This window comes from Hyperolius riggenbachi, chromosome 8 (assembly GCF_040937935.1).
Source record: "Hyperolius riggenbachi isolate aHypRig1 chromosome 8, aHypRig1.pri, whole genome shotgun sequence".
Lineage (NCBI taxonomy): Eukaryota > Metazoa > Chordata > Amphibia > Anura > Hyperoliidae > Hyperolius > Hyperolius riggenbachi.
In genome coordinates, this window is record NC_090653.1 from 94,405,457 (window position 1) to 94,477,545 (window position 72,089).

The 72,089-nt window shown below is 44.3% G+C and overlaps 1 protein-coding gene across 1 annotated transcript; it reads left to right on the top strand.

Annotated features, from left to right (window-relative positions):
* The first annotated feature begins 6,609 nt into the window (after positions 1-6,609).
* Positions 6,610-33,648, top strand: LOC137528269 (transcription initiation factor TFIID subunit 9-like). Its single transcript, XM_068249559.1, has 7 exons — positions 6,610-6,763; positions 9,791-9,872; positions 14,502-14,638; positions 20,911-21,045; positions 25,592-25,673; positions 28,159-28,272; positions 33,341-33,648. The coding sequence occupies exons 1-7, from the start codon at positions 6,713-6,715 to the stop codon at positions 33,505-33,507; spliced, it is 768 nt and encodes a 255-aa protein (XP_068105660.1). The 5' UTR covers positions 6,610-6,712; the 3' UTR covers positions 33,508-33,648.
* The last annotated feature ends 38,441 nt before the right edge of the window (positions 33,649-72,089 follow it).

A 72,089-nucleotide genomic window follows, 5' to 3' on the forward strand; every position in this document is an offset into this window, starting at 1 on the left:
TGCCTCTAATACTTTTAGCCATAGGTCACATACACACATCAGACCATAGTCTTTGGAAAATGAAAGATCACAGACCAATTTTACCCCCCTCCATGTAATATGAGAGCCATACCTTCACAGTCTTTTCTATGGAGCTGAACTCCCCATCAGAAAAAAATCTTTGCAAGATGCTGCACACACAGATGCTGTACAGACACAAAAGATCAGTATCTGCAAAATATCTGTTCCTGCAAATTGCATTCATAGTCTATGAGATCTGCAGATCATCATACACACCTTGTTTAACTGACATACATCTGCAGATCAGACAATCATCTGCAGATCTGAAAATCCATCCTGGTGGATCTGATCTGCAGATGAATGTCAGTAGAGTGAGAACAGCAGTGGTCCTAGGACGGAACCTTGAGGAACACCAACTGAGAGGGGTGTAGGAGTGGATTTGAAAAATGTTGTGAAGGAGCGGTTGGAGAGGTAGGAGGAGATCCAGGCAAAGGCTAGGTCCTGAATGCCCATTAGCTGCAGGGAGTGGAGGAGGAGGGAGTGGTCGACAGTGTCAAATGCCGAGGAGAGGTCCAGGAGGAGCAGGATGGAGTATTTACCTTCGGCTTTGGCAAGGGCAAGGTCGTTTACCACTTTGGTAAGGGCTGTTTCTGTAGAATGGGCTGTGCGAAAACCAGATTGCAGGGGATCGAGAAGGGAGTTGGAGTTAAAGAAGTTGGTCAGGCGTTGGTGGGCCAGGTGACATTATTGTCAGATCTGACAAGATTAGCTGCATGCTTGTTTCTGGTGTGATTGTGCTGCTGTACCCTTCAGAAAAATCTATGATGCATGGTGCAATTCTTTTGTGAATCGCCCATGCGCACCATACTCACAGTGAGCACGATCGAGGAGGCTCAAATGGGACTGTACATATATGCACAGTAGCCTGCAAACAAGGGGGCCTGGAGATTTTTCTGAGGGGGTAGAATGAAGGGGATTCCAAAGACACTGAGGGGCCTCAAAAACTATGGGGAGCCGTAAGAAGCCCCAGGTAAGTAAAATTAATCTCTTTTATTCCAGTGCAGGTATATTTTAAAAATGCAGTTGGATCAGTAGTTGGACATGCATTTGGGGATCATGATGGTCCACCACAGTTCTTGAATATTGCATGCAGCATTTATTAGACTTGGCATTTTGATCGCATGATCAGAAGCATGACTTTTAGGTAGTCAGTGCAGCTGCTTTGATTGCATCATCCTCACTATTCAAAGGGCAAGAGAGAAAGCACTGTCTGAATCTGTGGAAGGATTGTAGCCTATAGTGTGCCAGAAACATCCAGTGCCAGGGCTCAAGACCAGGCATTTTATAGTGATATTCTATGACATTAGCTAATCAAGCCTTTAGGGCCGGTTCAGACGGACGCTTTTGGAGCGTTCACCGCAAGCGTTCGGAAGTCGCGGTATACGCTCCCATTCAAGTGAATGAGAGCGTTTACACCCAGCTTTTGCGCGCGTTTGCACGATCGTGGCGTTCGGGTCCCGATTTTTGCGAGCGTTCGAGCTGCCCCTGGAAGCAACATGTAGCTTCCAGGGGGCGGCCAACCGCGACGGCTAATGTCCCCCTAGGGGAACAAAAAACGCGCCCGCATCGGATCGCGAAGGCTACTGAAAGCCTGACCGTGCAGCCGCCGCAACGCCCCCAAACGCGACGCCGCGCAGACGTCCATCTGAACCAGCCCTTTACACGGATAAAAACAAGCTCTGAAACTGAGTGCCGCACGGATCTAGGCAAACATTTGTGCCTGAAATAGGACTTTTAGGTGCAGTTACATTTGCCCAATTTGAGCTTGAACCGGCCGTAGGTGGAAACCCCTGTTCTCTGGCAAAAATCTCGTTGCCACTCACCCTTCATGGAGGTTTAAGGGATTTATAATTGAGGGATGGAAGGAGGAGGGCTAGTATGGATTGAGGCAGAGGAAAATGGGGAGGGGGGAGGAGGGGTAGAGATGTAGTTGTAGATAGGCAGACAGTAGCAGAAAAGAGAAATGGCTTTACTTGAACAGAGGGATCCATATTTATGCCAATTTTACTATTGTAAAGAAGTATTACTTGTTTTACATTGAAAGTATGGAAATATCTAGTCCAGTGATCCTCAAACTAAGGCCCGCGGGCCGAATGCGGCCCCCCAAGGCTTTTTTACCACCACCCTTCTACATTGAAGCCAGAAGGTAGTCATTTGCTAGCCTCTGAGTTACTGGGTGGAGGGGATGCCTTGTAACAAGCATAATCACATATAATTTGATCAGTGCTGTACAGGAATGTTATGATTCCTTTGCGAAGGAAAAATGGAGGGTTGTACTGCATATGTTTCTACAGAGATTGTGTGTGTATGGGTGAGATTGTGCTGCAGGCTTTTGGAAGCCATTGGGTGACATTATGGCTCATTTATGACTTGCTATGTTAGGGTCGCGATATCTGCACATGCTGTGTTGGTGGCATAATAGCTGCATCATCAGTGTTGCCAACCTTTCATGTTATTTTTTACTGACAAATACCTAAAAATTTACTGACAAAAGATTTTTTTGACTGACAAAATCCCCGCCGGAAAGTTGGGCATGGTCACGCAACAGAATGTGGGCGTGGTCATGGGTGGGGCCAAATATACATGATTTTAGTATTGCTGTAAAAGGTCTGCCAGGGAAGTTTGAGCTCTGCCATAGTGTTTCCCCCCTTTCCCCAAAATATATGTAATCTTACAGCATTTCACCAAAAATCCACTTAATCTGGCAAAGGTTCTTCCAAAATACAGATAATATGGCAGTGGTTCCCAAAAAATAGATGTAATCTGGCAGCAGCGATTCCCCCAACATACACATAATCTGGCAGCAGTTCCCCAAAATACATTTAATCTGACAGCAGTGGTTCCCCAAAAATAGGTAGCCCCAGGTCTATAGGTGTCCCCAGAATAGGTGGCCAGGGGTATAGATGTCCCCAGAACAGGTAGCCAGGGGGAGAGATGTCCCCAGAACAGGTAGCCAGGGGTATATGTAGGCAGGGGTACAGGGCCGGTTCTAGACTGGCGCATATGAGGGGGCAGTCAAATGGGTAGGGGGCAACATGTTCGAGGAAATTTGCGCCGAGGCGACGAAAGTGTGCATGGCAAGTAAATGCACATAATGAGAGACAGCGTTTCCCCACTAAATGCACATAAGAGACAGCCTTTCACCAGTAAATGCACGTAATGACAGACCTCCTTTCACCAGTAAATGCACGTAATGAGAGACAGCTTTTCACCAGTAAATGCACATAATAAGAGACAGCTTTTCACCAATAAATGCACATAAGAGACAGCTTTTCCCCAGTAAATGCACATAATAAGAGACAGCTTTCCCCAGTAAATGCACATAATAAGAGACAGCTTTTCTCCAGTAAATGCACATAATAAGAGACAGCTTTTCACCAGTAAATGCACATAAGAGACAGCTTTTCACCAGTAAATGCACATAAAAGACAGCTTTTCACCAGTAAATGCACATAAGAGACAGCTTTTCACCAGTAAATGCACATAATGGCAAACAGCCAGTGTCCTCAGTATATGTAGCCAGCAGATATATGTACCCAGTATATGTAGCCAGAGGTATATGTCCCCAGTATATGTAGGCAGGGGTATATGTGCCCAGTATATGTAGCCAGAGGTATATGTCCCCAGTATATGTAGCCAGGGGTATATGTGCCCAGTATATGTAGGCAGGGGTATATGTCCCCAGTATATGTAGCCAGAGGTATATGTCCCCAGTATATGTAGGCAGGGATATATGTGCCCAGTATATGTAGCCAGAGGTATATGTGCCCAGTATATGTAGCCAGGGGTATATGTGCCCAGTATATGTAGGCAGGGGTATATGTGCCCAGTATATGTAGCCAGAGGTATATGTGCCCAGTATATGTAGCCAGGGGTATATGTGCCCAGTATATGTAGTCAGGGGTATATGTTCCCAGTATATGTAGCCAGAGGTATATGTGCCCAGTATATGTAGGCAGGTGTATATGTCCCCAGTATATGTAGCCAGGGGTATATGTGCCCAGTATATGTAGTCAGGGGTATATGTGCCCAGTATATGTAGCCAGAGGTATATGTGCCCAGTATATGTAGGCAGGTGTATATGTCCCCAGTATATGTAGGTAGGTATATGTCCCCAGTATATGTAGCCAGGGGTATATGTGCCCAGTATATGTAGTCAGGGGTATATGTAGCCAGAGGTATATGTGCCCAGTATATGTAGGCAGGTGTATATGTCCCCAGTATATGTAGGCAGGTATATGCCCCCAGTATATGTAGTCAGGGTTATATGTGCCCACAATAGGTAGCCAGGTGACCCCCCCAGCAGGAAGACAGCAGCGCAGTGGAGGGAGAGCTATGGCATCAGCAATGGAGAAGGGGGGCAATCTCCCCCCCCCCTTCCCTCACCTTAGTGCTCTCCCTCCCTCGCTAATCGCTATCCCCTCCTGAAGTAGTGCTGACTGAGTGGCTGGCAGCGAGCGGAACTTACCTGCTGCGTCTCGTCGCAGGCGCCGGATGATTTGCCGCTGCTCTGGTCTGGTCCAGACCAGAGCAGCAGAACTTCCGGCGCTTGGAGCGAGACGGAAGGTAAGTCCCGCCCGCTGCCAGCCATTCAGTCAGCACTAGTTCAGGAGGGGATAGCGATTAGCGAGGGAGGGAGAGCACTAAGGTGAGTGCATAGTACCTGCACATGCTGTGTTGAGGTGATACTATCTGCACATGCTGTGTTGGAGGGCATACTATCTGCACATGCTGTGTTGGAGGGCATAGTACCTGCACATGCTGTGTTGGGGTGATACTATCTGCACATGCTGTGTTGTAGGGCATAGTACCTACACATGCTGTGTTGGGGTGATACTATCTGCACATGCTATGTTGGAGGGAATACTATTTGCACATGCTGTTGGGGGGATACTACCTGCACGACGTACGTTAAAAAAGGGCGCCGGGAAAAAAGGGCGCAGGGTTTTAAAAGATAATCACGAATAACGTTTAAAAAAAATTGTGTTATATTTCGTTTAAAAATAATGTTTTATAAAGTTATAAATCATTAAATAATGTATATAAAATCGGCAATTTTAAAAACGTTAATCTTCCCTGTTTAAAAATTGAAATTTATAATAACGTTTTATAAAACATTAATAAGAATTTTACTAAAGCTATACCTAACCCTACTCTCACACAGAACCCTCCCTGTACCTATCCCTAACCCCTAGACCCCCCTGTTGGTGCCTAACCCTAAGACCCCCCTGTTGGTGCCTAACCCTAAGACCCCCCTGTTGGTGCCTAACCCTAAGACCCCCCTGTTGGTGCCTAACCCTAATACCCCCTGTTGGTGCCTAACCCTAAAACCCCCCTGGTGGTGCCTAAACCTAAGACCCCCCTGTTGGTGCCTAACCCTAAGACCCCCCTGTTGGTGCCTAACCCTAAGACCCCCCTGTTGGTGCCTAACCCTAAGACCCCCCTGTTGGTGCCTAACCCTAAGACCCCCCTGTTGGTGCCTAACCCTAAGACCCCCCTGTTGGTGCCTAACCCTAAGACCCCCCTGTTGGTGCCTAAACCTAAGACCCCCCTGTTGGTGCCTAAACCTAAGACCCCCCTGTGATAAGCATTAATAACGTTTTTAAAAAATATGGTGCAGTTTTTCGTTTAAAAATGAAAAAAAAAAAAAAAAAAAAAAAAATTGTACGGTTTTTCGTTTAAAAGTAATGTTTTAAAAAATATTGTACTGTTTTTCGTTTAAAAATAATGTTTTAAAAATTATAAATCATTAAATAATGTGTAATCATGAGAAACAGTTATAAAACATTAAAAGTCTCCGGGCGCCGCTTTTAAAACGTTATTTTTCTCCGGCGCCCTTTTTTCCTGTTGGGCGCCGATTTAAACGATATTTATTATGGGAGTGAATGGCGGCGCCCTTTTTGTCCACCTGCCTCATGCGCCCAAATTTCCTGCTTCCACCTGCACGTGTTGTTTTGGGGGGATACTATCTGCACATGCTGTGTTGGGCGGCATAACATCTGCTCTGGTTAAGTGGGAGACATAAGTGCTGCCCATGTTAATAGGCGCTATCTACAATACCTAGGCTCAATATTATGTTTTTCTACATCATGTATACTCCGCCCCCCAGCAGTCTGAAGTATGTTGACTGAAAAAGTTGGGGGACCCCTGATCTAGTCTGTTTTTGATGAAGGGTCACCAGGGAGGTAGGTGAGCGTGAGACTGATAAACAGACCAAGGCAGCCGAGCAGTATTTTTCAATAAAAATAATACAGTATAGCCATATACACTCATATGAGAAGTAAGGGAAGATTCATGCACTTCCTTTGTAGTCATTGTTAGACAAAATTACAGAAGTTTCAGTCATGGAGGGCAGATAAAATAAGCGCTTATACAAATTGCTGCAAAGTTCCTGGGATGCTTAGGACTCAGGGACACCTAGCATGCCCACCCCCAACACCCTCGCTGCCATACACTCAAGGGACAGAGCTGCGCTTTAGAACTATGACCGCAGTACGCATGCCACAGAACCAGCCGTTCAGCATAGATGATTCCGCGCATGCGCGGAAGGCTCAGCATGTCGGGGAGGCGCTATTTGCCATACACCGAGTACTTCCTGTGTTGTTTTCCTTGATTCCTTCTGGAAGTGGCTGTGTTTTGGGTGTAAGATACTATGGAGCAGGCGAAGATGGCGTCTCCTAAGAGTGCGCCGAAAGATGCTCAGGTAGGCGGCGTGCGATGCTGGAGCTCGGGCTGCTGGTGTGGCTGCTGGAGGAGGCGGAAGCGCGGCTCTCCTCTCTACTAGTGTGTGGATTGTGTAACAGAAGTGTATGTAGGAGCATGCCTATCTATTCACAATACACTGTAGGATAGAGGGAGTAGAATATTGGGAAATTTACCAATATTCTACTGCCACTTGTGAATCACGAGGTAGAGGGAGAGAGCAGGCGCTCAGACAATGGACATTGCAATGAGGAGCTAAATAGGCTATCAGAAGTTTAAAGTGCTCAAAGTGACAAAAATAGCCATATGTGCATACAAGCTGAAGGACGGGAAAAAGTAGCAGCTTGGCATTTGTTTGAACTTTTATTGCCGCATGATGTATAGTTGCATACAATTCAACTTCTTAGTGAAACTAAATGCAAGTACATATGGCTGGTGCATGGGTGCAGGTGTTCCAACATTTTAGCATACCCGACAAAATAGCATACAAATGCTACTGAGCATGTGCAAAGTCATGCAGGTCATAAATTAACCCCATCAGCAGCACTAAACTTGCAAGCTGGTTGGAACACATGATCATGGTAGTGGGCATTAGAGATGGGAAGTTAGGATCTTTTCAATGATCCGGATGATTCGAATCGGATCATTGAAAAGATCCGGATCTTTGATCCGAATCTCGGATCATTTTACAAGGGAAGCATTTGGGGGTGAAATGACTAGCAGGGCAGGAGAAGGAGAGGGGGGTGGACACACAGAGAAGGGGAGAAGATGGACAGAGGGCAGGGAGTGGACAGAGAAGGGAGGAGGGACGAGCAGAAATGTTTGCACACAATACCCACATGCTGTAATCATATGCTTTACATATATTTCACCTACATGTTCATCTGTATACCTTGAATGGAAATGTCGCACAGTGAAAGAAAGCATTCCCAGAAGATAAGTGCAGCTGTTTAGAGCGAGTGCAGGAGGATCATATTGCCCTGCAATCACTGTGCCTGCAAAGTTACTGAGCTCTGCTGAGCTGAGCCAAAAGCTTCCAATGTGATCACTGTGCACAACTACGGAACAGACAGCCTATAATGAGCAGCACATTATAGCCAGTATGTGTGCTCTACACACATCTGGCAGTGGCACCCATGTCCCCCCTCTCTCATCTACCTGTGGCTGTGCAAGGCTGCCTCCCCTCCAACAGAGCGATCCATCTCTGCTCTGCTTCCAGGACCCCGCTGACCGATGAGAGGGGGGCGTGTCGCTCCTGGCCCCGCCCCTTTTGTGATCCGAATCACTCATTTTGATGATTCGGATGATTCGACTCACAAAATAGATTCGGATCAAAGATCCAAATCGTTCATGATCCGGACAACACTAGTGGGCATCAGTTGGTTTGTGGCCTGACGATCGTTTTGCTATAATCCCAAGCTTTTTTTCACACGTGAATCATTGTTGAATAAGCTAATAATGAGGTCAGGAGGAACTTTTTTTTTTTTTTTTTTTTTTGTATTATGACACCCCTGTTTGGGGGTATTAAAAAGGGATGTAAAATTTTACATTGTGCTGATAGTGCATTTAAAATGTAACAAGCATAATGTGAACGGAATACCATGACTTATGCAAATAGCATAAACACTCTGTATCCTAAAAGTGCGTACACATCCTTTGATGGATATCACCCGTTGGGGATCTGGGCCCGATCCTCTTGGAGAGATGGGCCAGGCTGCATAGATGTGATTCAGCTGTGTAGCTAAAGAGGTGCTGTGTAGCTGATAATGTGCTGTTGCTATAGGGTGAGAGCTGATCCGCCGGTCGGATTGCTTGCAGATTGGGGGTCAGGTGTCCCGAACCATTGTACACACGCCTGATTATTGGCTGAGGCTGTAGTTATGGTTTGACTTTAGTCAACCGTGTGTACGGGCTTAAAGTGTACCCAAGCCAAAGCTTGGGTACAAAGTGAGATACTTAAAGAGAGGTAAGCCTCAGAATACAAGATACAAGATGGATTTATTCGCCAAGTACGGTGGTGCCGTACTCGGAATTGCTTGTGGTACACATGGCTTGGCAAGTACGTAATCCTACTCTGATGTCCCCGTCGCTGAGCGCGGCCCCCTGGAAGCCTTGTCACTAATCATATCAGGGCTGAGCAGCGAGCCCACATGCTGGCTTGTGCGGCTATGCTGCACGAAGTGAAGCTGTGTGGCCTCTGTGTAGGGGGGCCACGCTCAGCAACAAGGGCAGTTGGACCACCGAGGGAAGCCTCAATAGGATACTGAGGCTTCCCTCTCTTCAAGTCAGTATTTTATGTGGAACACGAGGTTTGGCTCAGGATTGCTTTAAGGGCTCATTTCCACTGTGCTCCTGCATGCGTCTTGCCAGACGCGATGCCGGCACAGCTGTGACACGTCTCGCAGCCGAATCCCTCTAGCGCTATGCATGGCTATGGGATTTGGATAAGATTATGCTGCAGTTCGTCAGATTTTTTCCTCGGCCACAAATTCGGATGCTCTTCATTCACTTCTATAGGCTGCCACATTCCATCCACATTCGTTGCCGGGGAAGCGGTCCGTTTTCGCACAAATTGAAACCTAGTCTTAGTATACATTGCTACACTTGTGCTATCTCTGCATGTAAAAAAAGCAACATATGTTCTGCGCATACTAGTGTAAGTTGCTGTACTCTGCTTATGTAATACTATGCACTATCAGCACAGTGTAAAATTTAGTGTCTTTGTTTTTTAGCATTTAGATTCACCACGTGTATATATATATTTGATTTGATGATTTTTTTTTTTATTTATTTATTTATTTTCTTTATGGACCTGTTCTGTGACCTGGGAATTTATTTTGTACTGAGTGATGGCTAAGGTTGTAGTTAGTAGGGCTTGTCAGTTTGTTATAGCCTACACATTATTTGCCTCTTTGTGCCCTAAGTATATTACACCATTTGGTATGATTGTGATTTTACAAAATCATGGTATTCAGTTTTCTTTATACTGTATAAACTGAGTAATATTAATTAAACATTTTGTTTGCAGGTAATGGCGCAGATATTGAAGGATATGGGAGTAACAGAGTATGAACCCAGAGTTATAAACCAGATGCTGGAATTTACATACAGTAAGAGACTATTCTGAGAGAAAGTTTATGTGTGAAATGCGTTTTATTGTTTACTTTGTATGGTCAGTGCAGAAATTGAATTGTAGCACCTCTGCCTTCTATATCTTGGCATTAAAATAAAGATATTTGCGAATTCTGTTTTTAAAGGGAACCTGAGGTGAGAGGGATATGGAGGCTGACATGTTTACTTCCTTTTTTAACCACTTCACCACTGAGGGGGTTTACCCCCTGACCACCAGAGCAATTTTCACCTTTCAGCGCTCCTTCCATTCATTCGTCTATAACTTTATCATTACTTATCACAATTAAACGATCTATTTCTTGTTTTTTCCACCACCAATTAGGCTTTCTTTAGGTGGGACATTATGCCAAGAATTATTTTATTCTAAATGTGTTTTAATGGGAAAATAGGAAAAATGTGGGAAAAAAATTAATTAATTTTCAGTTTTCGGCCATTATAGTTTTTAAATAATGCATGCTACTGTAATTAAAACCCATGAAATGTATTTGCCCTTTTGTCCCGGTTATAAAACCATTTAAATTATGTCCCTATCACAATGTTTGGCGCCAATATTTTATTTGGAAATAAAGGTGCATTTTTTTCAGTTTTGCGTCCATCCCTAATTACAAGCCCATAGTTTATAAAGTAACAGTGTTGTACCCTCCTGACATAAATATTTAAAAAGTTCAGTCCCTAAGGTAACTATTTGTGTATTTTTTTTTATTGTACATTTTTTTTATTTTTTTTTATTACAAAAAAAAAAAAAAAATGGGAGTGTGGGAGGTAATGAGTAAATTTTTTGTGTAAAAGTAATTTATTTGTATGTGAAAAATGTGTAGGGTGTAGTTTTACTATTTGTCCACAAGATGACCACAGTAACTTTTTTGTTTTAATGAACAACAACTACAACAAATAACATTTGTAGAGCGCTTTTCTCCCATAGGACTCAAAGCGCATAAGCATGGCTCCGACCATCGTGGTACAGAGGAAGAATTTTATAAATCTGGAAATGCCAGGCTAAACAGGTGGCTTTTCAGTCTGGATTTGAATAGCTCCAGGGATGGTGCTGTCTTTACTGGGTGTGGTAGGGAGTTCCAAAGAGTAGGGGCAGCATGACAGAAGGCTCTGTCTCCAGATTTTTTGAGGTGCACTCTGGGAGTGACCAAGTTTATAGAACTTGCTGATCTGAGGTTGTGAGAGGTGTGGTGCAGCTTCAGCAAGTCCTTCATGTATCCAGGGCCCAGATTGTGCAGGGATTTGAATGTCAGCAGTCCAATCTTGAAGAGTATTCTCCATTCTACTGGTAGCCAGTGCAGTGAGCGAAGGATCGGTGTAATGTGACAGTGGCGAGGCTGGTTTGTTAGCAATCTGGCAGCAGCATTCTGCACTAATTGCAGGCGACGCAGGTCCTTTTTGGGGAGGCCAGCATAAAGGGCATTGCAGTAGTCCAGCCGTGATGTGATGAAGGCGTGGACTAGGGTTTGAAGATCCTCTGGGGGAATCAGATGTTTAATCTTTGCAATGTTCTTCAGATGAAAGAAGGAAGATTTAACTACAGATGAAATTTGGTTTCTGAAACTCAATTCCCCATCGATTAGTACGCCAAGGCTGCGCACAAGGTTGGAGCTGTTTATGTCTGAATTCCCAATCCTGATTGGTGTTGCTTTAGGATAGAGCTGTTTTGATGGCGAGCACTGGCTTTGGACAAACAGGACCTCAGTTTTGTCAGCATTCAGTTTCAACCAGTTATCATTCATCCATGCCTGAAGCTCAGCTAAGCAAGAGTTTATTTTTGGGGTAGGGTCTGTTCCACCAGGTTTGAAGGACAGGTATAGCTGTGTGTCATCGGCGTAGCAGTGGTACGTCAGGCCATGTCGTTGGATAAGTGTACCGATTGGCAACATGTAGATTGCAAACAGCAGAGGGGATAGGATTGATCCTTGTGGCACTCCGAATTGTAGAGGTGCAGGTTTGGACATTATAGGTCCTAGGGATACTCTCTGTGTTCTGTCAGTCAGGAATGATCTGAACCACTGGAGGACTGATCCACTGATGCCACAGTACTCCTGCAGTCTGTTAAGCAGGATTTTATGGTCAACTGTATCAAAAGCAGCTGAGAGATCCAACAGGATTAGGATGGAGCATTCCCCTCTGTCCCTTGCCATGAGCAGATCGTTGCAGACTTGGATGAGGGCTGTTTCACAGCTGTGGTGTTTCTTAAAGCCAGATTGTAGAGGGTCCAGGATGTTGTTTACTGACAGCCTGGTTTCAAGTTGCAGATAGACAGCCTTTTCAATAACTTTACCTAAGAAGGGGAGGTTGGAGACAGGTCTGTAGCTGCTCATAGCATCTGGATCCATGGAAGGTTTTTTAAGAAGGGGCTTGATGATTCCTTCTTTTAGAGAGGTAGGAAACCTCCCTGCTTGCAGAGAGCAATTTACTATTTTGTGAAATGCTGGACCAAGCAGGTCAGGGCATTTCAGCATATGTTTAGTTGGTCCAGGTCGCAGGTTGTCTGGCGGAGACGACAGAGGATGTCTGAGATCTCTTCCTCACTAATACTTTTGAAGTCAGTCCAGGGTGTTAGGTTGTTTTTGCAGCTATTTCCATTAGTTGCATGAGTCTTGGGTGCTGTGGACTGAATGAGAGACCGAATAGAAGATACTTTGTCAGCAAAGTAGCAAGCAAATTTCTCACATAACTCCTTTGAGGGAGTTATAGTGTGTTTTAGACAGGATGGATTACATAGTCTATCAACTGTGCGGAATAGTTGGGCTGGTCTGTTGGCGGCCTTTGCGATCTCCTGTGATAGGTAGGAGGATTTTTTTCTTGGTGATCGCATTTTGGTAGCTTTCCAGGTGAGAGACAAGGGTGTGTTTATCTTTTGAATTCTGAGATTTTCGCCACTTCCTTTCTAGTCTGCGCACTTCTTTCTTTATGTCCTTTAGTGAGCTGTCAAACCACCGTGCATGGTGAAGTGGTGTAGATCGTTTGATGCGAACTGGAGCGAGGGCGTCATAGGCAGATGACACTGCATGGTTGTATATCAGGACCATGGAGTCTGGGTCTGCGCAATGATTGGTTAATGCGTCAGAGTTGAGGATATTCTGAACGTGCTGGGGTGAGACATCTTTCAGTGAATGGTATTTTATGAGTTCTTTCCCTCTGTGTTTTATCGCTGGTGCTGTCAGAGAGAAGTGGATGGTGTGGTGGTCTGACCATACCACTGGGTTTATATCCATGTGTGATATTAAAAGTCCGGAATGAAATATAAGATCCAGGGTGTGCCCTTTCGTGTGGGTGGGGAGGTTGACAGCCTGAGAGAGACCCAGTTCACTCATTATGAGAAGTAGTTCACTTCCTAGCTGGGAGTCGTGATCATCCACCCATGCATTGAAGTCTCCCAGGATGATCCATCTAGGGTGTTTTACTGTTACGCAGGATAAGAGTTCAGATATTTCCTTAAGAAAGGCTGGACCATTTTTAATGGGACCTCCAAGCGTCCTTCCGGAAGCTTGGAGGAAGTACTTGGAGGCTGGGTAAGTTTGTATCTTTTTACAATGATCGCGCTGCCCATCGGAGAGCAGCGGATCATTGCGGGGCTTAGATCAACGAATGGGAATGGATTTTCCCGTTCATTGATCTCCGGGCGAGCGGGCGGCGGCGTGTTTACTAGCGGCGGGCGGCGTGCTTACGAGCGGGAGCGCGGGCAGTGGCGGGAGTGCGCAAAGTACGGATTTCTCCGTCCCTGGGGGTTAAAGGATGGAAAAAGGGACTGAGAAATCCGTACGGGCGGGGGTAAAGTGGTTAAATAATGCACATTGCCTGACCGTCCTGCTGATCCTCTGCCCTTTAATACTTTTAGTCATAGACCCTGAACAAGGTGTGTGATTTAGACCCTACTGACCAGAAAGATCAGCAGCACTGCCAGGCAACTGGTATTGTTTAAAAGGAGAATCAATATAGCAGCTTTCATAGGTCTCAAACGTTGGGGTCCTTTTAAAGGACAACTAAAGAGTGAGCTATATGGAGGCTGCCATGTGTTTTTGTTTTTTTAAGCAATACATGTTGCCTTGCAGCGCTGCTGACCCTCTGCCTCTAATACTTTCTGCCATAGACCCTGAACAAGCATGCAGCAGATCAGGTGTTTCTGACATTGTCAGATCTGACAGATTGGCTGCATGCTTGTTTATGGTGTGATTCAGACACTTTTGTAGCCAAACAGACCAGCAGGGCTGCAAGGCAACTGGTATTGTATAAAAGGAAATAAACATGTCACCCTCCATATACCTCTCTCTCTTCAGTTGTCCCTTAAATGCTAAAGTTACGGTCCCATTACAACTCCAGGGTCACAAGGAGAGGACCACAGTGCTGCTTGGCTACAAGATAAAGATGTAGAGTCTCTGTGGCAATACTAATAATTACAGCCACAGGCTCTTCTCCCGGGCTGTGAAGTTGCAGTTTTTCTGTATATTGAAGTCAGTTGGTAAGAATGTTTTGACAAGTACCGGTACTACATGTAAATTATATAAACTAGAGGATAATCCAAGTTGTCACTGCAGAGGGGTCCACAGTAAATAATGCTTATATGCATTTTAAATGATTAAATATATATACTTTGTCTTTAGGATATGTGACCACAATACTGGAAGACGCAAAGATTTACTCAAGTCATGCTAAGAAGAACAATATTGATGCAGATGATGTCAGACTGGCCATTCAGTGTCGGACAGACCAGTCCTTTACATCTCCTCCTCCGAGAGATGTGAGTGTAAAGCTACCAACACACATTCTATGGTGATCAGACATGCAAAGGACAATCCTAATACTGTGTGTGTGTGTGTGGGGGGGGGGGGGAGGGGGGGGATTTACAAAGGTTCAAGCGCAAATCATCCTAGTGCATTTGTTCTTTTCTTTGGGGAAGGAGGAGAGGAGCACATTTCCACTCTTGGAGACTACATTGGCGATCAATTGGCAATATCCAATCTGTACACCTAATTTAAGAAAAAAAGTGGAGGCTTTGGTGGGGAGGCAACGGGAGAATGCAGGGCCAGTGCTTCTCTGCTTACCGAATAGGAAGAGGATGAGGAGGCAAGCCGATCACAGCCGGGTGTTTACTAAAATTGGCCAGTAGAAATTATAACTGGTCTCCCAGAATGCTTGGGGGGTTGATGGGGAGTTCCTGCATAGCTTATCAGCCTAGGCTACACATCACTGGAGGCTGGGTTTCATTCCAATATACAGCAATATATACTTTAGATAAAGGAAGTGTTTCTGATGCTGAAACCAGGAAAATGACTGTAAAAATGGGTATCCTGAATAATGTCGCTGCAGTCCCTCTGTGTAGATGATGGGCAAGATTTTTTTTTTTATTCTCATTGCCGTCTCCCCCCCCCCCCCCCCCCCCCCCCCCATTACCTCCCTAGGTAAAAGTTGTGGTCCAGAGTAATGTGGTGGCATCTAGGTGAAAGATTATACTCGTGCGCCTATGCATAAAAATAAATGCAACATTTATTAAAAGTTTAAAATAAACAAGCATTCATATGTTGAGTAGCCAGCACCGGTTTAGTAGTAGATTCAGATATATCAAAAGTCCTAGGACCAACTCCCTAAACTTTTCTGCCAACAACCAATTCATGCATGCATATATTCACTAAAAATAAACGGGGAATTCCCATATAATCCTTCAGAGAGCTCAAATATTGCAGAGTTTCCAGTGGATACCTTATCAAAGGCTTCTAATGTCACTTCACCATACAGATGTATTGATTGCCTTTCAAAGCAAAGTCTTGTCCACCATGCAGGTTATATAGATCATTCAAAACTGTTACTGCATCGTCCCATGGGACTAATATACCACTCTTCCTCCTGAAGTAGGTTTTGAAAAATCCTCCGCTGCCACAGCAGCTAAACTGACAGTTTGTACAGTCTTACGTATAACTCACGTGTCTTCAGATAGGAGAGCAGAGGGGGTTTTCAACCCTTCAAGCTTCTTCACACCCCTGAGCGGTCTGAGTCACGGCCGTTGACTCGCTGTTAGACGCACCGCTGGTGTGAGTAAAGGCTGTACACGGACTTCCGGTGTAGCGGGTTTAGCGTAGCACGGAGTCCAGGGGTGACGTCACCACACTTCTCAGCCAATAGCCAACGCGTTTCGGTAGGTTCCGCCTACCTTCTTCAGGGCGGGTTTCCATTGGCTGTGCTCCTTCTTATGCTCTATAGCTCCACCCACCTCTCTCCGCATTATACATACTATTTAGAAAACTGTCACAATTTCTTCAAAATGCAAATATTTCAACATCGGAATTAAGTCCCTATGGGGCCAAACTGTCAAGGGTGTATATCCACTCCGCTTCTTTGCGTGACCCTTTTTTAATATAAATGCCTCCTCTCCAGTCTTTTTCCACCATCTATATTGCATAAAACTTGAATGGTTTTAAACTTTTCCCGTGATGTTTCTTAAAATGTTTGCTGAGTGGTTGTTTGTTATTACCACTTTTGATGTTATTTATATGCTCTCCTATTCTGGAGAGAAGCTTTCTCTTTGTCCTACCAATGTATTGTTTACTGCACCCACACTCAATAATATAGATCACCCCAGTGCTATTGCAATGCAAATCTCCTATTACATTAAATTGTTCATGAGTTACACATGACTCAAATACCTGTATTGGTGCATGATATTTTGTATTCTTACAGGGAACACAGAAGCCACACCTCTTAAAGGAACCATTTCTTTTTTTCATTTCTCACTCTTTGTGGCTCAATAACAGTTGGAGCAATAACATTGTTAATGTTATTAGCTATGCTAAAAATATATTTTGGTTTTTCAGTTAAAATTCCATTCAACGTCTTATCTTTCTGAAGAATCTCCCAGTGTTTTTCTACAATCTTCCTTACATCATTGGACTGTTGATTGTACTGCATTTTAATACTAGGTAACGGAAACACATGATTCTTACCCTTTTGGTTTTAATAAATCCTCCCGACTAAAATCCCTTACTTCGCTTACTATTTGTTCCAACTTTGAAGTGTCCTATTTCTTTTCCGCAAACCTATCCCTCAATATCAATGATTGCTCATTATAATCTTCTATCTCTGTACAATTGCGCCTTAAACGCATAAATGGACTTTTTGGGATGTTAGCAAGCCACTTTAACATGTGGCAGCCATCTAAATAGATAAAACTATTTGTATCAACTTTTTAAAAAAAAGTCTGTCTTAATTTGACCTTCATCTATAAAAGTATTCAGATCCAAAAAAATTAACTGAAGTGCTACTGTACTCACATGTAAATTCAAGATTATAGTCATTTTTAATATTTAACCATTCCAAAAAGTTTTTTAGCTCCCCACAACCCCCCCCCCCCCCCCCCCAAATTAAAAATGCATCATCTATATAACTCCTCCAGAGGACGAGGCTCGCCCCGGGGCCCTCTAAAATAAAACGTTCCCGGTAGGCCATATACAAATTAGCGAACCTCGTCCCCTTCGCCGTCCTGACCCGCTGCAGAAAATACTGACCCTCATAAGAAAAATAATTGAGTTAAAATAAATATAATGGAGTCTAATATAAACTCACTTTGCACTTTAGGGATACCTGTGAGTTCGTTCAGAAAAAAACAAACAGCTTCCACTCCTTTAGTGTGATCTATAATAGTATATAGAGATTTGCATTGCAATAGCACTGGGGTGATATATATTATTGAGCGTGGGTGCAGTAAACAATACATTGGTAGGACAAAGAGAGGGCTTCTCTCCAGAATAGGAGAGCATATAAATAACAAAAGTGGTAATAACAACCACTCAGCAAACATTTTAACCACTTGAGTACCAGCACCCTCTGCCCCCCTTAAGGACCAGAGGGTGGTGGTACAGTAAACCGCCGATCCCCGACGAATCGCCGCTAAAATCCGCCGGTCACGTCGCTCTGTCCCCGCCGCAGGCTGCTCTCTCTGCCGACGCTATGACGGCAGAGCGCTGTGCGCCGGTCAGGAGCTGCTTTCATTGGCTCCTGACCCTGTCACTCCATGTAAGCCAATGGGAACGGCTTACATAAATGACAGGGCCAGGAGCCAATGAAAACTGCTCCTGCCCGACTCACAGTGCTCTGCCGTCATAGAGGCGGCAGGGCAGCTGAATGCGGCGGAGACAGAGCGGGCGGGGGCGCGCGACGAATGGGACGTAGAGTTTGCGTCCGGTCAGAACCACAGCGCCCCCTGCCCGCTGTAGATTTCAACTACGCCGGTCTGCAGGTAGTTAAGGAACATCATGGGAAAAGTTTGAAAACATTCAAGTTTTATGCAATATAGATGGTGGAAAAAGACTGGAGAGGAGGCAATTATTTTGATAAAATGTCACACAAAGAAGCGGAGTGGATATACACCCTTGACAGTTTCTGATGTTGAAATATTTGCATTTTGAAGAAATTGACAGTTTTTTCTAAACAGTATGTATAATGTGGAGAGAGGTGGGTGGAGCTATAGAGCATAAGAAGGAGCACAGCCAATGGAAACCCGCCCTGAAGAAGGTAGGCGGAACCTACCGAAACGCGTTGGCTATTGGCTGAGAAGTGTGGTGACGTCACCCCCGGACTCCGTGCTACGCTAAACCCGCTACACCGGAAGTCCGTGTACAGCATTTACTCACACCAGCGGTGCATCTAACAGCGAGTCAATGGCTGAGACTCAGACCGCTCAGGGGTGTGAAGAAGCTTGAAGGGTTGAAAACCCCCTCTGCTCTCCTATCTGAAGACACGTGAGTTCTACGTAAGACTGTACAAACTGACAGTTTAGCTGCTGTGGCAGCGGAGGATTTTTCAAAACCTACTTCAGGAGGAAGAGTGGTATATTAGTCCCATGGGACGATGCAGTAAAAGTTTTTTGAATGATCTATGTAACCTGCATGGCGGACAAGACTTTGCTTTGAAAGGCAATCAATACATCTGTATGGTGAAGTGACATTAGAAGCCTTTGATAAGGTATCCACTGGAAACTCTGCAATATTTGAGCTCTCTGAAGGATTATATGGGAATTCCCCGTTTATTTTTAGTGAATATATGCATGCATGAATTGGTTGTTGGCAGAAAAGTCTAGGGAGTTGGTCCTAGGACTTTTGATATATCTGAATCTACTACTAAACCGGTGCTGGCTACACAACATATGAATGCTTGTTTATTTTAAACTTTTAATAAATGTTGCATTTATTTTTATGCATAGGTGCATGAGTATAATTTTTCATGGTTTTTGGTGTATAGTAACGGATACTGTATTTACCAGGGCTGTGGAGTCGTAGTCGTGGAGTCGGGCAATTTTGGGTGCCTGGAGTCGGAGTCGGGAAAAAATGCACCGACTCCGACTCCGACTCCTAATGAATTTGTAACTAATTAAAATAGAAAATATGATAAAATGTTCTATTTCTCAGATAATAGTCATTAAAAATAATGTATATATACAGTAATAGCTGTGCTTAGTCCACAAAAATGAAATAAACCAATCAAAATGAGTTACTTGTGCTGCTTCAATAAAGCAGTCCCCGTATTTTTAAGGTCAGCTATACATATCTTATTGTGACTGTATATATGATGTGTACACAGGAATCTCTTATATATACTAAATAACATCTATGCTGTAAGAATAAAGCCTGATGTGTAGCTGTGTCACTAATCGAGATGGTCAATGAGATGGAAATAATTCTGCATTGATGCTGATTTATGCAAATGTATGCACTCCCTTTGCTGATGAAATCAAATAATTTGATATGTTGTTAAAATTTGGTTTGGTGTCTACAAATTAAAGGGTACCTGAGACGGATGAAAAGTAAAGTTTTATACATACCTGGGGCTTCCTCCAGCCCCCTTCAGGCTAATCAGTCCCTTGCTGTCCTCCACCACCCGGATCTTCTGCTATGAGTCCTGGTAATTCAGCCAGTCAGCGCTGTCCGGCCGCATGCCGCTCCCACAGCCAGGAACATTCTGCACCTGCGCAATAGTGCTGCACAGGTGTAGTATGCTCCTGGCAGCGGAGTGTGTGCATGTGCACTACGCCCGACTGGCTCAAGTACCTGGACTCATAGCAGAAGATCCAGGTGGTGGAGGAGGACAACGAGGGACTGATTATCCTGAAGGCGGCTGGAGGAAGCCCCAGGTATGTATAAAACTTTAATTTTATCTGTCTCAGGTTTACTTTGTTACACAGTAGTACTATACTCTACATATGCACTCCCCACAGAGCTGCAGGGAATCCACTGAAAATGTTGTGCACATTGAACACAGAGGTGTTGTCTGTCACCCATAAACCTTGTTCAGATTGTGCATGAAGAATGTGTAATAGAGGAAGAATCTCCTCATTCCCCTGCAGAGTACCTGCACATCATTCTTACATTGCCTAGGGCCTGATAGATATTCTTTGTTCCGGTTTGTACCTTTTTACAAGTACTCTTACCAAGGACTAGTTTTAGTCTAAAGGGAATAAATATAGTAGTCTACATATCCTTCTCACTTTAGTTGTCTTGTAAAATTCCTAAGCGTTGGCAGTTAAGAAACGAATTTCATGTTACATACTTTTAATCAACAAAATTGTAATATGCAAATTAGAGGAGTCGAGGAGTCGGAGTCGGTGGAATCCTAAACTGAGGAGTCGGAGTCGGTGGATTTTTGGACCGACTCCACAGCCCTGGTATTTACTTGGTGCTGCCAGATTTGACTATATTTATAAGCGCTAGAATCCTCAAACCCCCTTTTATCTAGGTGAAAGAGCCTGGTGCATGGAATAACATCATGGTTTGCTTAAAGGGGAATTACATCACCCTAAGTTTGAAGACCATTCTATAGTCTCCACTGTAGGTTTTGTGCTGCATCATACAAGGACAGTAGGCTGCGAAGGGGTAATCAGAACCAAAATAACAAGAAAGGACAGCCCTGTGAAGGGAAAGCAGATGTGGGAAAGTAAGAGAGGCATGTGGGTAGAGTTTGGACAGCCTGTTGGGCAACTAATGCTGGATGTGTGTTGATCTTGCTATATTATTTTGTTTCTTTTAGTTTTTGCTAGATATTGCAAGACAGAAGAACCAGACACCACTACCCTTAATAAAGCCTTACGCCGGACCCAGACTGCCTCCTGACAGATACTGTCTCACTGCACCGAACTATCGCCTTAAAACTATACAGAAAAAGGTATGTAAACCAAGACTGTCATCCTCATGAATTTTTTGCAGCATTGCCACTGTGCATCAATCCTTTCCTGCTTGACTTCTAAGCAGAAATAGATAATCGTAATGGTGACAGGAAAATACTGTCACTTCTAAAGTAAGGTTTGCGCATGCCCACTTGAATGAAAACCTGTTCATGGCTTTTTTTTTTCGTTCTATGCACGAGTGCTTCATTATGCTGTTTCTAAAGTGCTTTTTTTTCCCCCAGTTTTTCATAAATCACAGCCATGCTGTGAGGCTGTGTTTACATCTGTAGTGTTAGTCTCAGCTGCTCCCCTGCCTCCTGCATAGCTCCGGTCCCTGCCCCGTCCCTTCCCTTCAATCAGCAGGGAGGGAAGGGATGCAGGCGGGGACTGGAGTTCTGCAGGAGGCAGGGAGAGCAGCAGACTGACACTATAGAGATAAACACAGCCAGCTCTGACAAGCTGTTTGTCAGCAGCATGGCTGTGATTTATGAGGGATTGCAGAGTGCAGGGGGACCTTAGTGGAGTTTGGGATAGCAACAGAGGCTGGGCTGTATAGGCAGATCCAGCCTCTGTATGCAGATAATATTCTTCAAACCCACCTCGGGTTCTCTTTAAGGTAGCCATACACTGGTCGATTTGTCATCAGATTTGACCAGCATATAGATCCCTCTCTGCTTGAATCTGATCAGAGAGGGATTGTATGGATGCCTTTACTGCAAACAGATTGTGATCGGTTTCATGCTGAAATCGATTCACAATCTGTGGAGCTGCCGCCGACTGCCCGCCAGCTATACATTACCTGGTCTGGCCGGCGCGACTCCCCCGGTCTCTGCTGTCTTCTTCTCGTGCTGGTCTCCGGTCCGGAGACCAGCACTGAACTTCCTGTCCAGGGGAAGTTCAGTGAAGCTGGAGCCCGGAGTGGAGAAGAAGACAGCGGAAACCGGGGGAATCGCGCTGGCCGGAATAGGTAATGTATCTCCGCTGTATTGCGTCCGTCGTCGGGCATTCGAACGCCGCTATCGCCGCACTCCCGACATGCCGGCGATCGAGAAAAATCTTCCGCATGGATGGATCGATGGGAATCAACGAGAACGATTGATTTTGGATGGAAATCGATTGTTCTGTCAGCGTTTGCACGACTATTTCACAGCAGATTTGATCACAGTGATCGAATCTGCTGTATATTGGTGGGAAAATCGTTAGGTGTATGGGCCCCTTTATGCAACAGAGCAATTTTCACCTCCCATTCATTTGCTAATAACTTTATCACTACTTGTCACAATTTATTGATCTATAGCTTGTTTTTCCCGCCACTAATTAGGCTTTCTTTGGGTGATACATTTTGCTAAGAATTATTTTTTTATAAATACATTTTAACAGGATTAATAAGAAAAAAAATCATTATTTCTCTGTTTTCGGCCATCATAGCTTTAAAATAATCCATGCTACCATAATGAAAACCTATGTATTTTATTTGCCCGTTTGTCTCCGTTATGACACCATTTAAATTTTGTCCCTATCACAAGGTATGACGCCAATATTTTATTTGGAAATAAAAGTGCATTTTTTCCGTTTTGCGTCCGTCACTATTTACAAGCTTATAATTTAAAAAATTGTTAGTAGTATACCCCCTTCAAATGCATATTTAAAAAGTTCAGACCCTTAGGTAACTACCGGTATGTGTCTTTTTTTTTTTCCCCCATTAATTTTATTTGGGTAATATTTTGGTGTGAGAAATAAAGTTAATTTTTAATGTTATTATATGTGTAAATTGTAATGTAAAAAATATGTAGATGTAGTTTTACTATTTGGCCACAAGATGGCCACCTTGAGTTTTTTTTCTCCTTGTGCTTCTCACTAAGCGGAAGCACAAGGGGGGCGTGGAAAATTGTACATGCAGAAAGACTTGACCCTCTAGTAAGAGCGCTTCGGTATTTCTGCTGGGAACACGGATCGGGAACCATTTTCCCATTCACTGATGCTAGGGCTACCGGGGGACAGCACGGGGGCGGAAGCGCGGCACCACAGCAGAGCAGCCGCCCGGACGTGAGCTTCATGTCCGGGTGGCAGAAATCCTTAAAGAACAAGCGACACCCATGCTAACCTAGAAATAAAACATGTAAGTACAAGTAGTATTTATCTACTTATATAACAGATGTATTGTGCTATCCACGTAATTATTCCTGTGAATTTTATAAAGGAAAAGCAGAAAATCCTATTCTAGGCAGTGGCCATTTTGCCAAGCTAATGCTGACATATCCTGCCTGACTCTTGTTCCCCCCCCCCCCCCCCTCCCCTCCCTTCTTTTGCTCATTGTGTATTCATTAGCTGTCCTCCTCCCAGAGTCTTCAGAAACTCCCACAGAGGTGTATACTGGGAACTGCACTTTTTTTTTTTTTACTCCTCGAATCGCTGAGTGACCTCAGTCTTGCTTGTAAACACAAGTGATCAGAGGGTGTTTCTGATAAGCAGCTAGGCAGGGAAATGGAAGAGGAGGAATATATTATAGATAAAAAGAACTCCCAGCATTCAACAGCACTTTGCTAGCTGCGTGTGCAATCCGATCGCCACCGCGCCCCATCCCCCCCAGACTCCGTGTGCTGCCTGGCCAATCAGTGCCAGGCAGCGCTGAGGGGTGGATCGGGACTCCCTTTGACGGCACGACGTCTGTGACGTCATCCCGCCCGTCGCCATGGCGATGGGAAGCCCTCCAGGAAATCCCATTATTTGAACAAGGTTTCCTGATCGAAGCGGGTGGGGGGATGCCGCCCTAGGCTCGCTACATGATTTAAAAAACAACTGCTGCGCTGCCCCCTGTCGGTTTCTAATAGACCGCCAGGAGGGTTAATGCATTGCTGAGTAAACTGCCTGGCAGATCATATCGGCTGAGCGCATTGTTCTGTTACTCACCCCGCTCACTCTGTCAGCCCCTCTACCCACATTCATAACAACAGAAAACGTCACTATACTGCTTCTCTCTTCCCCCCCCCCCCCCCCCCCCCACAAAAAAAAGGTGTATATTAGATATGTGTCAGCCCTGGTGCTAATGGCGTAGACCTGTTTTGTGCTGGTTTTAAAGGAGAATCTGAGGACTTGCCTAACCTGCCTTTCTATCTTATGCTTGCTTTATTATGCTCTTTTGCCTTGCTGGACATTGCCCTGCATCTATTGATTGCTTATAAGCTCAGGAACGGAGTATTTACTGTGAGATGAGACACATCTTTGTCAGAACCAGGTGGCCAGGTGTGAATGCTGATGTGTATATGTGGTATGAATTGGGAGTGGAGTGACGGCCATTGGGCTGTTTTATGTTACCGTATATACTCACAAGCAAGCTGAATTTTTGACCCCCAAAAAGGGGGACAAAAGTTGGAGGGTCGGCTTGCTTGCGAGTCATGTGATAAAGCCCCCACTCCCCCCGCGGCTGCCGCTGCTATTACCTTAGCTCGGCGCCGCTTCTATTCCCCTGTCCTGCTCGTATACGGTAATCCACTCCACAGCAGCGCTCCCCACGGCGGCTGCTGTGATGACGGAGGAAACCATAGAGAGCGGTTCCCATAGTAACGGCGATACACATCGCCGCTACAGGAAGCCGCTCTCTATGGTTTCCTCCGTCATCACAGCAGCCGCCGTGGGGCGCGCTGCTGTGGAATGGATTACCGTATACGAGCAGGACAGAGGACTGGGGCACTATACTAGCTATACTGGGTACTAAACTAACTATACTGGGCACTATACTAGCTATACTGGGGCACTACCTACCCATACTGGGCACTATACTAGCTATGCTGGGGCACTATACTAGCTATGCTGGGCACTTTACTATCCATACTGGGCACTATACTGGGACACACTGTGGGGATCACACGGACAGCATTTCCTACCCCCGGCTTATATGAGGGTCAATCATTTTTTTTCCTGGTTTTTCAGGTAAAAGTTTGATAATGAATAAAAATACTTTTTGATATTTTAACAATTATTCTTGTCTTGTGTTGCTTGGAGTATATGCCCTGCTGTAGCACCTCCTACTTTAGTTAGTCCTGTTTTGAGTTTTTAGTCCTGTTTTGAGTTTTTACATAAACTAAGGGAAAGATTTTAGAGCATATAGAAAACATTTTTTTTTTTTTTTGTTCAAAGGGTCGACTGTATGCAGTACTAGCAAAGGAAAATAGCATTTTTCATGATCTGTTGTTCAACTAGATGAGTATGCAAATTTTCTCCATAATGGAAACGGCTACCAAATCAAAATTGGCAGCTGGTTAATTAAATCTAGCAATCAGCACATTGATTGGCAGCTTTTTTAGGTAGCCAACAATTTATTTTTCTGGGTGAGGGTAATTTGCATATTCAGTAAAATCTTCACCCACCTCTAAACTTGTACTTTAAAATGTTTCTCAGAATCTGATTGTTGGTCTTCCATGCGTTCCATTATTTCCAAAGTAACCATTCCTGGCTGCTAAGTCAGGCAGTGTCAGCTTTCTACAGAGTGCCATGTACATTCTTCAGCTGTCACTCTTATAGCTGTATGTTGTTTTCTTCCCTCAGGTTCCATCGTCAGGGAGTAGGATAACCGTACCAAGGTTAAGCGTTGGAGCTGTAACAAGCAGACCGGGCACCCCTACACTAGGTAAACCTTTTAGGGCTGAATAAGAGATGTGTGTCTCTCTGAAACTGATTTTTGCTACTGCAACACACACACACACGCACACCTCTGTCGCTGCATCCCCTCCTGTGCCTGTTGCGCATGTGCCACAGCATGGGGCTGTGGGCATGCTTTGGGCAGTGGTTGGGACGGGCATGCGGCTGAGAGTGGCTCATGTCAGCCCATTGTGAAACAGGCTTTGTGGCTAGTCATCCATATAAGAGCTAACAATAAGTAATAATACATTTTACATTGTGATAACTTTAGCAAGAGTAGATGTGTGGTAGTATGCCTCTTATTAGACTTGGTCTGCTAGGAACTATTATAAATCACAATTATGTATGAGTTAGTTAAAAGAAAATGCTTCAAATACTATAGTAGAATAGTAGAATGGCAAGGATGGTAAACTAAACCATAAATATAAAGACAGTATAACGTAACGTTTCCCACAAGTAGTCTTCACAAGGAAACGCCCCTTATTACTACAATTATGACTACTATACTGAGTAAGTTAAATGACTCATGGTCGGTATGGTCTGAGGCACAGGAATCTTATTCTGTTTCTGTCGCCCCCCCCCCCCCCCCTATAAATCTATGAAAATATGATCTATTCCACCACCTAGTTTAGCTAGAGAATGATGTTGGTTCAATGGCTCCTACACACATCCAACAAAGTGTTTGACCAACTCCATGACATAACTGCCCCATGACAAACTGTTTATACAACTTGTATTTTCCACGCACTGACCAACTAAACTACCAACGTGTTTGCATACTGCTCATGCAAGCAGAATGGCTGGCTACACGACACGGGCACATTCTAAACATTCGTACGCCGCTCAAACCACATTGTGCACACCTGGTTGACTGCACGATATCAGCCTAACATTCATATGAGTTCATCCGCTGGATGGTTAGGGCAAACTGCCTGTTATCAGTTGCTCTTTAAGTGCTAGTTTCCATGTAATGCATTGCAGAATCGTGCAGCTCTGTGTTGCGTGCCACTACTGGGGCGGAGCTTGCGATCCCATCCATTACACTGAATGGGATTGCTGGCGCTATCACCCCGAAATGCAGGCAACAATGCGCTGCGATTCAAAAGTGCCGCACATGTATGTGTGCCCCTCCCCCGCCCCTCTCAGTGAAAGAAGACTGAGAGGGGCGGGGGAGAGGCGGAGATACGCGCTGACAGATGCGCGTGGGGCAGGGCTGCGGCGGTTAGCCCTGCCCCAACCAGAAACCGCTCCCCCGCATTACGGAGGGGATTTGGGGGATCAGGGACCCCCGTTAAGCCGCGTGATTGCGGCGGTTTAGCAGGGGCACACATGCCCCTGCTAACGCTGAGGTCTGAAGCGAGATTTATTCTCGCTTCAGACTCTCTTTAAGAATGGCATTATTTGCTATAGTGCTGTGAAGATAGAATAATTATCTAATAGAATGGGACCGTCCATTCCAATTTAGCATACAACATATTTTTTGGAATATAAGACGCTCTGGATTATATGACGCACCTAGTTTGAGGGCAACAATCTGGAAAAAAAGAAAAATACTAACCTGGTGCGTCTAGTCAAGGGTGTCTTATGGACCTTTTTGCCCTCCATCCCGACTCTCTAAGCTACACTGACCAGCTAAACTACACTAATCCCTGCTGCCCTACCAACTAAGCTATACCACACTACATACTACGTAACACTACACTGTACTAACAGTACACTGCAAATGCTTCCATACTGCACCTATTCCTGCCGACTGCGTTCCCGTCCCCTTCACTCTGATCCTGTGGATGCTGTGTTCCTCTTTTCATCCTGGAGCTGGCAATATAGCAGGACACATCGGCTGCCTACCGCTACACCACTCTAAGTCCTCGGTACTTGTGCCGTACTTCCGCACTGTAATGCCAGCAGCGCACGGGCGCCAGGATCAAACTGCGTGCGGAGGAGAAGATGAGCCTTTCAGCATCCACAGGACCAGGGTAGAGGAGCACAGTGGCGAGATGCGATAAGTCCTTCCCTGTGCATGCTGCACTTTTCACCATATCTTCTGAATATAAGTTATGGGGAAGAAAACGTGCATCTTATATTTTGAAAATACGATACATTTCTACTGCCTTGAATCTGCATAAAGGAGTCCCAGTAATGGCTGACTAATCTGCATGGCGAGTTGAAATGGAAGCTCCATAGTGAACAACAATTTACTTATTAGACACAAACTCTGGAGATATTTCACTGCAACAGTAAACTTAATGCTCTTCTACTTTCAAAATATCACCAGACAGCAGTGCAGGTGAAGTTTAAAGTGAAAACAAAAAACTGAAAGGTTTATTTGTACTTTTTTGTTGTTTTGTTTCTAGAATTATTATGTTTTACTAAACCTAGAACAAATTCAATACCATAAGTCCAGCAGGTTCAATTTCATTTTTGGGGGGATTTTTTTTTTTGGAATAAGCCATTTCTGCTTTACTCTCTTTCAGGGACCCCGGCAGCACAGACTGTGTCTGTCTCCAAGGTCGGGGGAACACCGGTGTCACTGGCATGTCAGCGATTTACAGTACAGATCCCAACCTCACAGAACACTGTGAAAACAGGTAGCAACATTTTTCTACTTCTAAGTGTTTTTGTAAACAAACCATAAAGACACACAATGTAGTTCTGCACCTTTTTCAGCATAGCTTTGCAACCACCCAGAAAAAGTCTGACCCTTTGATTTTATTGTTGTCTCTTATTGTGAAGCTCTCCTGCCTCCAGAGATCTTTATAGTTTTAAAGTCCAATTCTGTGACTTTAGAAAATATAAAGAGTGGATTTCTCAAAGGTGCATAAACCCAACTAAGAAATGGGACATAAAGCGATAATGGCACAGTGGAGGGGGACAATGATGAGACTGTGTGTATGCAAATGGAATGTGTAGCATGCAGACATGTAAAGTACAAATAACATAGTCCCAGTCTATCACTATCTGTAATGTCTTTTTTATCATTTTGTAATTTACCTTCCATGAACTTAATAATTAAAGGACAACTGAAATAAGAGGGATGTTGAGGCTACCATATGTATTTTTTTTTTTTTTTAAATACCAGTTGCCTGGCAGTCCTGCTGATTTATTTGGCTGCAGTAGTGTCTGAGCACCAGAAACAAGCATGCAGCTAATCTTGTCAGATCTGACAATAATATCAGAAACTCCAGATCTTCTGTATGCTTGTTCAGGGTCTAGGACTAAAATAATTAGAAACAGAGGATCAGCAGGACAACCAGGCAACTGGTATTTAAAAGGCAATAAATATGGCAGCCTCCATATACCTCTCGCTTCAGTTGTCCTTTAATTTAACCTCCCTGGCGGGTTTTTTTTTTTCTTTAAATCCTGTAGCTAGCCTAGCGCTAGCTACTTGATACCCCCCTCCCGATTCCCACCCACCCTTCCGATCGCAGCCGGCGCCTATGCCCATCAGGAAATCTCGTTCTGAATGGGATTTCCTTCAGGGCTTTCCCCATCGCCATGGTGACGAACGGAATGACGTCAATGACGTCATAGGGAGTCCAGATCCACCCCTCAGCACTGCCTGGCACTGATTGGCCAGGCTGTGCACGGGATCTGCGCAGTCCGCTCCAGCCCACGTGGTGGTGATTGACAGCGCCAATCGCGCAGGCGCAGTACAGACGTCATCGCCGGGGACCGGGTCGGAGCTCCAGCGAACGGCTGCGGGGAGAGCTGCGGCAAGGGACGTGCTGGGAGCTTGGGGCTGAAGGAAGCCCCCGGTAAGTAGCTCTTATTGTCTTCATTTTTGCCTGACAACTCCTTTAACCACTTGCCGACCGCACACTCATACCGTGCGGCGGCAAAGTGGTAGCTGGAGGACCAGCGACGCAGATCTGCGTCGCCAGGTGCCTCCCTAATTAATCAGGTTTCCTGTTAGATCACGGAGCGGGTCTCCGTGAATAACCTGCGAGCCGCTGATTGCGGCTCGCAGTCTAAATGTAAACGTAGGCGATCCCCGGCCAATCAGCAGCTGGGGATCGCCTCCATGTGACAGTGGACATCCTGTCACAGGCTGCACAGGACGGATAGCGTCCTGTGCAGCCCCGATCACCAGGGGGGACAGGTAGGAGAGGGAGGGGGAGAATGTCGCCGCGGAGGGGGGCTTTGAGGTGGCCCCCCCCCCGCAACATGCCTGCCGATCAGAGCGATCAGACCCCCCCTGCACATCATCCCCATAGGGGGAAAAAGGGGGGGCGATCTGATCGCTCTGCATGTAACATGATCTGTGCTGGGGGCGGCAGAGCTCACCCAGCACAGATCATACAAAACAGCGCTGGTCCTTAAGGGGGGGTAAAGGCTGGGTCCTCAAGTGGTTAAGTAAACACAAGGTAACAAGTGAGGAATGTTACACACTCTCTGTCTGTGCAGGAGCTGGAGGACAGCCAGAGAGTGTGTAACATTCCTCACTTGTTGCCTTATGTTTACTTAAATGTATCATTATCCAACTTCGGCAGCAGCATTTCTCTGCACTGAACTTTCAAGCTCTGTGTAATCCTTCCAATGCTGGTCTAGTAAAAAAAAAATGCTGGTTGCATATAATATGCTGTAAATAATGTTTTAGAGCAAAGTTGAAATGCTGGGTTACATTCCACTTTAAAAACAAATGCCTTTTAGTCCTTTTAATCTGAACCCTGGTGGCCTTGAGGACTGAAAATGAGGAATCTTCATCATTTGACCAGGATTTCTCAACTCTTCCACAATCTATAAGGAAGGTTTGATTTGTTGCTCCTGTTGGAGGCATTTATCCCATCAAGGAGGGAAGTTGTCCCAGACAAGCGCCAGGACCGTAATAAATGCCCGTTTGTTGTTCTATCCATTATCCTAACTGTTCAAAGTTGAAATAGCAAAAAAATGCTTTTAATAGGCTTTTATGAACAGGCAGATAAGGTATTGGAAACACCATGGTTGGTTAATGAGCTTAAAACGATGCTGCAAGGTCCAGCTGGCAGGATGGGTGGAGGTAGTGAAGGTGTATGTGATACCTGTCCTGTGGCTGCATCTGGATCAGTCATTTTAATGTTGGAGAGCAGTCCCACATCTAAAGATTTTATCATGTTTGACAGTTTCACAGGCAGATACCTATTCCTATTTTTTTCTGTGCTACAATGAAAGGTTTCCATGTTTTGAAAAAAAAGAGTTGACTGTGCATCTAACATGTCTTAACACATATAAATTGGATTATTACATTTTAAATAAATAATCTTCAATAATGGTGTTCTAATGTGGAGGGTGAGGACAATTTCAAAACACAGGAAGAGTTATAGAATAGTTGGATGGCAGGGGTCAGCTCAAGATCTCTGTTCATTGTGGAGTAAAGTAGATTTATTATATTGTACTTCAAGGCACTCTGGCCTTACAGCACTGGGTCCCTGGCCAAGTCACTACCTGCACAGAATTTGTATGTTCTCACTTTTTTTATTTTTTTTATTATACATTTTATACAATTGTATTTATCCTCTAACTCCTAAAAAATCCTTTTTAGATATCTCATGGTTTTGTTTTATATTTAAACTTTTGCAAAGTATTGTCTCTGCTCAATGACAGTCTGTTAAGTGTCTGGGAGGTAAAATACATGAACTATTGATCTCCCCCTGCCCTCAGAAGTTGTATTCTGCCATGAAAACTGTTGTGGCTGTAATTTGCTTATCAGTGAGGCTTTCTGTATTCCAAGGTATAGACAAGACAGAAGCTGTCACTTGCATGCCTGAAAATTAACTCGTTCAGGCAGCAAAATAAAATCAGGAAAACAGACTGTTCATGTCACATCAGGGTACACTTTAAAGGATGAATATTTAAGTCAACCAATTTAGTGAATATTGTATTTGTATAAAAGCCCCATAGACCAATTCTACCTGCTCTTTTGCAGGGTTGGAGAGTAGATTATCATAAATAGAGGTATGAGCATGAGGCTAGAAAGTCTAGTTGAGTACAAGATAAATATTTTAAGCTAAACATAGGTTAGATGTGTGAGTTTGCTAGACTGTATTAACCACTTAAGGACCAAGGGATTTGTGGAGGATCAGTGCTGCGCGGGCTCTACAGCCCGCAGCACCGATCGTGTTAATGGCAGGGCGATCAGACTTCCTCCCCCCCCCCCCTTGTTTTTTCCCCACTAGGGGGGATGACCTGCAGGTGGGGTCTGATCGCCGCCGCTCCGTGTGGCCTTGCGGGGGGGCTCTTCAAAGCCCCCCTCCGCAGCGATCTCTGCCCTTCCCTCCCTCTCCCTGTACCTGTGTGCGGCGCAGGACGGATATCCGTCCTGCGCCGGATGGGATAGGCTTTAGCCTATCAGATGCCGGCGATCCCCGGCCAATCAGAGGCACCGCAGCGCCGTATTGATGTAAACAGCGTTTACATTACACGTGTGAGCCGTGATCGGCGGCTCGCACATTGTTCACGGAGGCACCGTCCGTGAACTGGCATCGTTTCCATGCTATACCACTTAAGACCTGCCGACGCCTATCAGCGTTAGCTGGTCGTTAAGTGGTTAACAAAGTCTGTAACAAGCCTATGTAATCTAGCTATTGCTTTAGTTCAGTCTTCCACAAATTGTAGCACAATCCCCTTTCTATTTAGGACTTTTGACCAGATACACCTTACTGTTGGTAGTACCATCTCAAGTACCCCTTGACACATAAAAATATATAATCCACTGGTTTTGTTTAAAAGGAAAAATCCATATCCCTCTGTTTCGGTTACCTTTAAACAAGAAAATGTTAAAATCACAAACAAGCCTATAAATATATATAGGTTTGTTTGTGATTTTAAAATTTTCTTGTTTAAAGGTAACCGAAACTGAGAGGGATATGGATTTTTCCTTTTAAACAAAACCAGTTGCCTGGCAGTCCTGCTGATCTCTTTAGCTGCAGGTAGTGGCTGAATCACAGCACTGAAACAAGCATGCAGCTAATCCAGTCTGACTTCGGTCAGAGCACCTGATCTGCATGCTTGTTGAGGGGCTGTGGCTGAAAGTATTAGAGACACAGGACCAGCAGGGGAGTCGGGCAACTGGTATTATTTGAAAAGGAAAAATCCATACCCTTCTCAGTTTAGGTTCCCTTTAGATCTCAGTCTAAACAGTCTTGTGTAGACGTCACAAGTATGCCTGGGGCCCAACTAAAGTACCCCCTGATATACATGTACCATGTGTTTAGAACCTAGGCTCTAGAAAGCTTCATACTTCACGCCTTGCGGGGATGTAGGGAAGAAGTTTTGGGAAAATATTATGACCTAGGTTCCTGAGGTTTGAACACACACCCCACTTCTGTTTAAAAAACATTTTAAAAATAAACATTTTTTTTTTGCCTTTGGGGGAAATATTGAAACAGTATGTAATAGATCTGTTTTGTGACCAGGATTTAGCTAATTTTAAATCTAAAGAATGATTGGGAAGAACCTATAAGAAGAATATGAGATGGAGCAGGCTGGTGTTGTACTGTGTTTTCTGGTTGAACTCCAATGGACTTATGTCTTTTTTTTTTTTTTTTCCCCCCTCAACCCAAATAACTATGTAACCATTGATAGTAACTGGATTGTGGAGTCTGTATGAGGCCACTGTCTGATCTAACTTGTAATCTTCTATAGAGCAGATTTAATATTTTCCTTTTTTTTTCTTTATAGCCACGCCCACAACGCCGACAGTTCAGAATGTTCTCATTAATCCTTCACTGATTGGTTCAAAGAACATCCTCATAACAACGAACATGGTTCCCTCACAAAATGCAACTAATGATTCCAATCCACTAAAGAGGAAACATGAAGACGATGAGGACTACGATGCAATATAAGACCCTGTCTCCAGATATGAAATATTTGATGCTAACTGATTAGGACTAAAGAGAGATACTATGAACTACTTTACATTTCTGCAGTTTTGTTTGATGTTTTTGTACGACTTAAAAGGAAACAAAATAAAAAAATTATGACCAGTTGTGACTACTAAAAATGGCTTATTTCTTAAGAGCATACCTGAAGTGGTTTTCTGTGTAATGAGTGGAGCACACAGGCATGTTCCTTGCTGGATCACATGGCTGTATGACTTTTTTTCCACCATCCAGAGACTCCCTCTCTTGCTGGTAAATCAGTGTTGAAAATTTTGATGGAGCTTTTGAACAGCCCACACAGGAAGGGCACATTAATCAATAGTACTGTAGCATTATGATAATCTGAATTGATTTCCTTCAGCAGTTGAGATGGGAAAACTGACTGCCGCTACAGTATATAAACTTGCAGTAAAAAATAAAACAAATATAAAACAGTCCAATGAAGCAAACAGTGGGGATTATTTTGCCAGAAGGGAAAGAAAATATGCATGAACTGAAATTAGATATGTAAGATAAAACATGCTACATCTCAGAAAAACAAACTAAAGTCCCAGTGGGATTTCAGATCTTCTGGTGAGCAAGTCCCTAATGCTGGGAATACACGGTTCGTTTTTGCCTTCGTTTAAACCTTCGATTCGTTCGGTAAACGAATCGAGTGTTGAAAACGTATGTGAAAATAGTCATAATCTCATTATAGTTTCGATTAATAGACCCCAAAAACGAACGACTAGTGATCGAACATGTTTGATATTATCTCTCTTTATCCATCTAATCGAGCCATTGGTAGGCTTGATGGCTGTTCAGATCGATTATATATTCGTTTATGCTAGTCCGTCCCTGTAAAAAGGGATTTTCGTTTCGTTTCTTTGCAGCCTTTGATCATTGGAAAAACGAAACCATCAGAATCGAAAAAAAAAACGAAACCGTGGGTGGTGATATTAACCGTATGACCGATTATTTCGGGATCGAAAAGGACAAAAGGCACAATCGAAACGAAGGCAAAAACGAACCGTGTATTCCCAGCATAAGTCAAAGATCCACTTAGTCTTTTTTTTTTTTTTTTTTTTTTTTTCATCCCTCAAAGATTCTTTGTTGCAAGTCTCCCCTTTTCCCATGGAAGTAGCACCCTTTCAGTTCACTGAAATGAGAAACCCTACATAGCCCCCTCCCATTTATTTTAGTACAGTGTTTCACATTTGAGGAATTGGATACCAGCTAGTGAGGCCAATATAATGCTCTGCAGTCCTTTGTCTAGGTACACACCATACAATTTTCTGATATGCTGAGATTACACGGTACGTTTTTTTTTTTTTGTAAGAATCGTTTCGATAGATGCCTTCGATGATAAAATTCCGACATGTTCGATGTTCCGCTCGATTCGTTTCCACTCGATTTCATATAGAAGTCAATGGAAAAAAGATAAGAAAAACGAGTGGAAGATAAGAGAATCGAGCAGAAAATCGAATTGCTAATAGATCGCACGCAGAATCGAAATGCAAAAAACGTATGGTGTAATCCCAGCAGATTTTCTGTAATGCTGGGAATACACCATTAAGATTTACCTGCCAGATAGACAATTTCCAACATGCTTGAAATTGTCTATCTAACCATCTATCTGCCTAGCAATTAGGCATTGTTCTACTCAGCAGGAGATAACCAGAAGACAATGCACCAGAGATAATGACCAGTCTCTACAAAAAATAATCTATGCAGAAAATCTAACTGAAAAATCTAACAGAAAATTGTATGGTGTGTACTTGGCACTCAAGGGCCAAGGTCCCTACACATTTGACCCTTGAGGACTTGAGTTCAACACCTGCGGTAAGAGGACAAGTAGCATGACCAACATACTAAGATATTGCAATGGACCACATAAAAAGCGTTTGTTCCACGTTTAATAAACTGCTTGCTAGGACGTGTCCATCCATTAGAAAAATTAGTGACGGTCCTAGATATGGTATGTAAGTGAAAGTACCTACAAGTGTATAAGGAGCACCTGAGTGAACCCTGAAAGGTACCTCGAGAATTTGATGGTGTAGGCTGTAGAGCAAAACAGATTATGAGAAAGAACTGGTCTCAATATCTGGAGCCTTTCTGTAAGAAAAGCCACAACCTTGTTTAAGAACATTGTGCAATTTTTGATCAGTGTGCAGAACAGGTAAAAGTTTCTTAAAGGGAAGGTTCAAGCAAAATAAAAAAAGAGTTTCACTTACCTGGGGCTTCTACCAGCCCCATGCAGCCATCCTGTGCCCTCGTAGTCACTCACTGCTGCTCCAGTCCCCCGCTGGCAGCTTGCCGACCTCGGAGGTCGGCGGGACGCATTGCGTACATTTTTACGCATTCCCGCTAGTGCAGGAACATTAACACATACATTTTTACACGTTACTGATTCAATGCGTAAATTTTTACGCATTGAACCAATAATGCGTAAAACTGTATGTGTTAATGTTCCTGCACTAGCGGGAATGCGTAAAAATGTACACAATGCGTCCCGCCGACCTCCGAGGTCGGCAAGCTGCCAGCGGGGGACTGGAGCAGCAGTGAGTGACTACGAGGGCACAGGATGGCTGCATGGGGCTGGTAGAAGCCCCAGGTAAGTGAAACTCATTTTTTTATTTTGCTTGGACATTCCCTTTAATATCTGATTTGACCATATTTCTTACTGTATATAGTGACAAAAGTGGGGATGGAGGACCTTGTTTTAATTTTAGTACTGTGGTAAAAGCGTAACTCACTGCATTGTCTTTTGCTGGCAACATTCTGTCCCTGTTCAGTTGTCCTTTGCGCATACCCTCTGTCACTTAATATCATGCTAACTAGTAAATCCAGCTTTGGGTGATGATTCATTCAAACAAATGTGCCTTGCTCTGATGAATTCGCCAACGAGCACAGATGGTGTGGGATGGGGGACAGCTGGAGGCTCTAGATAAGATGTTACCTGAACAAGGCTTATGAAGTGTCAGTAGATTCATGTCCATTGTCTCCACCTCTAAGGGTGATGTCCCCCAACAATCAAAAGTAGCAGAGTTGTTCAATAAGAAAAACAAATTGTAAGCACTGTCATTGATGACGAGCAAAAAACCCCGATGATTTGGGCACCGCCATAGGCCGTAATAAGAATTATGTCTACATCCAAATTAGTCGCTAGGTGCCAGGGGTTGCCGGCCTAAAAAAAAAAAAAAAGCCCCCTTAGAAGCTCCACATCTCTGGAGGTAGTGAACCTGGCATCATCCTTGCGGGGACCGGGGGCCTGTGTTATGCCCTTGGCCTGAACTAGGGCTTTAATGAAAATGTTTTATTAAAATCATGTCTTGTTGACTATCATTTGAGATCATTAAGTGCAGCAGATATTTAAAGAATCCATAATAGTTATGTTATAGAAATGTAACGATGTTAACCACTTCGGGACCAGCACCCTCTGCCCCCTTAAGGACCAGAGGGTGCTGATCCAGTAAAGCGCCGCTTCCAGACGAATCGCCGCTAAAATCCGCCGGGCACGTCGCTCTGTCCCCGCCACAGGCTGCTCTCTCTGCCATCGGTATGATGGCAGAGCGCTGTGCGCCGGTCAGGAGCCGCTTTCATTGGCTCCTGACCCTGTCACTCCATGTAAGCCAATGGGAACGGCTTACATGAATGACAGGGCCAGGAGCCAATGAAAACGGCTCCTGCCCGGCTTACAGTGCTCTGCCGTCATAGAGGCGGCAGGGCAGCTGATTTTGTCGCAGATCGAGCGGGGACAGCGGCGGGGACGGGTGGGGGCGCGCGGTCTATGGGACGTAGAGATTACGTCCGTTCAGAACCGCAGTGCCCCCTGCCCGCCGTAGATTTATACTGCGGCGGTCCGCAATAGGTTAAAGCTGGCTATATCCATATGTTATTTCACATTATGTTTAATGTACTACTACCTTGTGGCCATTCCCTTAATGGTGGTATACATGCTAGGTATCTGCAAAAACTGCTTTTATAACCAAGTCCACGTGACCTGAAGAGTCATGACAGACACGCAAAACAGCTTTAGACAGTAGGGCTTGTTTGTGTACCTGTGCTTGGAGGCTACAATAAATGAAGACTTGCTTGGAGAGTGCCGGAGTCTGTCATTCTTTTTGATCCAAGAATTTATAACAGAGAATGCTGGATCTTAAAGGGACCCTGAGCGCTGAATTAAAACAAAATTTGGACATACCTTGGGCTTCCTCCAGCCCCCCGTAGCCCACGAGGTCCTCTTCTCCCCTCTCCTGGTCCCGCTGGTGGCTTTTGGTAAACGGCAACTCTCTGGTGAAGTCATACATGCACACCCTTGACATGCACCTGTCGTGTCATCACACTGCCCGCCGTAAGCCTCCTGCGCATGCACGGTTCAGTCTTTAGAGAACTGCGCATGCGCCAAGATGCTTGTGGCGACCAGTGTGACGGGCATGCACGTGCAACTTCCCCAGAGTCGCCGATTCCGATTACCCAAGCCGCTATTGGGACCAGGAGAGGGGAAAAGAGGATGCTGGAGGAAGCCCCAGGTTCAGGGTCCCTTTAAGCCACTATCGGCAGCTGAATCCATTGTTCCCCGCTCGCTGGAAACTGTGTTGGATTATGCCTCTTCGCTTTGGCTTTTGCTTAGCAATGTGTTTACACCATTGGGGCCTTTAAAGAGACTCCGTAACAAAAATTGCATCCTGTTTTTTATCATCCTACAAGTTCCAAAAGCTATTCTAATGTGTTCTGGCTTACTGCAGCACTTTATACTATCACGGTCTCTGTAATAAATCAACTTATCTCTCTCTTGTCAGACTTGTCAGCCTGTGTCTGGAAGGCTGCCAAGTTCTTCAGTGTTGTGGTTCTGTGATGCATCTCCCCCCTCCAGGCCCCTCTCTGCACACTGCCTGTGTATTATTTAGATTAGGACAGCTTCTCTCTTCTCTCTTATCTTTTACAAGCTGGATAAATCCTCCTCTGAGCTGGCTGGGCTTTCACATACTGAGGAATTACATACAGGCAGAGCTGTCTGCATTCTGCAGGAAGAAACAGCCTGACACTTCAGTGGAAGATAGCTGCAGGGGGAAAGAAACACACAAATGATCTCTTGAGATACAAAAGGAAGGGTGTATACAGCCTGCTTGTGTATGGATGTATTTTCTATGTGTGGACATATTGTACATCAACCTACTTCCTGTTTTGGTGGCCATTTTGTTTGTTTATAAACAAACTTTTAAAAACTGTTTTTAACCACTTTTAATGCGGCGAGGAGCGGCGAAATTGTGACAGAGGGGAATAGGAGATGTCCCCTAACGCACTGGTATGTTTACTTTTGTGCGATTTTAACAATACAGATTCTCTTTAAGTGTCATAGTGGGCTATAAAAGCTGTGCTCAAATTCTGTACCCGTGTGCAACTTTAGGCCCTGTTTCCACTGTGTGCCGGCGCCTGTCTTGGAGATGTGGAACCAATGCTGAAGCGGAATGGAAACTGCTCTAGTTATGTTAACAGTCTGAAATGCATCAGATTCAAGTGATGCATATGGAGGAGAAGAAAAGGTGTAGTAACAATGGTATATCTAACCTCCCTGCAGTTTCAGATTCCTAATTTTTAGAGGGTTTGCTGGCCACATACTGTAGTTTTATACCGTCACTTGGTACAGAGCTAGGTGATGCAATGGTTTAATCAAAATCTTGTCAACTCTGTGTTTACCGTAAAGTATCACACTCACCCGGTCCATCCAATTCTTTCTATGCATCACGTATTCAGTCTGTTTCCAAGAACAACTTTCTTCATGTTGCATACAAGTATCAAAATGTGCGGCGATGACCCCTGCCATGCATATGTCATGCTAAACTCTCTATGCGGCACGAGCAAGATCAAAGCATGTAATTGTGACCACGGCGAACAACATTCCAGCCCTCTGATTTTGTACACCGCACATTATTGCTGCAATTAAAGAGGGCAGATTGCATGGGTCACCTTGTAAATGCACTTGGCAGTGATCCATTTAATTACATTGTTAGTGGAGAAGCACAATGTAGCTTTTATTGTAAAGCTATAAAGACGAAGTTGGCTACGTGATAAATTGAATTACTTGACAATTTCTTTGTCCTAGAAAACTCTCTACGTGAAAGAATATACATAAGGTAGCAATACTTGCCTCCAGCTACTTATGGTATATTAACTATTAAGGTGTACATATAGCGGAGATTTTTTTTTTATTTCAGTCCCAAGTGACATCTGTCACATTAATTGGATATTATGCTACACGGAGTACAATGTTTATTTATAGATTAAACTACTGATTGAAATGTAGGCATTTGATGGCAGTTTTGTAGTAATAATAATATTCCAAGGTGTTTAATGTTAATTAACAGAGTAAACAATATCTAAAGCCCCATCTACACCATGTGACATTGTAGCGATCCGGCGGCTCGATTAGCCGCCGGATCGCCTCTTCCGCGTGCCCGCCGCATTCGATTGCCCGCTCGCCGGCGCCGCTTATCTCCCGCACGATTCCCTGCCATTGTCCCCTCGCGGGGATCGAGCAGGGAATCGGCGGTGCGGAGATCCGTCCTGTCGGATCTTATCAATCGAGCCGCATTAGCGGCTCGATTGATAAGGAGCATCGCGGCCGCATCTACTCGTGTAGATGCGGCTTAAGATGTTAAAAATCAAGAAGGGGAAATTGAGAGCCCACTATAGTGTAGTACACAGTTCCCCAACCCTGTCCTCAAGGACCACCAACAGTACATGTTTTGCAGGAAACCACAAACATGCACAGGTGAGGTAATTAGTGTCTCAGCAGAGCTGATTACCTACCTGTGTGGATTTCACAAAACATGCACTGTTGGTGGGCCTTTAGGATAGGGTTGGGAAACACTGGGTAGTATATTAAAATCAAGATAAATAAAATAATGTGAATATGGAATGATCGGGATGAGTATATGGCCTCTTGGCGCCAGTCAGTTTGGCGCAAGGAGGGCCGAATGACTGCTCTCCCTCCTGCCGCTAAACTCAGAGAGAGATGTAATTTGGGGTCTGGCAGCCGCCAGAGCCCCGAATAACCGATAAGCGGGGCTCACCGCATAGCATTGAAGCTGTGACAGCGCCCAGCTTCGCCTCAGGGCCGTATGTCGAAATAACCTGATTCAGGTAGGAATAGTGAAAGACAGGTTACCGCTAAGATAACCACTGACAATGCAGGTGGGGAGATTAAACTCGACCCCACTCAGGTGAAGAAGTCGCTCTGTAGACGGAAAACTATCACCCCTCCATCAAGGGTGGACAAACTTTTCAAAATAATAGAGCAGACATAGGTGCCAGGAAGATTAAAATATACTAAAAAAAAAGTTTAGAATGGGAGGTAATGGTGGACTTGCCTCCTCATTGAAGGCAAAAAAATTCTCAGTGTAGGAAGCAATTTGCTGCACTAATAAGCGAATAAGGCACAAAAGGCGCTCCTTACACTCAAAACGTGTCACAATTGTGGAGTTTTCAATTAAATCTTTGACTGAATTGACATTTTGTGTCTTCAATGGTGAGGTACAGTGGTTTGCAAAAGTATTCGGCCCCCTTGAAGTTTTCCACATTTTGTCATATTACTGCCACAAACTTGAATCAATTTTATTGGAATTCCACGTGATAGACCAATACAAAGTGGTGTACACGAGAGAAGTGGAACGAAAATCATACATGATTCCAAACATTTTTTTTTTTAAATAACTGCAAAGTGGGGTGTGCGTAATTATTCAGCCCCCTGAGTCAACACTTTGTAGAACCACCTTTTGCTGCAATTACAGCTGCCCATACTTCTTTGCAAAACTGCTCCAGCTCAGTCAGATTAGATGGACAGCGTTTGTGAACAGCAGTTTTCAGATCTTGCCACAGATTCTCGATTGGAGTTAGATCTGGACTTTGACTGGGCCATTCTAATACATGGATATGTTTTGTTTTAAAACATTCCATTGTTGCCCTGGCTTTATGTTTAGGGTCGTTGTCCTGCTGGAAGGTGAATCTCCATCCCAGTTTCAAGTCTTTTGCAGAATCCAAGAGGTTTTCTTCCAAGATTGCCCTGTATTTGGCTCCATCCATCTTCCCATCAACTCTGACCAGCTTCCCTGTCCCTGCTAAAGAGAAGCACCCCCAGAGCATGATGCTGCCACCACCATATTTGACAGTGGGGATGGTGTGTTCAGAGTGATGTGCAGTGTTAGTTTCCGCCACACATAGCATTTTGGCCAAAAAGTTCCATTTTGGTCTCATCTGACCAGAGCCCCTCCTTCCACATGTTTGCTGTGTCCCCCACATGGCTTGTGGCAAATTGCAAACGGGACTTCTTATGTTTTTCTGTTAACAATGGCTTTTTTTTCTTGCCAATCTTCCATAAAGGCCAACTTTGTGCAGTGCACGACTAATAGTTGTCCTATGGACAGATTCCCCCACCTGCGCTGTAGATCTCTGAAGCTCGTCCAGAGTCACCATGGGCCTCTTGACTGCATTTCTGATCAGCACTCTCCTTGTTCGGCCTGGGAGTTTAGGTGGATGGCCTTGTCTTGGTAGGTTTACAGTTGTTCCATACTCCTTCCATTTCTGAATGATCGCTTGAACAGTGCTCCGTGGGATGTTCAAGGCTTTGGAAATATTTTTGTAGCCTAAGCCTGCTTTAAATTTCTCAATAACGTTATCCCTGACCTGTCTGGTGTGTTCTTTGGACTTCACGGTGTTGTTGCTCCCAATATTCTCTTGGACAACCTCTGAGGTTGTCACAGAGCAGCTGTATTTGTACTGACATTAGATTACACACAGGCACACTCTATTTAGTCATAAGCACTCATCAGGCACTGTCTATGGGCAACTGACTGCACTCAGACCAAAGGGGACTGAATAATTACGCACAACACACTTTGCAGTTATTTATTTGTAAAAAATGTTTGGAATCCTGTATGATTTTCGTTCCACTTCTCACGTGTACACCACTTTGTATTGGTCTAACACGTGGAATTCCAATAAAATTGATTCATGTTTGTGGCAGTAATATGACAAAATGTGGAAAACTTCAAGGGGGCCAAATACTTTTGCAAACCACTCTATATCCACCTCTACCTCCTATTTTAAACTGTTTTTTGTATATTTTATTCGTTCTGGTGCCTCTGTTTGCTTTATTGTTGTGCAATATCTGAGCTGTTCTTCAATGCTTATTTCTGAGCACCATATTATTAGATGTGCAAAATTTAAGCTGGCTTGAATGAAAATGTAATTCAATGTGCATTAAGGCAAACCTCAGGTGAAACCAAACCGATATAATTATTTATATCTATTATATCTATTGTCTGACTCCTACATAAAGGCAAGACTGAGCACAGAAACAGGAATCAAGGTTGGTATACTACATCATCCAGGTCTTTTACAGGAAAAGATTTGAAAGCAGACTGAGGTGTGAAGATGTGCTGTTCAAGCTTGATAAACAAAGGGACAGACAATGTTAACCCCCTTGGCGTTATGATTCTTTCCGGATTTTAGGGTCTAAAAGCGGTGCAATTTTTTTGCACCCTTTGAGACCCTAAAACCTGGAAAAAATCATGCTGCCTGGGAGATCTGCAGAAGTTCCAGTAACTACTCACCTCCCTGGCTCCAGCTATGCCTCCATCCTCCGGGTGGCGCTGCAACTCTAAAGTGAAATTGCCGGCTGTCATCATGACTACAGCCGGCGATCTCACCAGCAGGAAGCAGAGCCCCGGAGGGGAGGAGGAAGAATGGCGGCCGACGTTGGGATCCCCCGGGAGGTATGTAAAACCGCCCACTGCATACTATACTCTGCACAGACATCCCGGCGGCTACCCCGAGCAGAGGTCGGGATTACCGCTCTTAGCTGGGGTTTTCCGCCCCGACCCTAGCTCGGGATAACTGCCAAGGAGGTTAAGGAAGAGACACCCAGTGGTCAGCCAAGGAAACTTAGTTTGGCAGATGAGACATATGGACCGTTAGTAAAAAATTCACTTTTTCTTCTAAGATTTCTCCGAGGAGATTACCGTACTTTTAATCTTAGATTTAAAATAACTTTCCAGTACTTTTCAACTAAAAGATGAAAGATAATCTAGGAGAAAAAGTGAATTTAATAAGGGCCATGTCTACTTACCTTCTAAATTGCAAGGTGTCCAGCAGAACCATCAGCTCAGAACAGAATCCTGTCAGACCTAGTTACACCTATCTACTGCTTGAACCTCCTTCGTGGAAGAATTGTTTCCAAATAGCCATAGTTTTGATGTGGAAATATTGCTAAGCAACTCAACTATTCAAGAAAACATAACTAGTATGTCAGTAGGTCCTCTAGACTGGCGCATCAAAATTTTACATAATTAGCAGTAGCAGAAGGCAGTTTGCTTGCTGAAGGGCTGGACAGCGGTACAATAGTGAAACATGGTGGAGGTTTCTTGCAGGGATGCAGCCACAGGGGGGCCCAGAAACCACAGTGGGCACCATGGGGGGAGAGGTTTCTTTTCCCTGTCCTGAGAGAGACTCACAACTAAGGGCACGAAGAGAAAAAAACTTCCTGCTCTCTGCATAATTGTTCTAATGACTTAATCTGCTCAGCCACTGATGAGGAATCATACAAAGATTTGTAGACAGTCCCTATTCAATGTTCAGCAGGGTGTTGTGTACAGCGCTGCTCTATCCCAGCCTCTCTACCCCTCCCCAAGTGCTGTGTACTGTAGTCAGTGATGCTCTCATGTTACAAGCCTCAACACTACACACTTCCTTCTTCCGGCTTGAAGGAGTAAGTGCGAGCAGTGAGGCTTGCAACGCATCCAATAGGACGTGTGCAAGCTAGTTGGAGTGCAGGGAGGGCGCTCACTTATGGGTAAATAACCCCTTCACTACCTGCCGCACACCTGAGCTAATTAAAGCTCCTTTACATCACAATGGGCAATTTGGATCCCAGGATGCTAATTTTGCTGGGGGGGAGGGGGTCCCATGGGTTAATGTTGCACCCCGGCTCAAACTGACAATGCATCAGTTAGAAAGATTGTCACTGATGTGCTGCTCTGGACGGAAAGGCAGAGTGCTGATGTTTTTTTTTTTACTGCTTACAATGATGGACATATAAAGGGCCACATAAATGGCAAGCAGGGCCGCATTTGGCCCGTGGGCCTTGTGTTTGACATAGAGTCATACTAATCCATGTCTTTCACTAATGAGGAAAATCTTGTCAAACAGTTGTATGCATGCTGGATTAGTATGGCTCTGTACAATTAAAAGACTATAGGCACACTGTACACCAGCGTTCAGGGAGTCTATCTGGCTTTTATTGATGATGCATCATGGGAAAACTTTCTCACAAAAAGCTGAATAGTTGCTAAACCCTTCTGTTTTAAGAGGCTAAAATTATAATTATTGTGACCAGTGATAGAAAAATGTACCCAAATTCAGCAGTTACTGCACCATTCTCACGTAAACACTAGGTGGCAGCATTATGCAATATAAAGAATAAATTTCTTTTCCACTTATTTCGTGTTGTGTTTGCGATCACTTGTAAAGAAATATGATGACGTCCGCGACGCATATGCCAAACACTCCTTTAGGTATACGATTTAGTAGTTATAGTGCTTCCTAAAGTATGTTTACTTTTAATTATCCATCGCAACATTTCAAATTGCTTTGGAAAAACAAACTACGGTATAGAATTCTTATCAACCCAATTCAGGCTTTCCCTTCCCTTCCAGATCTAATGAATATTAAACCGGCATGGTGTGCAAAGTTTAGATTCAAGTAGGGAAGCGAGGCGTCTGAAACCCCGTGCAATCCACGGCTTGGTGAAAAGACAGGTGTCTGGTTTCTGAGACGTCGAGGCATAATAAGTGCCGTAAAATAAACTATAGCATTGCAGCACATCAGAGGAAGATAGATACAGTGCAGTTTCCAGGCTAAAATGCACCCAGGGCGAGGGTGTAAAAATTGCGCCCCCCCCGAAGCAAGGTATGGGTGCCGGCAGTGTAGGTTAGCCAGGTCTAGTTGCACTCAGTATAGATTCCCCCAGAATAGGTACCCAGTATAGGTAGCCAGCTATAGGTCCCCCCAGTATAGGTAGCCAGGCATAGGTGAGCCAGTATAGTTGCCTCCGGTATAGGTTAGCCAGGTAGGAGCCTCCAGTATAGGTAGCCAGTATAGTTGCCCACAGTATAGGTTAGATAGGCAGGCGTCCCCGGTATAAGTTAGATAGGTAGGTGTCCCCAGTACAGGTTAGCTAGGTGGGTGCCTCTAATATAGGTAGCCAGAATAGTTGCCCCCAGCATAGGTTAGATAGGTAGATGCCCCCAGTATAGGTTAGTTAGGTAGGTGCCTCCAATATAGGTAGCCAGTATAGTTGTCACCTGTATAGACTAGCTAGGTAGGTAGGTGTCCCCAATACAGGTTAGATAAGTTAATGCTCCCACTATAGGTTAGATAGGTAGGTGCCCCCCAGTATAGGTTAGATAGGTAGGTGCCCCCCAGTATAGGTTAGATAGGTAGGTGCCCCCCAGTATAGGTTAGATAGGTAGGTGCCCCCCAGTATAGGTTAGATTAGGTAGCTGCCCCCTCAGTATAGGTTAGATTAGGTAGCTGCCCCCTCAGTATAGGTTAGATTAGGTAGCTGCCCCCCAGGTTAGATAGGTAGGTGCCCCCCAGTATAGGTTAGATAGGTAGCTGCCCCCAGTATAGATTAGGTAGGTGCCCCCCAGTATAGGTTAGATTAGGTAGGTGCCCCCCAGTATAGGTTAGATTAGGTAGGTGCCCCCAGTATAGGTTAGATAGGTAGCTGCCACCCAGTATAGGTTAGATAGGTAGCTGCCACCCAGTTTAGGTTAGATAGGTAGGTGCCCCCAGTATAGGTTAGATTAGGTAGGTGTCCCCCAGTATAGGTTAGATTAGGTAGGTGCCCCCCAGGATAGGTTAGATAGGTAGATGCCCCCCAGGATAGGTTAGATAGGTAGCTGCCCCAGTATTGTTTTTAGGTAGGTGCCCCCCATGATGGAGTTGGGAGGAGCAGCCGCGAGGAGGGCAGCCTGACCTCTCCCTCCCTTCCTCTCCCCGGGCCGCCCTCCGCGGATCCCCCCTCGGTGTGCAGAGTAATGCAGCAGGGAAGCGCTATGCAAACCTACTCACCTCGCTGGCTCCAAGCGCTTCTCTCTCGCCGCCAGTCTCCTCTCTGCCTACACGCTGATACACACACACACGCTGCTTCCTGTTTAGCCGGAAGCAGCGTGTGTGTGTATCAGCGTGTAGGCAGAGAGGAGACTGGCGGCGAGAGAGCAGCGCTTGGAGCCAGCGAGGTGAGTAGGTTTGCATAGCGCTTCCCTGCTGCATTACTCTGCACTCCGAGGGGGGATCGCACGGAGGGCGGCCCGGGGAGAGGAAGGGAGGGAGAGGTCGGGCTGCCCTCCCCACGGCTGCGGCTCCCTCTCCATCACATCGCCCCCCTCTCAGCAGCGCTCAGGGCGCCCGCACGGGCCGCACGGCCGTAGATACGGCCATGGATAGATAGATACATAGATGGGTTGAAAAAAGACATACGGCCATCGAGTTCAACCAGAAAAGACAACTTCAATCCTTTTATGTCTTGTGTTAGAGGAGGACAAAGTTTTCCCATGTAAATGGATGTAAAGTATAGCTTATCAACGTTACCATGATATTCAGATCGATTTCAGACAGGTCTGTTGTGGGATTTATGGTGTTTGGCTGCTGGTCAGGCTAGGCATGCTGGGATTAAGTGATTCCCCAAGTAAACACATTCTAGCAGAACCACCGTCTAGGCCAGGGGTCAGGAACCTTTTTGGCTGAGAGAGCCATAAATGCCACATATTTTAAAATGTATTTCCGTGAGAGCTATACAACATATTTTAAAGTGGGACAGTGTGCATGCACAGCAGATTGTTGTCCCCGTTGCCATGGTGATGTGTATACAGTTTATCTGCCGGGCAGCGGAAGTGTCAGACATGTCTTCAGCTTCTCTTGGGTTTCAGCAACATCAGCAATTTCCCAGCGAGCCAGACAGGAGAAATACCGACTAACAGCTTGTACAATTAGCTAGCTGACTTGGGGGTTGATTCACTTTTGTAAGATGAGATCCCCACACTTTGGCCCAATAGGCTGACTGTCAAGTGACAGGCAGCCTATTGGGCCAATCAAAGCTCGGGGATCTCGTCCTACAAAGTCACTGGACCTGACAGGGTCCAGAGTGGGACAATTGACGCAGCTGTTCATTTTGGGGGAAGCGTGAGTAAGTCAGTAGTGCATGCTACAGTTGTAGTGTGCCTACTTTGAAAATGTTACTTGCGCTGCCACACTAAGGGGCGCTGCTTGAGCACACTAAGCTGAGCAATGTAGCTTAGTAAATCAACCCCTACTGATTTGTCTGTGAGCCAGATGTAGCCATCAAAAGAGCCACATCTAGCTCCCGAGCCATAGGTTCCCTACCCCTGGTCTAGGCAGTACTAACTAACTAACTTGGCCACATGACGGCATAAACCCTATCTACCACAAGATCAAACTTGTGGTCCTTTCTTGCTTGCTCATCATGATATCTGTTCTGATTGTACTTGCTCACCCAATCACCCAGATGAAATATATGTAAATACAGTCCTATCTATATATCAGTGTGTATATACAATTATTATTTTTTATTATTATTGATTTTATTATTATAATTATTATTGATTTATAAAGCACCAACATATAATTCACGAGAACTGGATGTTTGAGAAAATTCTCACAAAACTACCAGCATCCTCTTTAAAGAGAATCTGTACTGTACGATTTGTACAACCAACATACTAGTCGAGTCACTGTGATCTCCTGGGTCCCTCTTTGCCATTTCCACCACTCCCCGCCACAATCCTGGCTTTTAATCGCCAGTTTTAGGCAGCGTTTACAAACAAAAAACATGACCGCTAACCAGGAAGTGATGTATGTGTAAATATATAGATATATAGTGTAAATATATAGATATATACATACATACACACACACACACACACACACATACACTAATATGTATATATATATATATATATATATATAATGTTACAGTATACTACAAGCTTCTGTACTCGAGTCTGGTTTTAGTCACAGTTTCTCGGCATGCGACAGGCAGCTACCCCCCCCCCCCCGCCTCGCCAACTGCATCACAGACAGGCTGAAACCTGGAGTGTGTGTGTGTGTGTGCGTGCGCGTGCGTGCATGCGTGTGTGTGTGTGTGTTTTATTAGGACTCCCTGAAAATTCACCTGGTGTGATCCTGAGGCTGGTGGACCATTTCTTTACAAAACTGTTGGCACCCCAGAAATTTTTCTGGAAAATCAAGTATTTCTCACAGAAAAGTATTGCAGTAACACAGATTTTGCTTTGCAGTAACACAGGTTTTGCTATACACATGTTTATTCCTTTTGTGTGTATTTGAACAAAACAAAAAAAGGAGGAAAAAAAGCAAAATGGACACGTCACACAAATGGGATGGACAAAATTATTGGCACCCTTAACATAATATTTGGTTGCACACCCATTGGAAAAAAATAAGCATCAAATAAGCTTCTTATACCTCTCACCCAGAATTTTGGACCACACTTCCTTTGCAAACTGCTCCAGGTCTCTCTTATTGAAAGGGCAGCTTTTCCCAACAGCAATTTTAACCGCTTTGCCACCCAGGTACAGTATATCTACGGCCCTTTTAACTTAATTTCCCCCCTGGGGTGTAGATATACGCACCCCCGCCGCTACCGCCGCTGTCCGCACTTCCGCTCACTCGTGCGCATGCTCCTGCGCTGGTGCACGCTGCCGCCCACTTGCCCGGAGATCAATGAACGGGAAAAACAGTTCCTGTTCGTTGATCTAAGCCCCCCAGCAATGATTGGCTGCTTCTATGAGAAGCTGCGCGATCATTGTGAAAAAAAAAGTTTCCCAGCCTCCCTGAACTTCCTGTAAGCGTACTTAGTACGCTTACAGGGCCATTTACAAAAAATTACTGTGGCCATCTTGTGGCCAAAAAGCAAAACTACAGTCAAATACAAATACATTATTTTACATTATAAATTAACTCATTATCTTCCACACTGCCCAACTGTTACCAATTTTGTTTTTTGTAATAAAACAAAAATTACAATAAAAAAACAAACAAACCATAAATAGTTACCTTAGGGACTGAACTCTCTAAATATTTATTTCAAGAGGGTATACACTGTTACTTTATAAATGATGGGCTTGTAATTAGGGATGGACGTAAAACTGAAAAAATGCACCTTTATTTCCAAATAAAATATTGGCGGCAAACGTGATAGGGACAGAATTTAAACGGTGTAATAACCAGGACAAATGGGCAAATAAGTTACATGGATTTTAATTACAGTAGCATGCATTATTTAAAAACTATAATGTAGATTTATGATAATTAATATGGTAACGAATTATACTCAATATTATGAAAATCTATTGTAAAATGGACTAATCAAATCTAGCAATATAAACATTTCACTGGTACATATTCAAGTTGTACAGATTTGCAGTAACATTTGCATATTTCTCTATTAACTTACAATTATTTGCATATTTCAAGTAAAGTAGAAAGTTGGCTCTGAGCCAAAACTTTGCCCTAAACGCCTTTTAGACATCTGTGGCACAGGAATACGGGGACACAAAAATGCCTATAGATGTCCATTGCAGGCAGAAGTAGTTTTGTATGAAAAAGCTTTTAGATGTCCATGGCATATGGATGCGAAAATACAGAACACCTATAGACGTTGGCAGCAGTTTAAGGGTTAACTGTATTCATCAGTTTGAAATGAGTTTTTCTATGGTGTGAGCTGGTCCCAAAGCATAGACAGCAGTGACTTACAGCTGTGCTTGGTGTGGAGCAGGGAAGTGCTTTTTATTTGATTAAACCATATTTTTCCAACTACACAGCTCCAGTTAGGCTGATTTAAATAACGTTACAGCACAGTTTTATTCCACTATTTATCATTTGGGTGACAGAACCTCCCATACAGAGATTCAAATGTTGTAATACAAAATGGCTTATTATTTAAAGTGGTTTGAAACTCTGACATAACATTCAATAAAAATGTGTTTTTTAACTTTTTATTACCCATTCAGTAACCGTATTTGCTTTTGTGCACAAATAATATTGTCCATTTCCAAATTACAAGTTCCCAAAGTACAGTTTATCTGCTCTGAAAGCGGCCATTGCATTTTAACCATAGTTGCTTTTATTATATATTAAAATCTTCTAGTGAGCTCTTCTGAAGCAGAGACGGCTTCTTTTCAGTACAGCAAGGAATGTAACAACTGAGGAACGGAAACAAAAGATAATGTTATTTCCTCTTACAATGTGGATCATAAGCTGAAGGGATTATCCACTGCAGAACAAAGTAGAGCTAAGAAGAAATGCTGAGTTTTAGACTACTTTAAACTTGCGCATGTCAGGAATCAACACTTTAAATGTTTTTTCATTCTTTTATGCTTGTTCCTGACGCTTATTAAAGGGACACTTAAGCCAGGAAAAAAAATGAGTTTTACTCACCTGGGGCTTTTACCAGCCCCCTGCAGCAGTCCTGTGCCCTCGCAGCCACTCACTCATCCTCTGGTCCCCCGCTGCCAGCTAGTTTTGCAGACAGGCCTGTCAGGACTGGCCATGCATAGCTTTATCCGCATTCCCGACTGTAATTAGCGCTATTGCGGGCCGCAACGCATACAAAAATTCACGTTGCCGCATTACGCACGCATAGATATGTATTTTTGTACGCGTTGCGGCCCGCAATAGCGCTAATTGCAGTCGAGAATGCAGAAAAAGCTACGCGTGGCCAGTCCTGACGGGCCTGTCGGTAAAAACGAAACTAGCTGGCAGCGGGGGACCAGAGGATTAGTGAGTGGCTGCGAGGGCACAGGACTGCTGCAGGGGGCTGGTAAAAGCCCCAGGTGAGTAAAACTCTTTTTTTTTCCCTGACTTAAGGTTCACTTTAACGTGGTCAGGCTATTGATCATGCCCACACTGCCTTGAGCTGTCCTCACAAGTGTTCATTTTGGTCATATAAAGGAGGCAGTTTTTTTTTTGTAGTAAAAGAAGCATCTGCATTACCAGAATGCTTCTCACAGATGTAGGTGGCCACAATACCTACATTGGTGAGAAGTGTTCTGGTAATGCAGATGCTTTTCTTCACTGAAAGTCTACAAAATAAGATTACAAGAAAGTGTTTTTTTTTTTGGTCAAGTGTAGTATGTGTAGGAACTGCTTTACCCAGGTGTTTAGTAGCCTATAAGAAGGGCTTACATATTTAAAGTGTAACTGTCGGCATACAATTAAAAATCAATTATTTATTTTTATCTGGTAAACCAGTAATGAGGATGCTAACCAGGCAATCCAAAAGTTACAAATCTCTCTTACTTTTCTTGTTGGTAAATGTTCATTCCCCAGTTTACCTGACTCTTATTTGGTACATGCAAAATTTGGTACACAAAAGGAAGTTGCAGGGCATGCTGGGTTGTCCTTTTTTGCTTCTCTGTTTCCCCTCAGACTTAACTAATGCAGCCTGATTGGCTGAAGCCTTTTCCCCTCCTGTTTTCCCCTCCCACACCTCTGTTCCTCTCTGATTGGCCAAAATTTCTCATGCTGAGACAATGCACTTTCTATAGTGAAGGGTGGGCAAATTAGGCAGAGGAGAGTAGGGCAGGAAATGACATCAGGATTGGCTTCAAAATAGCCACACTTAAAATGGGAAATGCGAAGAAGGATTTTCTCTTTTTTTACTGTAGAAAAATCACTAAAATCAAAACGTGGACAGTGCAATACATATGTTATGTAAGTAGAGCAAGTATTTATCTACTTGTATATGTGTTGTTTTTTTCTGAGATAGTATGGCTGACAGCTCCTCTTTAAAGCACTGGTATATTCTGCATTCAGGAGAAGGCTATCTATCCAGATCTCACTCTAAAGGCCCATATGCCCAAGCTTAATTCACGATTATTTGGAAAACTGTTTTCAAGTGTGTAAAGATGTTCCCCTAACATTCGGTGAAAACTGTTTAGCAATTGGGCATCCTGCATTCAATTTTAACTTCTCTGTCCCATTGCAAGCGTTAATAAACCCAGTGTGTTACCTATGCAAATTATGCAGTTGAAGTGCTGTTGAATACAGCAATGCTTTACTGCAAGGTTAACAGAAACCAAACACTTTTATCTGGCTGAACAAACAATGTTGCTAAAGGGAGAATGCTAAAAAGCTCAAAAGCTAATTATTTTTGTAGCTGAATGAACGAAACCTAATGTCATACTGACATGGCTGCTGTTTATACTTCAGAGTTAAAATGTAACCTATTAAATTAAAAATAAGAATGTTAGACTCCAGGAAATAAATATATGGCATTTCCACTACACCTATAATTACAGTAACTATCTCTTGAGTTTATTTTTAGTTTATATTGTCCCTGTAGATCTGCTTCTGAACCTTTTGGAAATGCCAACTTTAAATCACAGCAAATGAACTACCGGTATATACAGGACATGCTCTAAATTCAAGCCAAATACAGAGAGCCTATGAAGACACAGAGAAATAATATTTGCGCCAAACTGTCTGCATCTATCAAACAGATAACCATTAAATGGAAATTAAAATATTCTCTTCGTGTTGTAAAGGTCTTAACAGCCAATTCAAGAAACGCATGCTATGAAAATAAATCTCCAAATTAAAATGGTATATTTTTTGTGTCTAGAAATCACATTGCAAAGGTAAATTACCCACAATTAAAAGTTCTGTATTCTTTCATATCTTACACTCTAACTTCAAACAGAAGATGAGGGGTGAGTCAACGTCTATAAACAGGATTCACTTCCCAACAACTGAAAGTGTTGAGAGTTATAGTAGGAAGATCGTGTTAGTTTGCCCCATCAATATAATATGTACCTTAGTGAATTTCTGTGACCTTTATACAGTATAAGACCACAACTGTTCATAAAGAGAGTGTTCAAATGCCCCTTTAAACTACACAAGGACATTTAACCCGGTGCACAGAATGTAATATTTTTTTGTCTCCAAATTTACACTTCTCATCCAAGAAACTATCTTCCCAACACTACTTTTATTTCATTTTTGTAACCCAAAACCAATTGTGATCATCCCTGGTACTAACCTAGTGTGAGTGTGAGTACACATGCTGACATCACTGCCCTCCCCTCACTGTGTGATTATGATAGATGCCTTCCTATATATATATATATATATATATATATACATATACATATATATATATATATATATATATATATATATATATATATATATATATATATATATACATATATATACACACACACACACACACACACACACAAACACACAAAGGGGCGCCTCTAGCCATTTTGTCACTCCAGGTGAGAAAACCTGTGGCTGCCCCCCCCCCCTCCCCCCCAATGAAAATAATCATGATGCAGCAATGTTTCACCAGAAAATAATCATAATGTGGCAAAGTTTCACCAGAAAATAATCGTAATGTAGCAATGTTTCACCAGAAAATAATCGTAATGTGGCAATCTTTAAAGGGAACCTAAACTGAGATGGATATGGATTTTTCCTTTTAAAATACCAGTTGCCTGACTCTCCTGCTGATCCTGTGTCTCTAATACTTTTAGCCACAGCCCCTGAACAAGCATGCAGATCAGGTGCTCTGACTGAAGTCAGACTGGATTAGCTGCATGCTTGTTTCAGGCGTGTGATTCAGCCACTACAGCCAAAGAGTTCAGAAGGACTGCCAAGAAAATGGTATTGTTTAAAAGGAAACATCCATATGCCTCTCAGTTTAGGTTCTCTTTAACCAGAAAATAATCGTAATGTGGGCAGTGTTTCACCAGAAAATAATTGTAATGTGGCAATCTTCCCCCAGAAAATAATCGTAATGCGGCAATTTTTTTTTACCAGAAAATAATCGTAATGCGGCAATGTTTCACCAGAAAATAACATAATGTTGGCAGCGTTTCACCAGAAAATAATAGTAATGCAGTAATGTTTCACCAGAAAATAACATAATGTTGGCAGCGTTTCACCAGAAAATAATAGTAATGCAGTAATGTTTCACCAGAAAATAATCGTAATGCGGCAATCTTTCATTAGAAAATACTTGTAATGTGGACAGCGTTTCACCAGAAAATAATCGTAATGCAGCAATCTTTCACTCGAAAATAATCGTAATGTGGGCAGCTTTTCAACAAACAATAATTGTAATGCAACAATTTTTCACTAAAAAATAATCGTAACACTCAGTTTTGTCAGCATTTCTTTTAAGCCAGTTGTCATTCAACGATTCCTGAAGCTTAGTTTAGCTGTCCCGCTCCACCCGGCTACATTTTCCTGCCACTCGGATGAAAAAAATTCTAGGGAGAACACTGATGCCAGTTTATTGTCAGAGCACAAAGCAAAAAAAAAAAAAAAAAAAAAAATTGGCCCTAAACTACAGTACTTACACTACATAATATAGACATATGGCAATGGTAGGGATTAGATTGTGAGCTCCTTTGAGGGACAGTTAGTGACAAGATATATATATACACTGTACAGCGCTGCGTAATATGTCGGCGCTATATAAATACTAAATAATAATAATAATAATGTCAGTTTATTGTCAGGGCACCCGGGGATGTCAGAGCACACTGAGATGTTATAGTTTACTTTCTAGGCTGCTTGGGATGTCAGTTTACAGTCAGAGCACCCTGGGTGTCAGTTTACTGCCAGAACTTCCTGGTATGTCAGTTTACTGCCACAGCACCCTTGGTGTCAGATTACTGCCAGAGCACCCTAGGATGACAGTTTAAAGTCAGCACCCTGGATTTCAGTTTACAGTCAGAGCACCCTGGATGTCAGTTTACAGTCAGAGCACCCTGGGATGTCAGTTTACAACCAGAGCACCCAGGGATGTCAGTTTCTTGTCAGAGCATCCTGGGATGTCAGTTTACAGCCAGAGTACCCTGGGATGTCAGTTTACTTTCAGAGCACCCTGTGATGTCAGTTTATTGTCAGACCACCCTGGAATGTCATTTTACTGCCAGAGCACCCTGGGATGTCATTTACTGCCAGAGCACCCTGGGATGTCAGTTTATTGTCAGAGCACCCTGGGATGCCAGTTTATTGTCAGAGCACCCTGGGATGTCAGTTTATTGTCAGAGCACCCTGGGATGTCAGTTTATTGTCAGAGCACCCTGGGATGTAAGTTTATTGTCAGAGCATCCTGGGATGTCAGTTTATTGTCAGAGCATCCTGGGATGTAAGTTTATTGTCAGAGCACCCTGGGATGTCAGTTTATTGTCAGAGCATCCTGGGATGTAAGTTTATTGACAGAGCATCCTGGGATGTAAGTTTATTGTCAGAGCATCCTGGGATGTAAGTTTATTGTCAGAGCACCCTGGGATGTAAGTTTATTGTCAGAGCATCCTGGGATGTAAGTTTATTGTCAGAGCACCCTGGGATGTAAGTTTATTGTCAGAGCACCCTGGGATGTCAGTTTATTGTCAGAGCACCCTGGGATGTCAGTTTATTGTCAGAGCATCCTGGGATGTAAGTTTATTGTCAGAGCATCCTGGGATGTAAGTTTATTGTCAGAGCATCCTGGGATGTAAGTTTATTGTCAGAGTACCCTGGGATGTCAGTTTATTAGCAGAGCACCCTGGGATGTCAGTTTATTGTCAGAGCACCCTGGGATGTAAGTTTATTGTCAGAGCATCATGGGATGTAAGTTTATTAGCAGAACACCCTGGGATGTCAGTTTACTTTCAGTGCACCCTGGGATGTCAGTTTATTGTCAAGAGCATCCTGGGTGTCAATTTACTGCCAGAGCACCCTGGGATGTCTGGTAAAATTTACTGTCTTAAACCAAAAGTACATTTGCAATAATTCAGCTATAAGTGAACATTTGTGGTTACCCACAATGCACCACTACTGAATATGCAAATGATATCTTTTAGCCCCTGTAAGCCTGACAAGCATCCAGAACCGCTGGTGTATAGCAAGCCTATAGCTTTAAATATTACAGAGCCACACCAACCCCACATGTAGAGAGCCTGTTTCGGGCTTTTGAAAACAAAGAAAACACTGAGGACCCCCCCATGAGGATGATGGACTAGTCCAAAACCTGTCAGTTCTGTTTTTAGATTTTAGCTGCTTATTTTTTCGCTATAGTGGTCCTTTAAGACAAGGGGAAGTTATCACCAGAGGCCAGGGCCGGATTTGTACTCTTTACCACCCAAGGCCACTGTCACCAGCTGCCCCCCTACAGTATGGATAGTGTGATGACCCTCCCCTCCATTATAAGCCAGATGACCCCTCCCCCTTCCCTCTAGTATAGGTAGCCTGATGACCTCACCCCAGTATAGGTAGCCAGATGGCTCCCTTAATCTCCCCCCCCCCCCCTTTCAGTATAGGTATCCAACGCGCCTTCACACGGCAGCAGCCATCAGTGTCACTCATTTCTCCGCTCGTCTCCAGTGCAGAAGTTTCCTTTTCCTTTCCCTCTCCAATGCTGCCCATTGGAGAGGGAGCATTGGAGAGGCGCTCGCCTGATCTCATTGCATTGCAACATTTGCAAGCTTGCAAATGCTGCACCAGTTTAGCCTGCTGCTTTGGTGCCTTGGCTCCTGTGGTGCCCTAGGCCATGGCCTAGGCGGCCTTGGCCTAAATCCGGCCCTGCCAGAGGCTAGCAGAACTTTTTTTTTTAACATACAAACTTTTTTGATCCAGGAATCGAATGCTGTGCTAGCAAATTAAATCTATTAGTTCTGAATCAGTTACCTGGCAGCTTATTAATGAAAATTCCATTGACCAATTGATGGGCAGCGAGTGCCTTTCATTTGCTATCAAGGCTTTTACTTCTGGGGTTATTGGAAATTTTCACCTTAGGGGAATTTTCTTCTCGTTTCTAGTGATGATATGCAAATAACTTCAGTAAGAAGAAAAAAATGACTGCAATAGTAGTACTGCAATGCCATTTTCTGCAGTGATTTCTTTACTGAGACTGAAATAAATATACCCTTTTAGCTGCAGACCTGGCTGATCCATTTCAGTTTGATGGTGATGCCATATGTCACCTTTTGTTCTTTACAGTGAACCCAAAGGTTACCTTTCATTTAATTTGTCAAAGAACACAGCATGAAAACGTATTACAAAATATTTTCATCCCTAACAAAACCCGAGCCTTGCTATCTCTGCCCCATATTTATGTATTCTGAAGGCCGCCTCTGAGGGTAATGGGATAACAATCTGATAAACGGGATGACACTGACCAATCATCTGTTATATTTAGTATCCAGCCTGTAGATGCGTTGCACTACTTGTTAAGGTTTGACATTCATCCTGTGCTGCTGGGATGGTCATCTGCATTCTAAGGCTGTCAGTCAGTTCTACAAGGGCGCCATGTAACAAGGAGCCAAAGTAACAAAGGCTTTTCTCAGAGAAACCAAAGGAAAAGGGTAATTACATGGTACAGTGGGGCTATAATCCAGCCCTCTAATTGTGTGTGACAAGCCGAAGGCAGCATTGTCTGCACACTTCACTTGGCTTAGTGGCAGAAACATAATGGTTTAGTTGTATCTAAAGGATGAGATGTTTGTCTGTCTTGCTTGCGGTTTATGGAAAGGAATGCAGAAAAATGTACTCAACAGCCGGTTTTGGGGAATATCTTTATAATGGTGTTAGAGGATCCCTGAGGCGGGGGGGATTTACTTATCTGCGGATTCTTCCAGTCCCCCCTCCCCCAGTCTATCAGGTCCCTCTGAGTCCTCCCGATCCCCCCCCCCAGTGTGCCACTGTCAGCTCCGAAAGATCCGCTAGTCCTGGGATACTGAATGTGCGCAGCCTAGATCCAGAGCCGGATCATCCACAAGGCAACTTAGGGAGGAGCCTGGGGTCTGGAGAGAGCCCTCAACAAATCATGCCAAAACGTCAGGTGGCCATCAAGGGTAGGCCCAAAGTCGATGCTTGCCTGAGCCCCATTTCACCATAATCCATCTCTGCCCTGGCCGTGGGCCTACAAGCTTGCATTTCCATGTCTGACAACTATACGCTTGCACAGTTCATAAAGAGTTTATTCTGTGCATGCGCAGAATGCTACCGGCCACAGGAATGCAATTGTGGAAGAGTGCAGCCAGGACCACGCAGGGCAGTTGGCCATCTTTTGGAGGTAGAACACTGCAGCACCCTGGAGAGAACACAGAGGACTCAAAGTGAGAGACAGACTGCAGGTGTGTGTGTGTTTGTGTAAAGGAGGGGGGTAGGGGTTGGGGGTGGGCTCAAGGCAAGTAAAACTCCACTTTTTCCGCCATCAGTGGGGTCGATTTTTAAAGCATTATGCTGAAAACAGCTGACTTTAACGAGCACTTAGCAAAATGTCAATTCATAAAAGCTGTTACTGCATGAAAAGCTTAAATTCCTGAGTAGTGCGGTAAATTACCGACTTGTGCTGTTAACACCTCCAACACATGTCAGTAAATGTCAATTTATAAAGATTAGAGCAGGCGGCAATGGCAAGGAGAATACCGCCTGCTTTGAAGAGGTGATAAGGGAGCAATAAGAGCAAAGTTATGGAGACAGATCTCCCAGGCAGCAGCTGCGAGAGCGGAACAAACAAGTCTTCCCCTGAATACCTTAGGCTGTGTTTTTAACCTCTTGGGTACCTGTTTTCAGATGTTATTTCACATCAGAAAGCCTGCATGCGTAAAATTTCTTGAAGTTCTTTTAAGCTGTGGCAATTAAATAGATTGTTTAGAAAGACTAAAGACAGATTCAGAGCAGATTCAGGGCAAGCAGAGGCAGTATAACAAAAAATGCACATCTAAAGGGAAGTTGGGGATGCCTCTTTTATTGTAATGCTGTCTGTGCACAGAGAACAGCAAATGTATCAACTCAGCCAGCTACTCTTCTCATGTTACCGACACTTTAGTTCGGTAAATCCCCGCATTTCTACCACACCTGTGAAGATTTTTATGAATTAGCACACAAAAATACAGAATGTGGTATTTTCACGACGAGATTTTTTTAACGCAAAGCCTTTTATGAATTGACCCCCTTGTGTTTACTTTTAAAACTCTTTGAATATGTGATGTCACATCAGTATGCCCATGCCTGCAAGGAGGGAAGAGGCACCCTGCTGTTGCCGTGGGTGGACACTCACGCTGGATGGACTGCACCTCCATCTTCTTGGGAAGAAGACATCTGATGCTGCACAGCATGGCTGCAGGGGGCTGGCAGAAGCCCCAAGTAAGTGAAACTCTTTTCTCTATTTAGTGTTCAAAATCAGCTTTATTGATAAGCACAAAAAGGAAATACATAGTATGCATTTTTGAGCGACAAGGTAACATCTGAAAAGTATAGAGAACATAACAGTCTCTCTCGAGAGAGACGATATGGATAAACAGTAACATGACAGGGGGATCAACAACAGGGTTACATGGCATAGTTAGAGAATACAATCAAATTTCTTATTAATTGGCAATGGTACAATTAGGCACTTTTAGATGGTATTAGGCACAGCAGGCATATAAAAGTATTTAAGGTACGTCCAACTTTATTAGTGCATATAAGAATTTACAACCTTTGGGACTTGAGCGTGGTACGTTAATGGTTTAATTTAATTGTTGAAAATGGTAAACAAGGGAACATTCCCCCTATGATCTACCCAAGGTCTGCAAACCCTCTCAAAGTGCTGCATTGTGTCCTGGACTCTAGCATTAATTCGTTCATGTATCATTTTCTTATCAATGCGAGTTAGTATTTCTTTGTAGTGCAAATCAGGTTTTTTCCATTGGGAAGCTATGCAGAGCAGATGATACCATGTGCTGAATAAGTTTGTGAGTAGCGTGTTGCATCGTGTCTGGTTTGTGGCTCAAAATAAATATTTGAGGGTCTTTAGTGAAGGAATCTGTGAAAGTTTTTTCTCTTTTTAAAGGACACATCCAAGGAGGAAGAGAATAAAAATATCCATTTACCTCGGGCTTCCTCCAGCCCCTGCCAGCCATCCTGTGCCCACGCCACAGCTCCGCTCCACGCTGGTAGTCCAGGGTCCCCTCTGGCGCAAGATGCTGACTACACCTGCGCGAGCGGCTCTCAGAGTCGCGCTGACATCATCCGGACTGTACTGTGCGGGTGCAGTAGTTCTGCGCCTGCGCAAAACAGCCCAGATTAAGTCAATGCGACTCAGTGAGCTGCAAAGTGGAACGCAGGAAGATGCAGGCAGATTCCGACCTGGCGAGGTCAGCATCTGCACCGGAGGTGCATTCGCCCTCTACATACTGCTACTAATATTTGAGCACAAATATTTTGCTTAGCAGAGAAATCCTGCACTGTTCCTGCCATGGTTACAAGGGAAGCAAAATTTGGAGTTTTGGGGGACAGTTTGAAAAAAACATTTCTGCCTGCAGACTGATAATGAAAAATTAGAAATTAATCTAAATTGCCATTTCAAAAAAAAAATAAATCAATTTTGACACCTTTTTCTGTAATTATCTTTCTGAAAGTCCCAGAAACGACCTTCCTTTAATATTCTGTGCGGCAGTTTTATCATTTGGTTTCTTAAGAATGATAGAGTAGAGTGGTTTATTGGCTTGTGGCTGTACCGCAGTGGTATCAGCAGTGATAACAGAATGTTCCGTGTTCCATGAAGCAGTCGATTAGCAGTACAGTATAGCACACTGAACAAAGCATTTCCTGGTAGCACAAAAAAAGATGAAATGATATATTTATTGTGCCACCGTCCATTCGGAAGTGATTTCTGCAGCTCATCATAAGGAATTATCCATCCGAGAGCTGGGAGAGGGTTTTATAGTTAGCATATGAACAGAGGATGGAAGAATGAAGCGTTTAATAGAAACAGGACATGAAGCATGACACAATAAATTCAGCCATTGCCTTCATGAATTCACGACTTAATTTAAACACACTATCTGTGCCACCTAATTCCATTCTAATCTATGTTACAAAGGAGAACCTATATTTCAATGATGGGTTATAATAAGGATGATCTCAAGGTAATTTAGGGGCCATGACCTGAAGAGAGAAATAGTTGCTAAGAGGAAAGTATATTTGTCTTGCTCAAAAGAGGAAACCTTGAGTTTAAAGGGGTCTTCCAGATTCCGACACAAGTTAACCCATGGGGCCTACCTCTTTCTGGGTAGGCACTAGTCCATAACCTTGGGCACGGTTGGTCCTCGGAGGTGGTGGAGACTTCATCACCCCCTTCGACAAGGTACTCCCCAATCTTATGCACCATATGGGTTGGTATTCCCCAGAGAAGCAGAAAACCCCATGCATTTATTGTTAACTTAGATCAGGGGTCTCAAACTCGCGGCCCGCGGGCCATTTGCGGCCCTCGATACAATATTTTGTGGCCCTCGCCGGCAAAAGCTTCCTTATAGTTCGCTTCAGTGCTCCCAAGTAATCCGCCGCATCCCCGCCGCTAAACGAGGGCTACAGAGCCCTCAAATCACCCGGGGGGCAATCTGCCGGCATTTTTTGGAAGGGGCAGAGCTTTCAGCTTCAGTTCTGCCCCTCCTGACATCAATCGTCGCATGGATCGTTGCCTCTCCCCGCCCCTCTCTGTGAAGGAAGAGTGAGAGGGGCGGGCAGAGGCGGCGATGCGCCGCGATTGTAAAATTCCTTATGCGGCCCAGCCTTATCTTGACTTTGCCTCCTGCGGCCCCCAGGTAAATTGAGTTTGAGACCCCTGACTTAGATTAATGAGATTCTTTATGGTATCCATAGGCCTTTATGGAAATAGGGTACAGCAGACATCTGGAACATGCTTAAAGTGAACCTAAAGCCGATAAAAAAAAATGAGATTAACTCACCTGGGGCCTCCCTCAGCCCCCTGCAGCCGATCGGTGCCCTCGCAGCTCCGCTCCGATGTCCCAGGACCTGCCAGCGAGCACTTCCGGTTTCGCCGTCACTCGCCGTCACCGGCCGACAGGCATGGGAACGCGAGTGATTGTTCGCGTTCCCAGCCTGTATATCGCCCCCTATGCTGCTATTGCGGCCTCCTGGCCGCAATAGCAGCATAGGGGGCGATATACAGGCTGGGAACGCGAACAATCACTCGCGTTCCCCATGCCTGTCAGCCGGTGACGGCGAAACCGGAAGTGCTCGCCGGCGGGTCCTGGGACATTGGAGCGGAGCTGCGAGGGCACCGATCGGCTGCAGGGGGCTGAGGGAGGCCCCAGGTGAGTTAATCTCATTTTTTTTTATCGGCATTAGGTTCACTTTAAATGTTAAATGGATTTTTGCAGGGCTGTGGAGTCGGTACAAAAATCTTCCGACTCCAACTCCGACTCCTCGGTTTATGAAACCACGACTCCGACTCTGACTCTAGGTACCCAAAATGGCTCTGACTCCTCGACTCCTTAGTCTAATACTTAACAGGGCTGTGGATGTTATACAAAAATCACCCGATTCCGACTCCTCAGTTTATGAAATACATGATTCCGACCCCAACTCCGACTCTAGGTGCCCAAAATTGCCCCGACTCCGACTCCACAGCCCTGAATTTTTGTGTAAATTGATTTTAATGTTTAGGAACTAAATGCTAACAAAACTGAGGTTCTTGCAGCAAAGCAACTTCAGACACAGTCAACACCACTGAGGTTAGGGAACTCAGACCTTACTGGCACCAACACTTCAGAGCTTGGGTTTACTGATTGATGCGATGGGGAATTGACCTTCAGGAATCAAATTTCAGCTGTTGTGAAACATTCTTTCTTTCACCTAAGGAATATTGCAAAAATTAGGCACCTCATTCCTTCAGAGAATCTTCCAACCCTAGTTCACGCCTTCATTACATCACGGCTAGACTATTGTAATGCCCTCTATGCAGGCCTTCCAAATAAAGACTATCACCACCTGCAGCTAGTGTTGGGCGAACAGTGTTCGCCACTGTTCGGGTGATGTTCGAGTTCGGCCGAACATCTGATGGTGTTCGGCCAAACTGTTCGGCCATATGGCCGAACTAAGAGCGCATGGCCGAACGTTCCCCGAACATTCGGCTAGCGCTGTGATTGGCCGAACAGGTCACGTGTAGTGTTGGGCGAACATCTAGATGTTCGGGTTCGGGCCGAACATGGTCGCGATGTTCGGGTGTTCGAGCCGAATTCCGAACATAATGGAAGTCAATGGGGACCCGAACTTTCGTGCTTTGTAAAGCCTCCTTACATGCTACATACCCCAAATTTACAGGGTATGTGCACCTTGGGAGTGGGTACAAGAGGAAAAAAAATTTAGCAAAAAGAGCTTATAGTTTTTGAGAAAATCGATTTTAAAGTTTCAAAGGGAAAACTGTCTTTTAAATGCGGGAAATGTCTGTTTTCTTTGCACAGGTAACATGCTTTTTGTCGGCATGCAGTCATAAATGTAATACAGATAAGAGGTTCCAGGAAAAGGGACCGGTAACGCTAACCCAGCAGCAGCACACGTGATGGAACAGGAGGAGGGCGGCGCAGGAGGAGAAGGCCACGCTTTGAGACACAACAACCCAGGCCTTGCATGAGGACAAGAAGCGTGCGGATAGCAATTTGCATTTTGTCGCCATGCAGTCATAAATGTAATACAGATGAGAGGTTCAATAAACAATAAACAGTAATTGGTGTTGTCCAGAATGCGCACAATGCGTGGGTCGCGTTCAATGCAGTCCTAGGCCGAAGAGGTCATAGCCTAGGGTCACAAAAACCTGTTTATTTGGGCAATTTCAATGGTGGCGAGTCTGACGTACATAAATCGCAGCAATGGCCGTTAGCAACGTCTGAATCTCACGAAATGTCTCATGCAGGTAGAAGACATATTGTTAGACTTGGGCTACAAAGATGGGTTCCCTACATCTCTGCAAACCAGAGTTACAGGGCTCCAAATTTGGTAAAATCCCCCATAGGCTTTCATTGGGCCTCCTATTTACAGTTCCAAAATCTCACATCTTTTCAAAGGGCAATTGCTCAGCAGTGGCAAATTTTCTAGCATTGTAGGGACCCTTAGGGGGAACATGACTGGTGAGTTTCGGGCCCCTAGGCCAAAGAGGTCATAGCCTAGGGTCACAAAAACCTGTTTATTTGTGCAATTTCAATGGTAGTTATGCTGACGTACATAAATCTCAGCCATGGCCGTTAGCAACGTCTGAATTTCACGAAATGTCTCATGCAAGTAGAAGACATATTGTTAGACTTGGATTCCAAAGATGGGGTCCCTACATCTCTGCAAACCAGAGTTACAGGAGTCCAAAATTGGTAAAATCCCCCATAGGCTTTCATTGCCTCCCTGTTTCACTTTCCAAAATCTCACATCTTTTCAAAGGGCAATTGCTCAGCAGTGGCAAATTTTCTAGCATTGTAGGGACCCTTAGGGGGAACATGACTGGTGAGTTTCGGGCCCCTAGGCCAAAGAGGTCATAGCCTAGGGTCACAAAAACCTGTTTATTTCGGCAATTTCAATTGTAGTTATGCTGACGTACATAAATCTCAGCCATGGCCGTTAGCAACGTCTGAATTTCACGAAATGTCTCATGCAGGTAGAAGACATATTGTTAGACTTGGATTCCAAAGATGGGGTCCCTACATCTCTGCAAACCAGAGTTACAGGGGTCCAAAATTGGTAAAATCCCCCATAGGCTTTCATTGCCTCCCTATTTCACTTTCCAAAATCTCACATCTTTTCAAAGGGCAATTGCTCAGCAGTGGCAAATTTTCTAGCATTGTAGGGACCCTTAGGGGGAACATGACTGGTGAGTTTCGGGCCCCTAGGCCAAAGAGGTCATAGCCTAGGGTCACAAAAACCTGTTTATCTGGGGAATTTCAATGGTAGTTATGCTGACGTACATAAATCTCAGCCATGGCCGTTAGCAACGTCTGAATTTCACAAAATGTCTCATGCAGGTAGAAGACATATTGTTAGACTTGGATTCCAAAGATGGGGTCCCTACATCTCTGCAAACCAGAGTTACAGGGGTCCAAAATTGGTAAAATCCCCCACAGGCTTTCATTGGGCCTACTATTTACCGTTCCAAAATCTCACACCATTTCAAAGGGCAATGGCTCAGCAGTGGCAAAACTCACCAGTCATGATCCCCCTAAGAGTCCCTACAATGCTAGAAAAATTGGTACTGCTGAGCCATTGCCCTTTGAAAAGATGTGAGATTTTGGAAAGTGAAATAGGGAGGCAATGAAAGCCTATGGGGGATTTTACCAATTTTGCACCCCTGTAACTCTGGTTTGCAGAGATGTAGGGACCCCATCTTTGGAATCCAAGTCTAACAATATGTCTTCTACCTGCATGAGACATTTCGTGAAATTCAGACGTTGCTAACGGCCATGGCTGAGATTTATGTACGTCAGCATAACTACCATTGAAATAGCCCAAATAAACAGGTTTTTGTGACCCTAGGCTATGACCTCTTTGGCCTAGGGGCCCGAAACTCACCAGTCATGTTCCCCCTAAGGGTCCCTACAATGCTAGAAAATTTTCCACTGCTGAGCAATTGCCCTTTGAAAAGATGTGAGATTTTGGAAAGTGAAATAGGGAGGCAATGAAAGCCTATGGGGGATTTTACCAATTTTGGACCCCTGTAACTCTGGTTTGCAGAGATGTAGGGACCCCATCTTTGGAATCCAAGTCTAACAATATGTCTTCTACCTGCATGAGACATTTCGTGAAATTCAGACGTTGCTAACAGCCATGGCTGAGATTTATGTACGTCAGCATAACTACCATTGAAATTGCCCAAATAAACAGGTTTTTGTGACCCTAGGCTATGACCTCTTTGGCCTAGGGGCCCGAAACTCACCAGTCATGTTCCCCCTAAGGGTCCCTACAATGCTAGAAAATTTGCCACTGCTGAGCAATTGCCCTTTGAAAAGATGTGAGATTTTGGAACTGTAAATAGGAGGCCCAATGAAAGCCTATGGGGGATTTTACCAATTTTGGAGCCCTGTAACTCTGGTTTGCAGAGATGTAGGGAACCCATCTTTGGAGCCCAAGTCTAACAATATGTCTTCTACCTGCATGAGACATTTCGTGAAATTCAGACGTTGCTAACGGCCATGGCTGAGATTTATGTACGTCAGCATAACTACCATTGAAATTGCCCAAATAAACAGGTTTTTGTGACCCTAGGCTATGACCTCTTTGGCCTAGGGGCCCTAAACTCACCAGTCATGTTCCCCCTAAGGGTCCCTACAATGCTAGAAAATTTGCCACTGCTGAGCAATTGCCCTTTGAAAAGATGTGAGATTTTGGAAAGTGAAATAGGGAAGCAATGAAAGCCTATGGGGATTTTTACCAATTTTGGACCCTTGTAACTCTGGTTTGCAGAGATGTAGGGACCCCATCTTTGGAATCCAAGTCTAACAATATGTCTTCTACCTGCATGAGACATTTCGTGAAATTCAGACGTTGCTAACGGCCATGGCTGAGATTTATGTACGTCAGCATAACTACCATTGAAATAGCCCAAATAAACAGGTTTTTGTGATCCTAGGCTATGACCTCTTTGGCCTATGGGCCCGAAACTCACCAGTCATGTTCCCCCTAAGGGTCCCTACAATGCTAGAAAATTTGCCACTGCTGAGCAATTGCCCTTTGAAAAGATGTGAGATTTTGGAAAGTGAAATAGGGAGGCAATGAAAGCCTATGGGGGATTTTTACCAATTTTGGACCCCTGTAACTCTGGTTTGCAGAGATGTAGGGACCCCATCTTTGGAATCCAAGTCTAACAATATGTCTTCTACCTGCATGAGACATTTCGTGAAATTCAGACGTTGCTAACGGCCATGGCTGAGATTTATGTACGTCAGCATAACTACCATTGAAATTGCCCAAATAAACAGGTTTTTGTGACCCTAGGCTATGACCTCTTTGGCCTAGGGGCCCGAAACTCACCAGTCATGTTCCTCCTAAGGGTCCCTACAATGCTAGAAAATTTGCCACTGCTGAGCAATTGCCCTTTGAAAAGATGTGAGATTTTGGAACTGTAAATAGGAGGCCCAATGAAAGCCGTTGGGGGATTTTACCAAATTTGGAGCCCTGTAACTCTGGTTTGCAGAGATGTAGGGAACCCATCTTTGTAGCCCAAGTCTAACAATATGTCTTCTACCTGCATGAGACATTTCGTGAGATTCAGACGTTGCTAACGGCCATTGCTGCGATTTATGTACGTCAGACTCGCCACCATTGAAATTGCCCAAATAAACAGGTTTTTGTGACCCTAGGCTATGACCTCTTCGGCCTAGGACTGCATTGAACGCGACACACGCATTGTGCGCATTCTGGACAACACCAATTACTGTTTATTGTTTATAGAACCTCTCATCTGTATTACATTTATGACTGCATGGCGACAAAATGCAAATTGCTATCCGCACGCTTCTTGTCCTCATGCAAGGCCTGGGTTGTTGTGTCTCAAAGCGTGGCCTTCTCCTCCTGCGCCGCCCTCCTCCTGTTCCATCACGTGTGCTGCTGCTGGGTTAGCGTTACCGGTCCCTTTTCCTGGAACCTCTTATCTGTATTACATTTATGACTGCATGCCGACAAAAAGCATGTTACCTGTGCAAAGAAAACAGACATTTCCCGCATTTAAAAGACAGTTTTCCCTTTGAAACTTTAAAATCGATTTTCTCAAAAACTATAAGCTCTTTTTGCTAAATTTTTTTCCCTCTTGTACCCACTCCCAAGGTGCACATACCCTGTAAATTTGGGGTATGTAGCATGTAAGGAGGCTTTACAAAGCACGAAAGTTCGGGTCCCCATTGACTTCCATTATGTTCGGAGTTCGGCTCGAACACCCGAACATCGCGGCCATGTTCGGCCTGTTCGGCCCGAACCCGAACATCTAGATGTTCACCCAACACTACCTGCAGCTAGTACAGAATTCTGCCACAAGACTGTTAATAAGCTAACCCCGCCATTGCTCCTAAAACCAATCCTTTGCTCATTACACTGGCTACCCATAAAATGAGAGGAGAATCCTTTTCAAAATTGGCATGCTAACATTCAAATCCCTACACAACCTAGGTCATAGATACCTAGAGGATGTGTTGCAACTGCGTCACACCTCCCACAACCTCAGATCAAAAGGATCCAATAACTTGACCCCCCCCCCCCCCCCCCCCCCCAGTTCAACTAAAAAACTTCGGAGCCAGAGCTTTCTGTCATGCTGCCCCTACCCTGTGGAATGTCTTGCCAAACGTAATCAAGACAGCTCCAGCCTGGACATGTTTAAATCAAAACTGAAAAGCCACCTGTTTAGTCTGGCATTTATGATCACATGTACTGATCTGAGATAAGCTTATGTGCTTTGAGTCCTATAGGAGAAACAGTGCTTTACAAATGTTTTTTTGTAGGAGGTGCAACTACAGCCAACATTCTACATCTGAGCCACCTGCAATGGACCACCAGCCACTGTGGTACAGACAGCAACAAAGCCCCTGGAGGGAGATACACCTCACCCTTACTGATAACCACCAAAACAGATTCCCAAACCACTAAGCACAGATACTTATAGTAAATCCAGGAGCTCTAACCACCACTATTGAAGCCGCCTGACTCCCATTTGGATACTTTGCATACTAAGCTACCATATGATATTTTTTGAAAGTTATTATTTATCCAAGCCATGGGAAATCCAAATGTCATCATTCACAAGGCAAACCTAAGCAGTTGCCTAGGGCCTGGAGAGAGTCTAGGGGCCTGGTGGATGCTAGCCCCCACCAAATCTTAATAAAAAATCCAGATGATCATCAGCGGTGGGCAAAATCTGCTACCTTACCTTGAGCCCAATGTCACCTTAATCCATTTCTGTATGTAAATAACAAATAGTGACAGGGCCCTTATTAACAATACCCCTATCTACATGACAACCCCCACAGTCACTGGACCCATTCACCTGACATTATACCACCATAAAACATACATAGGCGATTTCATAAAACTGCTGCAATTTTAATAGTGCTTACCCAAGTTACCAGGGCTGTGGAGTCGGAGTCGAGAAGTCTGGGCAATTTTGGGCACCCGAAGTCGGAGTCGTGGTTTCGTAACCTGAGGAGTCGGATGATTTTTGTACAAAATCCACAGCCCTGTTAAGTATTAGACTAAGGAGTCGGAGTCGAGGAGTCGGAGCCATTTTGGGTACACGGAGTCTTAGTTTCATAAACCGAGGAGTCGGAGTCGGAAGATTTTTGTACCGACTCCACAGCCCTGCAAGTTACACATTCTTTTTCCTTTCTTATGCAAAGTTACAGAGCTCACAATGTACAAGTAGCAAAGCCGGTATTATGTACACAACACTAGTGTTGTCCGGATCATGAACGATTCGGATCTTTGATCCGAATCTATTTTGTGAGTCGAATCATCCGAATGATCAAAATGAGTGATTCGGATCGCAAAGGGGGGGGGGGCAGGAGCGACCCGCCCCCTCTCAGCGGGCAGCGGGGTCCTGGAAGCAGAGCAGAGATGGATCGCTCTGTTGAAGAAGAGGCAGCCTTGCAGGGACAGGTAGATGAGAGAGAGGGGACATGGGTGCCACTGCCAGATATATGTAGAGCACACATACTGGCTGCAATGTGCTGCTCATTATAGGCTGTCTGTTCCGTAGTTGTGCACAGTGAACACATTGGAAACTTTTGGCACAGCTCAGTAACATTACAGGCAGCATGCTGGGCTAGGACAGGGCAGGTTTTCCGACGTGATAACCTACACTTCGAATTCACAGGCACTGTAATTGCAGGGCAATATGATCCTCATGCTCTAAACAGCTGCACTTTACTTCTGGGAATGCTTTGGGGAATGGGAGTTGGGAGTATACAGATGAACATATAGGTGAAATATATGTAAAGCATATGATTGCAGCATGTGGGTATTGTGTGCAAACAAACATTTCTGCTCCCTGCTCGTCCCTCCTCCCTTCTCTGTCCACTCCCTGCCCATCTTCTCCCCTTCTCTGTGTGTCCACCCCCCTCCCCTTCTCCTGTCCTGCTAGTCATTTCACCCCCCGAATGCTTCCCTTGTAAAATGATCCGAGATTCGGATCAAAGATCCGGATCTTTTCAATGATCTGATTCGAATCATCCGGATCATTGAAAAGATCAGAACTTCGCATCTCTACACAACACACTTGATGCTATTATAATTAGCACCAAATTATGCTGCGCTCAAATGTCCTAGCACACAGTCCTTTTAGTTAAAAAGTGCTCAGCAATGTGCAATCTGTGTCCTCTTCTATCGCAGGTGCAGTAGACTCCACTTCAGTGAGATAACCACCACCACACCCCAAGCAGTGGCCACTCACCATTATATAATGACCCTCTGTCAGATGGGTCTTTAGCGCCTATGGGGTCATCTTGCCGCCCCCTGCCATATACGGACAACTGGATCTTTTGCTTCCTCTGTAGCTAGTCGACATCACCTCAGATAAAACAATGCAAAGCTCCCATAGCGTAAAACCATAAATGGGGTGGTGGTTATCTCACTGAAGTGGAGTCTACTGCACCTGCGATAGAAGAGGACACAGATTGCACATTGCTGAGCACTTTTTAACTAAAAGGACTGTGTGCTAGGACATTTGAGCGCAGCATAATTTGGTGTTTATTGTAAAAGTTTGTTTAAGCAGCGCACCACCAATAGTAACACACCTGAGTGTATATCAGCGCAGTATTTTGGTGTTTTTTAGCTATTATAATTAGAGTGACCAGACGTCCCTGTCCCAGGCTGCATGAGGTCCCGGGAAACGTCCCGCTTTTAGCAGCGGGACGTCCTCGCCTCGGGACTCTGGCCACTCTATCTTCATGAACTGGCAGCGGCGTCTATAGACGCCGTGCCAGTTCATTGCCCGCAGCCCCGGCAGGCGAGCAGGGCTACGGCAAGATGGCTGCCGAAGCCCTGTACTGGAGACTATTTGTGTCTCCAGTACAGGGCTTCGGGCGCCATCTTGCCGTAGCCCTGCTCTGCTTGTCAGCGCGGGAGACTGCAGGAGGAAGATGGTCCCGGAAGCAGCGCGCCAGAGGCCGGAGACTTCTGCCAGGTGAGTAAATGCTTTTTTTCCAGGTGAAATGTGCCCACAATGTGTTTATTTTCTGGTGAAAAGTTGCCCAAATTGCGGTTATTTTGTGCTGACATGTTTACCCACATTGTGTTTATTTTGTGCTGACATGTTTGCCCACAATGCGTTTATTTTGTACTGACATGTTGCTCACATTGCAGTTTATTTTGTACTGACATGTTTGCCCACATTGCATTTATTTTGTGCTGACGTGTTTGCCCACATTGCGTTTATTTTGTGCTGACGTGTTTGCCCACATTGCGTTTATTTTGTACTGACATGTTACTCACATTGCAGTATATTTTGTGCTGACATGTTTGCCCACATTGCGTTTATTACTGCTGACATGTTTGCCGACAATGCGTTTATTTTGTGCGGACATGTTTGCCCACATTGCGTTTATTTTGTGCTGACGTGTTTGCCCACATTGCGTTTATTTTGTGCTGACGTGTTTGCCCACATTGCGTTTATTTTGTGCTGACATGTTGCCCACATTGCAGTTTATTTTGTGCTGACATGT

What these genes read in the sequence shown, in the direction of transcription:
- LOC137528269 (XM_068249559.1), top strand. Translation starts at nt 6,713, where the DNA reads ATGGAGCAGGCGAAGATGGCGTCTCCTAAGAGTGCGCCGAAAGATGCT. An exon ending in GTGCGCCGAAAGATGCTCAG is followed by an intron (nt 6,764 to 9,790) that starts GTAGGCGGCGTG and finishes TTTTGTTTGCAG; the next exon opens with GTAATGGCGCAGATATTGAA. An exon ending in CATCTCCTCCTCCGAGAGAT is followed by an intron (nt 14,639 to 20,910) that starts GTGAGTGTAAAG and finishes TGTTTCTTTTAG; the next exon opens with TTTTTGCTAGATATTGCAAG.